General features: G+C 37.3%; 2 protein-coding genes across 2 annotated transcripts; one reads left to right on the forward strand and one right to left on the reverse strand.

Annotated features, from left to right (window-relative positions):
* The first annotated feature begins 17,106 nt into the window (after positions 1-17,106).
* LOC104119175 (lysophospholipid acyltransferase 1-like) lies at positions 17,107-23,159 on the forward strand. Its single transcript, XM_009630610.4, has 8 exons — positions 17,107-17,540; positions 19,042-19,097; positions 19,549-19,769; positions 19,857-20,262; positions 20,805-20,890; positions 22,438-22,501; positions 22,585-22,697; positions 22,787-23,159. The coding sequence occupies exons 1-8, from the start codon at positions 17,236-17,238 to the stop codon at positions 22,925-22,927; spliced, it is 1,392 nt and encodes a 463-aa protein (XP_009628905.1). The 5' UTR covers positions 17,107-17,235; the 3' UTR covers positions 22,928-23,159.
* Positions 23,160-30,346: 7,187 nt separating this feature from the next.
* LOC104119184 (protein DETOXIFICATION 49-like) lies at positions 30,347-32,348 on the reverse strand. Its single transcript, XM_009630622.4, has one exon. It carries the CDS (start codon positions 32,106-32,108, stop codon positions 30,555-30,557), a length of 1,554 nt encoding a protein of 517 aa, XP_009628917.1. The 5' UTR covers positions 32,109-32,348; the 3' UTR covers positions 30,347-30,554.
* Between the last annotated feature and the right edge of the window lie 23,691 nt (positions 32,349-56,039).

A 56,039-nucleotide genomic window follows, 5' to 3' on the forward strand; every position in this document is an offset into this window, starting at 1 on the left:
GAGGCTTTGCTCGCGTTCGCGATGAAGGAACGACTGACTCCCCCTCCCCAATGCCTAACATTACGCATTCGCGATGGGCTTATCGCGTTCGCGAAAGGTAACAACCCAATCGCTTCGCGTTCATAACCAAGCCTTCGCGTTCGCGAAGAAGAAATCCCTGCCTCATCAGTTTACTCTTCGCGTTCGCGAGAGGACCTTCACGAATGCGAAGATGGACATGTCAAAACCCAGACTCTGCAGAAAAAACCAGATTTCCAAAGTCCAAAACATCCCGTGGCCTATCCGAAACTCAACCGAGCCCTAGGGGCTCCAAACCAAACATGCACATAAGTATAAAAACATCATACGAACTCGCTCGCGCGATCAAATCGCCAAAATAACACCTGAAACTCTAAATTTAGCACCAAATCAAATAAAATTCTCAAGAATGCTTTAAAGTTACTAATTTCCCAACTTGACGTCCGAATCACGTCAAATCAACTTCGTTTCTCACCAAATTTCACAGACAAGTCTTAAATATCATAATGAACCTGTACCAGGCTCCGGAACCAGAATACGGACCCGACACTAACAATGCCAAACATCAATCAATTCTTAAAAAATAATTAATTTTCAAACTTTTAATTTTCATCAAAAATTCATAACTTGAGCTAGGGACCTCCAAATACGATTCCGGTCATATGCCCAGGTCCCATAATTTGATGCGGACCCACCGGGACCGTCAAAATATGGATCCGAGCATGTTTTCCAATAATGTTGACCGAAGTCAACTAAAATGAACTTTTAAGGCATAAATTCTTATTTTCATTAGTTTTCAACATAAAAGCTTTTCGAAAACCTGCCCGGATTGTGCACGCAAATTGAGGAGGGTAAAAATAAGATTTTTAAGGCTTAAGAGCACAGATTCGAGTTCTAAAACATAAGATGACCTTTTGGGTCATCACATTCTCCACCTCTAAAACAACCGTTCGTCCTCGAACGGACATAGAAAAGTACCTAGGCTATGAAAAGGTGGGGATATCTACTCCGTATATTGGACTCGAATTTCCAAGTAGCTGCCTCAATAGGCTGACCTCTCCATTGCACTCGAACTAAAGTGTAACTCTTTGATCTCAACTGGCGAACTTGCCGGGCTAGAATTGCCACTGGTTCCTCCTCGTAAGTCAAATCTTTGTCCAACTGGACAGAGCTGAAATCTAACACATGGGACGGATCGTCGTGATACTTTTGAAGCATGGACACATGGAATACCTGATGAATAGCTGCTAAACTAGGTGGCAACGCAAGCCTGTAAGCCACCTCTCCCACTCTCTCCGGACTCTCAAAAGGTCCGATATACCTAGGGCTCAACTTGCCCTTCTTTCCGAACCTCATTACACCCTTCAAGGGTGATACCCGAAGTAATACTCTCTCTCCGACCATGAATGCAACATCATGAACTCTACGGTCGGCATAACTCTTCGGCCTGGACTGAGCTGTGCGAAGTCGATCCTGAATAATCTTGACCTTATCCAAGGCATCCTGTACTAAGTTTGTGCCCAACAACCGACCCTTTCCTGGCTCGAACCACCCAACTGGCAACCGACACCGCCTACCATATAATTCCTCATAGGGAGTCATATGAATGCTCGACTGATAGCTGTTATTGTAGGCGAACTCTACAAGGGGCAAGAACTGATCCTAAGAACCTCCAAATTCTATGGCACAAGCGCGGAGCATATCCTCCAAGATCTGAATAGTACGCTTGGACTGCTCGTCCATCTGAGGATGGAATGTTGTGCTCAACTCAACCCGCATACCCCACTCACGTTGTACTGCCCTCCAGAAGTGCGAGGTGAACTGCGTACCTCGGTAAGATATAAAAGACACGGGCACGCCGTGAAGACGGACGATCTCCCGGATGTAAACCTCTGCCAACCGCTCCGAGGAATAGGTAATTGCCACAGGAATGGAGTGCTGACTTGGTCAACCTGTCCACAATGACCCAAACTGCGTCAAATTTTCTCTGAGTCCGTGGGAGCCCAACAACAAAATCCATAGTGATACGCTCCCACTTTCATTCAGGAATTTCTATTTTCTGAAGCAAACCACCAGGTCTCTGATGCTCGTACTTAACTTGCTGACAATTCAGGCACCGAGCTACATATGTAACTATATCCTTCTTCATTCTCCTCGACCAATAATGTTACCGCAAATCTTGATATATTTTGGCGGCACCTGGATGAATAGAATACATGGAACTGTGGGCCTCTTCCAGAATTAATTCACGAGGCTCATCCACATTAGGCACACATATATGACCCTGCATTCGCAGAACTCCATCCTCCCCCACAACAACCTATTTGGAATCACCGTGCCGCACCGTGTCCTTAAGGACAAGTAAATGAGGATCATCATACTGTCGCTCTCTGATGCGCTCATATAAAGAAGACCGAGTGACTGTGCAAGCTAGAACCCGACTGGGTTCTGAAACATCTAACCTCATAAACTGATTAGCCAAAGTTTGAACCTCTGTAGCTAATGTCCTCTCACCAACCAGATTATACGCAAGGCTGACCATACTCACAACCTTTCTACTCAAAGCATCGGCCACCACATTGGCCTTTCCGGGGTGATACAAAAATGATGATATCATAGTCTTTCATCAACTCCAACCATCTTCTCCGCCTCAAATTGAGATCTTTTGTTTGAACAGATACTGTAGGCTACGATGATCAATGAATACCTCACATGGCACACCGTAAAGATAGTTCCTCCAAATCTTTAGCGTGTGAACAATGGCTGCCAGCTCTAGATCATGAACAGAGTAATTCTTCTCGTGAACCTTCAGCTGCCGCAAAGAATATGCAATAACCTTGACACCCTGCGTCAATACCGTACCCAAACCAATATGAGATGTGTCACAATATACTGTATAGATCCTGAACCTATGGGTAACACCAATACCGGTGTCTTAGTCAAAGCTGTCTTGAGCCTCTAGAAGCTCGCCCCACACTTGTCTGACCACCTGAACGGGACACCTTTCTGGGTCAGTCTGGTTAATGGGCTTGCTATAGATGAAAACCCTTTCATGAACCGACAATAATAACCTGCTAAACCCAGGAAACTCCGAATCTCTGTAACTGAAGTAGGTCTATGCCAATTCTGAATAGCCTCAATCTTCTTAGGATCCACCTTTATGCCTTCTGCCGATACAACATGCCCCAAAAAGGCAATTGAGTCTAACCAAAACTCACATTTTGAAAAACATTTGGCATATAACTGATTATTCTTCAAAGTCTAAAGCACACTCCAAAGATGCTGCCCATGTTCCTCTCGACTGCTGGAGTAAATCAAGATATCATCAATGAATATAACCACAAAAGGACCCAAATAGGGCTTGAACTCCCGATTCATCAAATCCATAAGTGTTATTGGGGCGTTGGTAAGCCCAATGATATTACTAGGAATTCGTAATACCCATACCGAGTCCTAAAAGCTGTCTTAGGGATATCAGATGCCCTAATCTTCAACTGATAGTAATCGGACCTCATAATTATTTACCCGAATTAACGAGTCACATTTAACACCACCTGGGCAGGCACCTATCTCGTAGGTTAAAACTCAATAATTACAACACGAATTTGGCAAGTATGCACAGAGAATTTCATACAAGAATTTTCAATTAGACCTAACAGGCATGACTCCCTATTATTGCTATAGTACGACTTTAATTTCACAAGGGAGAACTTAAACACAAGAATTTTGCTCACAAGGATCTCGTCCTTATATAACTTTCATCGCAGCTCGTAGCCCGGTATAAACATATCGATTTATATTAAAAATGCGAGGATCTCGCCCTCAGTTCTATTTCACAAGTAATATGCATATCGTGCTAATAGAAAATTTCCATTTTCTCCTTTTACATAATTTCGGTCACACAAAATCACAACACGCAATGAACCCCACACCGGTGGGGCATATAATTTATAATTTGTAATTAATTATCCGTCAATTACATTAAAACTTATCGAAATGAGTAACAGAAAGCCACATTTGGCCTCACAACTCTTATTAGTGACCAACATGGAATAATAGGCGTAGTTATCTTCATAGAATCTCCCAACATGAGTAAACACATAAGTAGATTATAGAATTACGAAGCTTCCTCATATGTGGAGCACAATAGGAGGACTCGTCTTGATACTCAGAACCGAATCAATTTAATAAAATTATTCCTTTATTTTAAATCCAGGTCATACCCATAACGATACCATCTGATGTAATAACCTCCGCCATACTATAAAAAAAATATAACAATGGCTGGGTCTCCACCTCTAGGACGCCTTCTACCCGCCTGTCCTCCACCTCTAACGGTCTGACCTCCACCTCTAGGTACCTAACCCCTGCCATAAGTACCCCTGCCTCCATACGAGGTACCACCGAAACCACCGAACTGACGAGGCCTCTTATCAGACCTCTACCCTCTCTCTTGTGCAAGAACCATCTCGATCCTCCTCGCGACATTAGCAGCAGCCTGAAAAGAAACCTCACTTCCGATCTCCATGGCCATCTGAAGCTTGATAGGGTGAGTGAGTCCCTCTATAAACATCCTCAGTCTCTCTCCCTAAGTAGGTAGTAAAAGGAGAGCATGACAGGCCAAATCCATAAAACGGGACTCATACTGAGTAACCGTCATATTGCCCTCTTCATAGGCTTGCCACAAACACCTGTGGAGAATTATCTCTCCCAAGGCCAATTTCTTCTTTTGTTATGCTGACTCAACACTGTTGAGCTGACCCATTTCTTAACATAATCTTCGAATCTTCTTTGGGGTAACCCTTACCCCTATTTATACACAACGATCACAAAAGTGGAGCTCCATACAGGAAAATCTTGGCACGAACACATAGTCCTGAATCTTGTCAACCACTGTACTTCCTCCGAAGCACTCCAAAATCCGTAACTATGACGTCCACACTGAGTAGACATTCTATAGATTTAAAGTTGTTTCCATAACTCTTTCGGTATTGAAGTATAGGATTATTAAGTAGGCGGACATACCGCAATCCCAACCTTATCCTGTACAAAATCTCAGGATTTAACGTGTGTAAAATGTTTTTTTTTTGGAATCTTTCAGTACCACATATATACATTTCAGGCCAAAACTGATATAACACATGACCCTGCAATCCATCCATTGATAGTGCACTCCCCCTACTAGGCACGAAGTCATAGTCCACCATGCCCGATGATCCATAATATTAACCTTCATAGCTCGTATAAATCAACCAGATGCCAAGGTCCGTTGCACCCCTCTATATGATTCACTGGGTGGTCTCTCAATGCGCCCGCATTTTCAGTGGGAACCACACATTGAGACAATGTTTGAGCATCTATGGCTTTCTCGTAGTCCATCTACGGCATCACAAACCGTTGATGCACAACTGATACCGAGTGCGCAATGTCATACACGAGTGGATACAAAGGAATACGAGATATATGTTTCAAGCTAAATCAATGCCGCACGATAAGGAATGAAAGAAGTGATATTGTTCCTAAACTTCATAGCCTCTGGAAGATAAGCACATACGTCTCAGTACCGATTCTCCAGACTCTACTAAGCTTGCTCGTGAATCGTGAGACCTAGGCAACCTAGTTCTCTGATACCAACTGTCACGACCCGAAATTTTCCACCGACGGGACCGTGATGGCGCCTAACATTTCACTTGCTAGGCAAGCCAACGTTAGAAAATCGTTAAACCAATTCCTTATTTCCATTCAGTAAATAACAATAATTAATTAAGATGAAATATAATAAGTGCGGAATATCATAAAACTGTATCAATTACTACCACCCGGATCTGGAGTCACAATTCACGAGCATTCTAGAATTTACTACAAGTAATAGTTTGAAAAAAATACAACTGTCTGAATAAAAAAAAACAGTAGGACATAAAAGATAGACGGGGACTTCAAGGTCTGTGAACGGCGACATATCTACATGGAGTCTCCGGACAACGGAGTAATAGCAAATCTCGATCAACCTGAGCCGGTATCAAAATCTGCACAGAAAGTGTAGAGTGCAGTATCAGTACAACCGACCCCATGTACTGGTAAATCTCGAGCCTAACCTCGGCGAAGTAGTGATAAGGCTAGGACAAGACACACACATATAACCTGAACAATATAATCCTGCTAGTGGCAACAACAGTAAATAAAGAAATAACATAGAAATAATGGGAAGGGAACATATAGTGGGGGAATACACCATAAAGAGTGAGAATAATAAAAAGATAGAATTAAACCGAAAATCCTTAAACGAATTGAGCAATTAAAATAGCAAGGAAAACTGCACGGCATCACCCTTCGTGTTTTTACTCTCAACCTCACCAAATAAATAAATAGAACGACACGACATCACCCTTCGTGCATTAAACCTCTCATAATATACACGGCATCACCCTTCGTGCTTTACACTCTTCCTCACAATATAAATAATGCATACACAGCATCACCCTTCGTGCTTTACACTCTTCCTCACAATATAAATAATGCATGCACGGCATCACCCTTCGTGCTTTACACTCCTCCTCACCAATCACATAATCAATAACAACGGAGAGATAAAAGTATCACAAAGTAACCAGTATTTTACCCATAATCAATAACACAATGTAATCTCAACCTTGAATCAATATTCGAAAGTTACCAAATCTCAGTGAAACCAGATATGAGTTACCCAACATTTCAAATAACCCGCTAAGCATGGATAGTAGAATTTAAGGCTACAAAATAGACAAAAATAGAATTTCACTCGCATGCTATGACTCGATAACGATGCATAGATGCTCGTCACCTCACCTATATATCGTATTTAACAACTAAATACGTAGCAAATGAACACATAATACCTATTCCCTCAAGCCAAAGTTAGACACGACACTTACCTTGCTTTGAAGGCCACTTGATTCTCAATCACAACTTTTTCTTTGGAATTCACCTCCAAATCACTCGTATCTATTCAAAATTGACTCAATAATATCAAACATTGCTAAAGGAATCAAGTTTAATGGATAATTACAGATTTTCCAAATTTTCCTCCAAAAAGTCAAAAAATTGATCCCAGGCCCGCTTGGTCAAAACCTGAGGTTCGGACCAAAATTCATTTACCCATTCACCCCCGAGCCCGAATATGTAATTAGTTTTGGAATCCGACCTCAAATTGGGGTCTAAATCCTCAAATTTTCGAAATTCCTAGTTTCTACCCTAACCCCTAATTCTACCATGAAAACTCTAGATTTTAGGTTGATAATTCATAAAATGTAATGGGTAATTAAAAAAAAATAGTTTAGAATCACTTACCAACAATTTGGGAAAGAAATGGCTCTTGAAAAATCACCTCTCACCATTTGATTTTTGAGAAAAATGAATTTTTGGCCAAATCGTGTTTTTGGATTCTTTTAAGTGCTGGGCGACAGTGTTCATTGCGTTCGCGAGAGCACTGTCGCGTTCGCGAAGGGTACTGGCTGCCAAGCCTTCGCGTTTGTGAGACCCAGCTCGCGTTCGCGATGGTTACTCCCCCTTGGCCTTCGCGTTCGCAAGGCATTGCTCGCGTTCGCGATGAAGTAACGGCTGACTCCCCCTCCCCAATGCCTAACACTACGCGTTCGCGAAGAGTAACGCCCCCATCGCTTTGTGTTCGCGACCAAGCCTTCGCGTTAGCGAAGAAGAAATCCCTGCCTCATCAGTTTACTCTTCGCGTTCGCGAGAGGACCTTCGTGAACGCGAAGAAGGACATGCCAGAACCCAGACTCTGCAGAAAAAACCAGATTTCCAAAGTCCAAAACATCCCGTGGCCTATCCGAAACTCACCCGAGCCCTCGGGGCTCCAAAACAAACATGCACACAAGTCTAAAAATATCATACGAACTTGCTCGCGCGATCAAATCGCCAAAATAACACCTTGAACTCTAAATTTAGCACCAAATCAAATAAAATTCTCAAGAACACTTTTAAGTTACTATTTTCTCAACTGGACGTCCGAATCACGTCAAATCAACTCTGTTTCTCACCAAATTTTACATACAAGTCTTAAATATCATAATGAACCTATACCAGGCTCCGGAACCAGAATACGGACCCGGTACTAACAATGCCAAACATCAATCAATTCTTAAAAACCAATTAATTTTCAGACTTTAATTTTCATAAAAAATTCATAACTTGAGCTAGGAGCCTCCGAATTCGATTTCGGGCATACGTCCAGGTTCCATAATCCAATGCGAACCCACAGGGACCGTCAAAATACGGATCTGGGCCCGTTTGCCAATAATATTGACCGAAATCAACTAAAATCAACTTTTAAGGCATAAATTCTTATTTTCATTAGTTTTCAACATAAAAGCTTTCCGGAAACCTGTCCGGGCTACGCACACAAATCGAGGAGGGTAAAAATAAGATTTTTAAGGCTTAAGAGCGCAAATTCGAGTTCTAAAACATAAGATGATCTTTTGGGTCATCACATAAATATAAAATATTCTTACAATAACTTATTACTAGTTAACACTGAATATATGAGATAATATCTAATGGATAGGGCATTGAACTTATTATTATTAACATATGGATAATGGACTAAATATAAAGTATAAGAATTTTAAATTTTTGGATATCCAAAAATTTGAAGTACCAAATCCAATATCCAATCCGAAATCTAAAAATTTTAAAATTAAATCCAAAATCCATTTTATTATCCGAAAATCCAAAAAATTCGGATTTCGGTTTGGATTTCAAGTTTGCCCAAACTATACCTGCCCCTAACTACAATAACTGGTTGAAATGAAAGTAGACAGAATATAATAAATATAGGTAAAGGAGAATTCGGGTGATGCGGGTCGGAGCATGAAAAACAACTCACTACTAAGTCTCCAGCTGATACGACTATGCATCTAAGTGACCACCCTATGCATCTGTCTCTGTACCTACACAATTAATGCAGAAGTGTAGTATGAGTACATAAATAAATTAGTCTCGGTGGTTTAACGAACTAATCTTCTCAAAACAAATCACGATAGAGTTATTGATGAGATATTGTTTTCCCTAATCATGACAGTTTTGGATATGATAAAGGTCAGGTACATAAACATAAATCTAAGTCGTTGAAATAATTTTTTATTAAAAAATTACTCTAGCTGCTTTTTCCTCTTAGGCATTCTCTCATGCACCAAACTATAATCAAGCTAGAGATTTGAGAGGAATGTGAGATTTATAGGTGAGCAATAAACTCTTCGAATAAACTTTTATATTATGCAGTCGATAATGTTGCTTGTTGGGCTTTTGTATGTAAACTAATTGTGGGTGGAAGTATAAGATCCTTTCACGTTATTTGTTAGAGAAAATATTTAATTTGATTCACGGTTGGAAAAAAAGAGAAGGAGCTAAGGGTTAAAACAATATAGGTACATTGGAGTAGCAAGGAAATGAGGGAAAAAATGTGTGAATGAGATAAGAAAAGATTAGAGTTTGATATATAGGAAATTGAAAGAGCAGTTGAATGAGATCTATTAATCATTCAACTGATTAAAGCTCTTTCTCAAGCATTGAAGAAGATGCATATTTGGATCTAACAAATTAGATGGTTAGGAAGAATCCTGAACTGGTTTTGATGGGTTCTTGTGTTTTATTCAAATAAATTAAAATATTAATCCTTACAAATTAGAATAAACTATATCATCTTTGAGTTATAGGAAAAATACTAAATGAAAAAATCAAGTAAGGTGTCGTCATAGCAAAATAATGTATAAAGAAAGAAAAATAGAGATAGAGTAAGACTAAGTATATTTTGAATTAACTTAAAAAAATAAAGTAAAAATAAGACTCAAAAATATTATTGATAATTTCAAATAATAAATGAATTCGGAGCAATCGAATAAAAGTCTAAAAGAGATAAATTCTTTGGTACTTACATGATAATATGATATTTAATTTATGATTTTGTTAAAATGTATGATTTGAAGTACTCGAACAATTCAGATCGATCATACTTTCATATAATTAATATCCTTTAATAATATACGAGCATCGCGGCTACTAATACTACTATATTAGTGAAAGTTGCCCAAGTGCCTATTAGTGGGAGGTCTATAACCAAATATTTGGATATTTATATCTGAAAAATATAATTTTATGTGAATTTTTTATTAAAGATTGGAGTGTGACTCAAATATATATAGTTCATAAAAAGATGATTCGTATCCGTGCACAAACAATATTGGAGTGTGAATCATGATATATATTGATATATTTACTATAAATGCTAGATCTGACAGAAAATATCAATTGATTTTGTATCTATCGTTAAATTTATCAATCGTTTCAACGCTAGTTGGTAATTTACCAACTATTTCATCTCTATATTGGTAAATTTTTCAACTATTTTAATATTAGTTGGTAATTTGCCAACTAAACTAGGCTTCATTGGTAGTAATTACTAATAAATTCCACATCGTAAGTAATATTAACAACTAACTTTAATTTGTTAATAAATTACAAACCAAAATATTGATCTGTTAGTAAAGATTTCCAACCGATTTAGTATCAGTTGGCAAGTTTACTAACATATACCATTCGGTTGGTAATTTACTAACGCATTTTAAATTGGTTGGTAAAATTAGCAACAATATCCTTCTGTTGGTAAATAGTTGGTTGGTAATTTGTTACTAATCTGTTAATAAACTATACTTCACCTTTTCCACCATATTTAACAACGGATATGTACTCTGTTGGTTATTACCAATGAAAAATATTTGTTGTTAATATTTGAGTTGGTAATCCGTTAGTAGGCAGTTGCTAGATTAGCCGCCAATTTTTTCCGCCATATTTACCAACTAAATTATTTAGTTAGTAAAATTTTGGTTGGCAATTCCTTAGGAATCCGTTATTAAATTTGGAAAAATAAATCAGTTACGATTTTGTTAGTAGTCTATTGCTAATACACTAACAAATTTGGGTGCGTATACTCTGCTCAAAAGCTTAATATTATTGTAGTTTCTTGCTCATTAATATTGTTCTTACTGTCTCCGGAAGCTTTGCTCCCGGAACCAAGATTCCTGTTGTTTTATCTCGATTTCAAGGCTAAATCTTATATTTTTGTTTAATTCATTTATCATTTTAGGGTCAAATCGATTCACTTGTCTATAAACCATGTATAAATTCAACTGTACGTTTTACGGATAAACAACTATCTTTCCCAAACTCCATGTGTGGGATTTCACTAGATATCTTGTTGTTGTTGGTAATCTAGTTTCACCGGTGGACTCAAGTACTTGATACTGTGAATTCTTTTGTAGTTTCTTCTTAGAGTTTCACTTAGCCAATGCGGTTGAACCTAGCCTAATGGCACCTTATTTACTGATTCTGATGACTTTTGGGGGATAAAGTATACTATATGCTTTACTTAAGGTAAAAAAATGTTCAATCGATGTAACCAGGAAGTCTGCTAACCTTAATGTACTGGTTATTTCATAAATCCCCCACATCTTATAAAACTTACTCTTTCATTTCTAATGTTTCAAACTTGAAATATTAATCCCACCGTCTTCCCCCATAATCGAGGTAGAGTATGTTCTTTTGCTGCTACGATTAAGGCAAGAATGGATCCCTCTTTAGACTTGGAATTAGAATTGGACTTTATTTTTATTAAATCATGTATTAAAAAGGAACCCCTTTTGGACATGTATTTCTATCAGGGTAATGTTTCGAAGAAACTTTTGTTGCTTATCCTTGAAAGCTAAAGAGAAAGAGAGAGACCAAAGGTCTGCCATTTTTTGAAAATTTTCTTTATTTTGGTGCTGTGTTCTGAACTTGCTGGTGATCAATGCATTATTTTTAGTTTTACTGCTACCGTATTATTTATTTTGGTGCTGTGTTCAGGGGCGGAGGTAGTGTGATAGTTGTGGGTTCGGTCGAACCCAGTAGGTTTTGCTTAAACTCTATATTTGTATTGAAAAAATCATTAAATATATAAAAATATTTAATTGCGAATCTAATAACTAAAACGAGCTAGGGTTCGGTGGCAAGATCAGAATCCATAACCTTAAAATCCAGGCTTCACCTCTGAATTGGTGTTGTTAGCGAGTGAAATCGTGAATATAAACGAAGCAATGTGTGTATGTATGGCACACTTTTTTAGTGTGTAACAATTGTTTGCTAGCATCTATTAAAACTGGCTACATTTTGATGCATGCTATTATATTAGGTTAGAGAGGGAAGTGCTACAAATACAACTGGACTTTCCGACGTGAATCCGAACTTAATTGGGTCTAGTACAGATACCGGACACGAATGTGAAATACCCCAAAAAAAGGAAAAAAGAAAAGGGAAGTGATACACACACAATTAAAGGTTCAATAACTGCAAAATCTCATCAATTGTAGCAACTTTTTTCTAAAGCAGGACTTTGACAGTAAATATATTATCAACGAGTGTGTCAAAACCTTAAACGAACAAATAACAATAACAACATACCCAATAATATCCCACATCGTGGGGTATGGGGAGGGTAATGTGTACGCAGACCTTATCCCTACCTTGTGAGAATAGAGAGGCTGTTTCCAATAAACCCTCGGCTTAGGAAAGCATTAGCACCACATTAATGAAAATATAGAGAAGAAGGGACAATACCAAGAAGCCATATAAAAGCAGAATAAAAACAACCAGATAGTAAGGTGATCAACATTGAAAGAAACAACGGTTAGTCATAAAAATCTACTACCAACAGAAAGCGAGACTGTGTGCCAATACTACTGTTATGAACACTCTAGACTACCTACTATACTACCCTAATCCTCGACCTCCATACCTTCCTATCAAGGATTATGTCCTCGGTCAGCTGAAGTTGCGCCATGTCTTGCCTAATCACCTCTCCTCACCTCTTCTTTGGCCTACCTCTACCTCTCCGTAGGCCCTCCAATGTCAACCTCTAACACCTCCTCACCGGGGCATCTGTGCTTCTCCTCCTCACATGACCAAACCACCTAAGTCGCGCTTCCCGCATCTTGTCCTCAATAGGGGCTACACTCACCTTGTCGCGAATAACCTTATTTCTGATCCTATCTAACCTGGTGTGCCCACACATCCATCTCAACATCCTTATCTCTGCTACCTTCATCTTCTACATATGAGCAATCTTGACTGACCAACACTCATCCTCATACAACATCGTTGGTTTGACTACCACTCTGTAGAACTTACCCTTAAGTTTCGGTGGCACTTACTTGTCACACAAAACACCGGAAGCGAGTCTCCATTTCATCCATCCTGCCTTAATATGATGTGTGACATCTTCATCAATCTCCTCATCCCCTGAATAATAGACCCAAAGTACTTAAAACTCCCTCTCCTAGGGATGACCTGCGAGTCCAGCCTCACCTCTCCTTCCCATTCTTGAGTCTCGCCACTGAACTTACACTCCAAGTATTCTGTCTTGATCCTGCTCAATTTGAAACCTTTAGATTCCAGGGTCTGCCTCCATACCTCTAATTGCGCATTCACACCATCTCACGTCTCGTCAATCAATACAATATCATCTGCAAATAGCATGCACCACAGCACCTCCCCTTGGATGTGGCGCGTCAGTACATCTATCACCAGAGCAAACAAAAAAGGGCTGAGTGTCGACCCTTGATGCAACCCCATCATCATCAAAAAATGATCCGAGTCCCCACCCACCGTCCTCACTCGGGTCTTTACTCCATCATACATATCCTTAATCAACCTAATGTAGGCAACAGGTACACCTCTAGCCTCCAAATATCTCCACAAAACCTCCATCGGAACTTTATCGTACGCATTTTCCAATTCGATGAATACCATATGCAAGACCATATCTCTTTTAATAAAAAAGATTATAATTATATCTTATGCCACGTGTATCTATTTAATACAAATAGTTTAGGCTCCATATCTATTTTAAGTACTTTGAATACCTTTGCCAAGGACATTCAATGGTAGTATCTCAATGTTGGGTTTAGTAACGGTAAAATTAGTTATGATGAGATTATTTCTTGTCGACTGCTTGGTTTGGTGTATTAAAAATAACACGCATTGCATAATTTTTTTTAAAATTATTTATTTACAAAAATACCTTTCACATTCTTTGGAAATGATTTAGAAAAGATTTTGAAAGGGCAATTTTGTATTTATACGTGCTTATTCATGTACTAAAAAAATATGGTATTACTGATGTCATAGTTTGCTATGCATAAGAATAGTACTGAATATGGTGTATAACTAATACATAGGTTGAAAAATATTACCAAACAAGAAATTAATAATACCAAAGCTAATACATATATTATTTTCCCTAATACATCCTACCAAATGAACCTAAGTTAACTCTAAGTTCTGTCTTTCATATCTTGCATTTCATGGCCACCAAGTACTGGCCTTGGTCCCTCTACTACTTGAGATTGTGAACTTTTTTCTCCTTTTAGATTGAATGGTAGATCTTATCATCCTAATACTTAAAATGTTACAATTCGAATCTTCGGTATGAAAAGAAAAGTTTATAAAAGACCAATAAATGATGAAGATAAAAAAGATGACAACAATTCCAAGATATATGATAGAGGATAAATGCCCTGCCAACCATTTATTTTCACTACAGTCGGTGTTTTCTAGGTACTAAAATGTCCATATCGCAACATAAATTAACTGTCTGTAGAATGTAGAATAAAAATAAAAGAAGAAATAGTTTTCTTACCACTAAATAAAGTGTTATGCTAGGTTTGGAACTTAGGAGGATATGAGTACGTTGGCTCAACGCTTCGTGTTAGTGATGGATTTCGTGATGTGCGTCCAACTCGTACATTTGGTGCAATGCTTCATGTTAGTGAATAGAGTTCGTGACGTGTGTCTAATTCACATATTCCGTGTTGCGATTTTACTATCAATCTAAAATCCTGAGTTTCTATGATAATTAAAACTTGTAAAATTATAAATCGAATGGGCCATTGTCATCCTTACATTTGGAGCAAGATAATCTCACTAGTACGATGATTATCAAATACTATTTGATGAGGATACGATGTTGTTTACCTGTTTTATGGTTTTTGCATTCCTCTTTCTATTAATGTATGCTAATAATGTATAAAACTTAGACTCTAATTAATATTTGATTTTTCTTCTGAAATGGCTACATTATTTAGGTAGCTTACAAGGACAATCATTACATTAAGCTTCCTTTTTAAGAAAAAATCATCAATTATATATCAAACTTGTTAATTTAACTTCTCACTCTACGTTATTATGCTGTATACTCACTTGGGCACCAAATTTCGGAATCATAATTGCAAAATCTTGTTTAGGTAGATCGTAGTTGCAAATGTTCACTTGACGAGTAGCTTTGGAGCAATGGTCAAATTGTTTATGTGTGACTTAAAGGTCACAGGTTCGAGCTGTTGATCAGTTATTGATACGCGTATCAGGGTATGTTACCTACATCACACTCCCTTGGGGTGCGACCCTTCCCTCGACCATACGTTTACTTTATGCATTATTTCTTGGGTTTAGGTAGGTCATAATTAACATTCCTCACATTTCTAATCTTGTCAATAATATTTGGTGTAAATCATTAAAAAGAAGGCACTGCAAAGAATGTGAGAAAACGAGAAGTTTATGTGTCTAAATACATATATAAAAGAGATTTTATTACCAAATATGTTTATTGGTGTGCAAAAAGAAAACCCGAGGGATTACTTAAAAGCACTGTCTGAAATGGTTGACCAAACACAAATTATTGCTCAAAAATATTTTTGAAATTGATTAGCCAAACACAAATCGATTTTCTCCAAAAATATTCTTTTCAAAAACACTTCTCAAAATAAGCTGATTTCTTGACTAAACAGACTATTATTCACTACTTAGATGTAAAATTCAAATTCAAATTCTTTCTTTCTTTGCCCATCTTAAGAAAAGGTTAAACAAAACGACATAGGAGTATTAATCAGAAGAAGAAACTTAGAAAAGCACATAGGTGTGCCATTCGACCAATACAAAAATCCAAAATCCTATCCAATGTTAAAACAACTTCAACTTGAAACCACACGAATATTCTTGCCATGTTTCTCTATATAACTCTCAGTCCACAAAATCCATTTCACAAATCTCCTTTTTGTCCTATTCTTCACTTCAATCTCTCCCAATTTTTTTTGGTCTCTTGTTCTTCTGCTTTACTTTGTATTTTATTACTTTATTTAATATACAATAACAATAATAAATACAATAGGCCTAGTTCTAAGTTAGTTGACGTCTGTTATATTAATTTTCATTATCCATTTCACATCATTTAAACATATTTTATCATGATATTTAATAAATTAACTTTTCTATATTTTCTGTTGACACATATTTGTTTCAGCAAGATTAAAGAAATTCCTTGGTGCAAAGGTTTAGAGATTAATTACACTTCAAATTTTAATAAAGACAAAATTTATTAGAAGATATATTTTTATTTATTTAAATTTTGGTAGATAGAATTATTTGATATTTATATATATATATCCATGGAAAATAACAAATACATGATGGAATAGTCAAAGTAAAAAAGTAATATTATAAAATAAGATTAAAAAATATTAGACAAATGTAAGCTTACCAATAATATTATGTCTTAATCTCAATTAGTTGCTATTGTCAGTACTATTCTTTTTCATCTGTTATATGATGATTCTTTAGTCCTTAATATTTCAAGATGTTCAATATCACCTTACTAATAATGTTATTCTATTTTCATCTTTATTACTATTTAAAGTTTCCAACCTTGGTTTTCTTTTATCATACTATTACTTGAAAATACATATCACATTTTATTTTTCAAGAGTCAAATTATATAAACTTTGATTAATAATTTATCATGCATATTTTTAAAATACTGACATAAGAAAAAATACAAATCATAATTTTTTTAAATATAATTTTTGAATATTTAAATTTAAATTTATATTATAGAATTAATTTAATTCAATTAATTTTAAGGACTAGTCAAACTAATCTCGAAAAGCGAGTTGGTGCTAACTTTCCAACTAATACATCAAGTATAGTCGTAAACAATTCCCAATAAACCATACTCTTAAATTAAATATTTCAAATTTTCTTCCTCCTTAAATACCCTTATGTATAAGCAAAGAATCTTATGGGAATTTATACGTAAATTAAAATAAAAAGGACCCATTTTTATTTTTATTTTTGTCCAAAATGGAGCTGCCGGAGATGGAATCAATGGCGACGGCGATCGGAGTATCGGTACCGGTGCTTCGATTTCTACTCTGTTTTATCGCCACCATTCCGGTGAGCTTCCTCCACCGTTTTGTTCCTTCCGCCACCGGAAAACACCTATACGCCGCCGTGATGGGCGGTGTTTTGTCCTACTTGTCGTTTGGATTCTCTTCGAATCTTCATTTTATGGTGCCTATGGTTTTGGGTTACGTTTCTATGGTTGTATCGAGGAGTTATTGTGGGATCATCACTTTCTTCATTGTTTTTGGTTACCTTATTGGATGGTATTTCTCTCTCTCTCTCTCTCTCTCTCTCTCTCTCTCTCTCTCTCTCTCTCTCTTAATTTGCTTAATTTGATATTCTGGTTAATATCAAATCCTCCTTTTGTTTCTAATTCAAAAAGACTTCATTTTAGGAATTTATGTAGAGTTAACAAGAATGGAACAGTATAAAAACAAAAGATTTATATTGGAAATACTAACTAGTTGGAATTAAGGCTTACTTTTATTTGGTTGTCATTAGAAATGTAGAAAAGCTCTACTACTGAAGAGTAAGATTAAGATAAATTATTGGGTAGTAGCTGTCATGCCTTTTGTTTTCCTTTCCTATATGGAGTTCACCCTGAAGAAGGGGAGCCTTGGTGGTAAAAGTTTCCACTGGCAAGACGGGTTCAAGCCACGAAAATAGCCTCTTACAGAAATACAACGTAAGACTGCATACATAAAACCCAATGTGGCCTGGCCCTTCCCAGAACCCCACATAGCGGGAGCTTAGTGCACTGGGCTGCTCTATTTTTTATGAGCTCACCCCATGCAATTTGCTTAATTGGATGATGAGCTTTGAAAGTATAGGAGTAGAAGTCTATAAAGCTGCAAACTTTAGTTGCATGTGTCAAGTCTTACTAATTTCTCCATTCGATTTGCGTAATTGTGTGAAGAAATGGATGTTGGGCCTAACTCCAAAAGTTAGCTCACGAGGGCAGGATTGCATAAGACCATATAACCCATTCCCTTAACCAATGTGGGACATAGCAAATTGGTTGGTGAACTTTGAAAGTATAGGAGTAGAAGTCTGTAAAGCTGTGATCTTCGTTGCATGTGTGTCAAATTTCAGTGATTTCGTTTCAATTAAGGTGTTAGGTTTTGCACCCATCTCCTTCTAATGGGTCAATCTTCTTAACATTGTGTTGTGTGAGTTCATTTGCATCTGGGTGTGGAGCTTTCGTGAATGAGTTGGTTCATGTTAATTTCAGGTAATTTAGGTCTTTAAAATAATAGAGTTAAAAGGAAAGGAGAAATTTGCTTGTGGATTTCATTTACATTAGGAATATTTTGTATTGACATTTTAACATAGAGTTTTATGCAGTTAAATAGTATTCTTGTACTAGGTTAAAGTGGGATAATGTTCGCATCTTGTTAATGACACCGGTTATTCATTTTTCTATGTTTTGGCATCTTGTCATTTTAAAAGACAATGTATTCTGTGCTTCCTTATGTAACATGTATATTTGGTGATAATTTGTTCCAAATAGGAGGAAACAAAAGTAGTACTTTGTCATGCTACTGACACTGGTTTTTGGTGATGCTTTTATTCATTTCGCTATGTGTTCACATGTCGTCATTTTATAATACAGTGTATTCTGTGCTTCCTTATATAATGTGCAGGTATATTTGGTAATCATTTGTATCAAAATAATAAATAAAAGTAGTACTTTGTCATAGTTGGTGGTTTGGATAAGATAAAAGTAGTACTTTCTAATACTTGGCTACAACTATATTTGTGCAGCCATGTTTACTACATGAGTGGGGATGCGTGGAAGGAAGGAGGTATTGATGCAACAGGTAAATGCTTCTTTGATCTTTGTCCTATCTTGATCTCAATCATCTCATCTATTGAGTGTAATTAACGAATTTTCTTCTGGTAGGTCAGGATTTATGTCGGATTCCGTGCTTGAATGTAGTGATTAAGCAAACTCATCGGTGTTTCTAATTTAGTGACTAGATGATGAAACAAAAGACATTTTAGGGCTTGCATCAGATTGATTTAGTGCAGATTCAGTGAAAAAATTGTGATCATTATTATTATTATTATTTTTTTTTGATAAGGATCAAGGAGCACTCCTTATTATAATGATCTGAATCATCTTGAATTTCTAGATATGCTGGCAGTAGTGCTTTTATATGCCTTTATGGGTACTCTACAGACTTGTAAAAAATACTATTTACAGTTTCAGAGTTTAGTTATCGTATTACTAGATATAGCTAATCCAGAAATGATTTTGTTCTCTTTTAGGAGCTTTAATGGTGGTAACACTGAAAATAATTTCATGTGTGATCAATTACCAAGATGGATTGTTGAAGGAGGAGGATTTGCGTGAGGCTCAGAAGAAAAATCGTTTGCTCAAGTTGCCATCTGTACTTGAGTACTTTGGTTACTGTCTCTGTTGTGGAAGTCATTTTGCTGGTCCAGTGTATGAAATGAAGGATTACCTTGACTGGACGGAGAGAAAAGGCGTATGTTAATATCATAATTATATTGAGTTCTGCACTTTGAATTTCATTAGAACTAATGACTACATCCACGTCCTTCCTCCTTTTCAGATCTGGAAATCTACTGAGAAAGGACATCCATCACCTTTTGGGGCAACTTTGAGGGCTCTTCTTCAAGCTGCTTTTTGTATGGGGTTGTACCTCTACTTGGTGCCTCTTTACCCACTTACCAGGTTCTCTGACCCACTATACCAAGAATGGGGTTTCTTGAAACGGTTGAGTTACCAATATATGGCAGGATTTACTGCCCGGTGGAAATATTATTTTATCTGGTCAATCTCAGAAGCCTCTATCATTATTTCTGGCTTGGGGTTCAGTGGTTGGACAGACTCTTCTCCACCGGAACCACGTTGGGACCGTGCAAAAAATGTTGACGTATTGGGTGTTGAGCTGGCAAAAAGTTCAGTTCAGTTACCTCTTGTATGGAACATTCAAGTCAGCACCTGGCTGCGACACTGTAAGTAAATTTTCTTCTAATCATTTAACACACCGGCTTATAACTTCTAGCATAGCCATTGTCTCTGCAGTAAAGAATGCAAAATTTGGTCAACTAAAGGCATTGTATTTGTTGACAAGCTATTAATTGAATATGCGCAAACTTTACAGTTACATAGTAGAGAATTTTCTGTTTGTGTATGACAGCTAATCATAATGAAGGAACACTCAAAGAAAATCCATTATCAGCCTATTTCAAGTATTTCAATGCTACTCATTTATTGTGGCGTATAATGTTGTAGGCATATTTACTTAAGCTCTTAGCAGAATAATAGGGTATAAGGAACAAATGCTCATAGCTACTTCAAGTTCACATAAAAGTCAATATTGAGGGTGTACTAGCTTTGTTACATCTGCTTGACCAATTATTCTTTGAAGCTTAACGGTGGTTATCTTTGCCCTATCATTTATCAGTGAACTTTGACTTTCTGATACAGACAGGAATTTAGTGTGCCTTTTCTGTATGACTTAATCTATTTTGCCTTTTATAATTTTGTTGTGCAGATGTATATGAGAGGCTCGTACAGAAGGGAAGGAAGCCTGGTTTCTTCCAGTTGCTGGCTACACAAACTGTCAGTGCTGTATGGCATGTAAGTGGATCTTTTAGCACCGTTATGCAAGTTCATTTAATAACTTTTGAAATGTTGATAACTTATAGGGACACATTTACATGATCTATATTTGACTAAACATGGTCTCATGCATTGGTGGTTGATTTTGTCGATATGTGGTGTGACAATATTGGAGAAATGAGCTTTACATAGTTTTTCTAGTTCAGCCGTTTTAACTTTTGTCGATATGTGGTGTGACAATATTGGAGAAATGAGCTTTACATAGTTTTTCTAGTTCAGCCGTTTTAACTTTTGTCTTCTGAACTGATGTTTGCTTGACATCTTGCCATGGTAAAGTTCAATCGTTGCTCCTTTGTTTGCGGTAATCCTAAGCTTGGCTGCCTGCTTCACTGGAAAGTGGCTTATGGGCAATGTTTAATGTGTTATTCATGTGCTCATCCAGTGTCTGATGGTTCATAGGAGAATTTAATCTAATGTGTATTATGAATTTTCAAATTTCTGGGGTAGCAACATAATATGAACTCAACAGTGCAGTGCGCAATTTTCCTATGAATGCTGGATCTTTAAGCTCTAGTACCAAAAACTATAAAGAAATAAGATTAACTTATGAAAATCTTCTGAGGAAAAACTTAGGACACATAAGGGTAGGCTAAGGAGGCTGATATGCAAAGGAAAAAATGATTCTTTAAGGCTGTTTTAGGGGCTGGACGGAATGTTCGGAAGTGTAGAAGCTGCGAGGAGGATAAGCAGAGAATAAAAGGACTAAGATAGGACTGAAAAGAGGAGGAAAGGAGAGTAAAATAGGGGGAGTGAATCATTAGATACTTCTGAAAATTTCTTACTTCAAATCTGCTTCAAACACGCGAGGAAGGATATGTTTTTATGGGGAAAACTTGCTAAGGACACAGCAGAGAATCAAATCTCTTCACAACTTCCGGAAAATACCAGTAATGTTTAGCTGCCAAGTTTTGAATATTAGAAAATAGAAATCATAGCTTGATTATTGAGGCTATTTATTAGTTACTTGTCGACCACACTTTGGGTGATTGCTTTGTGTGTACTTGACTATTCTCTGCTGTCCAAGCTTCAACCAAATTACAGAAAATTGGAAAAAACCTAAAGGATACCTAGACACATAGTAGAACATTAGGAGATAGAAATATTCCTATCGATGTAGATGCAAACACACTTGAAAAGAAATGAGTTTGACTGCAATCCTTCTTACTGACAATATGAACTTCAAATACAGTTCTCCTTACTTTTTGGTATTCCTCAAACTTCATGGACATATCTGCACCATTTTTGAATTTCAAGTTGGGTGGCACACCCAATACACTTTGAGGTCCTCTTTTTCTGTCATCATTTTCTTTTTGATATAAAAAGAGTATTCATTGATGTTACACCAAGATGGTGTTATTTTTGCACATTTCTGGCTTGACTTTGCAATAAGATACTCTGCTTTCTTGAAGTCTGCCAACTGCCGTTGCACCTTTTCCTTATTCTCCATTAGTTGTAGCAATATGATAGTCTAACTAATGATATAAATTCATCCCGTGACATCACAGGGACTATATCCGGGGTACATTATATTCTTTGTTCAGTCGGCTTTGATGATTGCTGGTTCGAGAGGTATCTATCTGGCAATCCTAACTAAATCAGGCAAAAATAGCTTTGATTTGCTTTTCTTCTAATCATGTTTCATCTATCCACAGTCATTTACAGATGGCAGCAAGCTACAAAAGGTACTCTGTTTGAGAAGATACTAACATTGATGAACTTTGCATACACACTGTTGGTTCTTAACTACTCCGCTGTTGGCTTCATGGTTAGTAGTGTATTTCTCAGAACATACTTTGCTCGACGCTAATATCATTGATATAATCTGACAATGGTTTTCTTGCTCGCGTGTTACAGGTATTAAGTCTGCATGAAACGCTCACTTCTTATGGAAGTGTGTACTATATCGGAACCATTATACCGATGGTACTAATCCTGCTTGGTAAAGCGATTAAGCCAGCAAAACCTGCAAGATCTAAAGCTAAGAAAGAAGAGTGAGTCCGATTGTGCTTCTCGAGATGGTTGCTTAGATTTTTTTGGTGGAAACATCGAGCTTTGGTTCCGCTTCTTCTATTTCTTTTATGAGTCTGTAAAACATCTGTTTTGGTTGCTGGTAAAGCAATTTGTTTGAGCAAAATAGGACTTTTAATTAACTGGCTACCAAAAATCATGTAGCCAACTGTGTAATTTCTGGAAGCATCTTGGCAAAAAGAAGTTTTGCTTTTGCATCTACCTTGCATTAATAGTTGAGTCATAGTCGTAGAGAAAGTTAGTTCCGATATGTACAATCAAACCTCTCTATAACAGTCTCGTTTGTTTCGAATATTTTTGGATGTTATAGCGAAGTGCTGTTATAGAGAGCATATATTACGGAAAAGGTCCAAATATGCTCTTGTACTATACGAAATTGAGCACATTTACCCTTCGTTAATACTTTAGCTCAAATATGCCCTTACCGTCATATAGTTGGTCCATATATGCCCTTAGAGTTACACAGTTGGCTCATATATGCCCTTTTCTCCCTTATCCGATTTCCTCCATTACTGATGTCTTCTCCATTTTCATCACCAATTTCACTTGACAAAATTCATGAATTCCAATTACTAAAAAAATTCTCCCATAAGAATATTTTTATAGGTCATATGTTTGTCAATTTTTTAATTTTTACTGAACATATATTTAGTTCTAAAAAATTTAACAAAGTAAGATTGAAATAATATTTATGTAACAAAAAATCCGAAAATCCAACATAATCGAACAATCCAAACCGATATAATTGATTTGGTTTGATTTTGATAAAAATCGAAACAATCTGTTTCATGTACACTCCTAATTTACACAGTTAATAAAAAAATAGAAAATGTCCGGCTAAAAAAAGACTAACAACTCAAATTTATAACACTACAACTTGAACTCTAGGCTTTTAATCATTAAATTATCTTTCCGGAAATAATTTAAATATTTTGGTCTTTTGAGTATTGTTAAAGGTTGAGATGTTTTTATTATTTTAAAGTTTAAACCATAATTTTTGGAATAATTTAATTTTATTTATTTAGAGGGCACTGAAATTGGAACTTGATTACTTTATGGGAGAATTTTCTTAGTAATTGGAATTTATGAGTTTTGTCAAGTGAAATTGGTGACGAAAATGGAGAAGATATCAATAATGGAGGAAACGGATAAGGGAGAAAGAAAAAGAAAAAAAAAAGAGAAGAAAAAAAAGAGAAAGGTAAAGAAAAAAAAGTACTAATAAAAAGAAAATAGTGTTTGTAATACACTTTAATACAATTAACGAAAGAGCTAATTAGTTTGGGTGAATTCCGTTTCGAAAAGGGCATATATGGGCTAACTGTGTAACTCTAAGGGCATATATGGACCAACTATGTGACGGTAAGGGCATATTTGAGCTAAAGTATTGACGAATGACAAATGTGCTCAATTTCGTATAGTACAAGGGCATATTTGAACCTTTGCCACATATATTATAACATAACATGAAAATTGGTTCCAAAAAAGCTTGACTTTTATAGTGAAGTATTGTTATATAAGAATGTGTTATAGAGAGGTCTGACTATCGAACACTATCTAGACTTGCTTGCGCGCATATATATATATATATATATATATATATGGGGTTTTGGGGTTCAAACCCGAAGCTCTAGGTTTTGCCGAACTCGTGAACAACTGTAGTTTAATTCGCCACTGAGTATAAGATTCATAATTTCATACTAGTGCTCATATAGCATGAACGTGATTTTCTTAATTCCCCTTGGAATCATTTTGTTATGTCAAAAAACAGATATACCATTTATTTTCTAGATATTATACACTTTGCTAGAAGTGCCTATTTCCCAACTAGTCCGGACTCATTCCGGGAAGTTCTATTTTAGGAGTAAAGTGTTCGCTACCAAAGCCGATTCCAATCTTAGGGCTCGAACTCGAGACCTTTTATTATAGACTTAGAGGGATGATAACTTCTTTTTGTATAATATCTAATGGTGGAATAATTTTATTATTTTAAGGAATCATGCCTCTAATTTAAGGAAGAGTCTTATTATATTGTAGCCTCTCTATGCCAACTAGAGTCTAGAAATATAAACTTTGTATCATCTCTAATATTTAATTATTTATCTAGGTAGAAAAGGAAAAAAAATATAAATAAGGTATTCCTTGTAGTTAGGTAGGGAGCATGTTTTATGACAATAGAGGTACCTATTTTGTATTTAAATTTTAATTACAACGGTAGAACCAGGGGACGGTTAACTAGTCAAAGGTGAAAAGACAACCAGCTATCACATATTCACATTATCCTCGTCCAATGTATATTTTCCACCTTTCTCGAAAATAATAGCCGAAAAATATCTATTTTATGTATAAGTGTGTGTTATATACCTACAATGAATATATTTTATATATTTTTTTGGTAGCGAATGCAATTATTTTCGGTTGACCGACCAATTTTGTGTTTTGCTCATTCTCCTCTCCTCTACCCATATTCGCTTAAAGAATTGCGGCATCATTCTTTTTTTTTTTCATCTAACGTCGAGTATTTGGTTTGGGGTCCAATTTATTCAGACTCACACCGGGGAGTTTCACACTTTGGGGGTAAAACATTCTCTACCAAAGACGACTCCATTCTTAGGACTCGAACTCAATCTTTCGATTAAGGATGAAGTAGTACTTATCAATCTACCGTTACCTTTAGTGGTGTGGCTTCAAATCATGCTTGAGTAACTGTACCAACTTCATTAATAAATCGATGGAATTTTTTAGTTTTTAAGTATGTGAAATTACATTGACTTACAGATAGGTATTGTTTTATTGTTTGACATTTTCTGGTTTTTCAAGATTGCATTTATCAAATAATATTGCATCAATTCATCACCTATGGTCAATGTCCCATATCATTTTGATACTAGGAGCGGATTTAGAGGGTTAGTTACGGTTCACATGAATCTAAAACTTTTACTCAAACGTAACCTTGTATATATATTAATTAAAAAATCTATTATTCGATCGCAAACCCGATTGTTATTATAGATATACTAATATATTTTAACTTATAAACTTCAAATCTTGGACCGTCTCTAATTATAATTTCCTTATAAGCCATTTCTCTATTTAGTTTAAAACAAGTACAACCAGACCTCTCTATAACAACATCGATTTATAACAGTCATTCACTATAAAAGTCAATTTTTTTTATAAAATTAATTTTTATATTATATTATAATACATATTCTATATAACAGTACTAATTTGCTATAACAATCAAAAATATGAGAACAAATTAATTCGTTACTGACTGTATCGGCGTTTAAAAAAGTTATACTGAAACTGTCAAATAACATCACATCAAAGATATATGTTGGAGCACAAAGTTAAGCCTTTTGACAATGAAGTATATATTTTTTTCTGGTCAACAAATTAAGGTAATCCATTAATAGATCAAGATTACAAGTCATTAACAATAATGCGCACCATTATAATTAGGATTATACATGCACCTATATATCAACTTTGACATAGATTTCTATGAAGTATCGTATTTTTCTACTCTTTTCACACTTATTAAGGTAGCCACATATATCCACTTTCATGCAAAAAATATATATAAAAAAGAACAACGTGCAACATGGCTGCCATAAATTTATATGTTTGCACAGCATGTATATTGTGATTATTATCTGATATGATCGACTTTGTATTTATTACACAATAAACATTTGTGTTTTCTGTATAGTTTAGAATTAAGTTCTAAGCATTAATATACATGCAAAATACGGACCTAGAATTTGAAGGTAGTGAAGCACATGAGCGAACCGTTCAATTAGTGCTCTATAGTACTTTTGACCTTATATATTCAGAATTTTTGTCGAAATTAACGGGGTTCGGTGACGCTCTTTCTCCAAGCATAGTCCGCTTTGTACACAATCATATCACATATAAAATAATTATAAATAAATTTTCATGATAAGCATTAATCGATAACTTGGTAAGAATGATAACTAACCTATTATTATAAGTTGTAATTACATGGATATCACTTTTTTGTATTGTCAATGTATATACAGATATAAGTTTAACGATAAAAAGAAGAGTTTACGTTCTATGTAATTGACGGTGTGAAAATATATTTACGCAATCAAATCACTTACAATAAGTTAGTTACAAGAAAATTATGTGCTAATAATTAGTATTTGGTAACTTGAGTAACATAATAACTAACCTGCTAATACAACAAAAATACTAATTGCTGACTAAAACAACTTAATTCTTCAACTATCCATCGGTTTTACTTTCTCATTCTTATGTCCTACAAACAGTTTATGCTTTCACAAAACGAATATACAATTATTTCTATTTAACAATTATAACGATGTGCACATCACTTAATTCGCGATTGAAGATAATGGATAAGTCCATGTGTTTTTAAAAAGCATTTTTTCTGTTTTTAGGAAAATAAAATATATTTAAGCTACTTTTAAACATAACAACAACGAATGATAATTTTGATCAGCAATGACGCTAGCTATGATTTCGTTAGCATTTTTCATTCACTTATACTATAATTTATACAATTCCACAAAATCTAAAGATAATGTTTTTTAAAGAACTTAATCCTACCAATTATATGTGCTATTTCAAGAGAAGGAAAACCAAATCAAATCTTCAACACAAACAAAAATTTCTGTTCAAAGAAAACAGAATGACAAAATATTAAAGGGCGCTACTAAGAAAATAGGAATTAGCGACGGACAAATTTTTGTAGATAAACAGCAAAATCCGTCGCTAATTCTACTTAGCGACAGATTATCAAAAAATTATTAGCTACGAGGGATTTAGTAATAGATTAGCGACGGAGTTCGTAACTAATCCTAGTTTTTTTTTTGTAGTGCCGTGGATCTAACTTTTCATTTACCACTAGTAACTGTCGGGTAAAATTAAAAAAATAGCCAGATTTACAAGTGGTAATTGAAAAATAGCCACAATTTCAAAAGTAATCGAAATTTAGCCACTTTTCATGTAAAGATAAATCTGAACGAAAATACTGTTCAAAATTTGGAAAATATTCCAGCATAATATACTGGAGTTCGAATTTCTTACATGTGAACTTCCAGCGTAATATACTGGAGCTCCAGTATATTATGCTGGAACTCCATTATATTATGGAGTTCCAGTATAAATATACTGGAACTCCATCATAAAATATTGGAGTTCCAGCATAATATACAGGTCCCGCATAATATGTTGAAAGTTCATATACATATGCTCCAATCTCTAGTATATTATGCTGGAACTTTCCGTGTGCTAAACTTTGAGCATAATATGCTGAAAGTTCATACACAGGTGCACCAATCTCCAGTATATTAGGCTGGAACTTTTCGTGTTGCAGCAAAATAGTGGCTATTTTTCAATGACTTTGCAAACGCTAGCTATTTTTTAATTACCAGTTTAAAAACTGGCTAGCCCGTGCTATTTGCTACAAAATTCATGAAGTATAGTCTGTTGCAAATTCGGATATAGGAGAAGGTTAATTAGAGTAAATGGTTAATACAAAAGATTACCGAAGGAAATAGCACAAGACTATATATATACACACACATAAGCGAATTCAGAATTTAAATTTGATAAATTTGATCTTTAAATTTTTATTTATTAAATTTATGGCACTTTTGAAATTATTTCGAAATTTAATATTTTATTAAAAGGTGGAGTTTCTTTAGTTTTGTTTGAAAAACAATTGTTTTGACTTTAGAAAAGTCAATTGTCTAGTTTATGACTATATTGGAACAAGGTGGTAATCAATTAATGGCAGTAGATTAAGTCATTACAACGACATATTAAGCTGATGGATTTTGAAGTTTATAAACTAAAAGTATAAAATATATTTTCAATTTGTCAAACAATTTGAGATCTTTTTTTAGAATATGAGGCATAAGAATTGGAAAATTTAGAAAGATTATTCAACCTTTGCACCCGCCGGCTACGTAACCAAGCAAATGACCATATTGTTCTATTCTTTCAATTTTGTCTTCGTTAAAAGTATGTTGTTTTTCTTCTTTTTGAATGGTCTAAGTTATGGCCTCATGTGCTCTAATTTGGATTTTTGGCTTCTTTAGTTTACCTGAATTTGGCATTTTATACGACTCCCATAAATGGAAAGGATATGGTCCCTCACCTAACCAACACCACCACATATATATTGTAAAGAAAAAAGAAATAAAAAAAGAGAAAACACCAGCAACGTAGGAAGAGGAGTCTTGGCGGACTAGTAAAATTGTTGTCTTGTGATCAGGAGATCACGAGTTTGAGCTGTAGAAACAACTTCTTGTAAAAATGCAGGGTAAAACTACGTACAATAGACCCTTGTCATGATTCGGCCCTCCCGGCGGGGCATAGCGGGAGTTTAGTGCATCGGGTTGTCCAATCTACCACCGTAAAATTCTTAACCAAAGATTTCGAGTTCAGACTTGATATGAAGAACCTCTAGGTGATAGAGCTTTATATCATTTAGTCAGCCTACCCTTTGCATATCTGAATTAGTCGAGCTCGTGACATTAACAACTAGTTTGGATAGTTGTTACACATCGTTTCGTAACGTATTGTATTGTATTGTATTGTATCGTTTGTCGTTATTTCATGGTATCATGCGCTAGCAATATGAAGAATAAATTTGCAATATTATAAAGAAAAATTATGCTATGGGGTAAATTTATTATATAAAAAAGGTATGGTAAATGATAAAATAAAATAATTTAATAATAGTGAAGGGTGAGATGAGAGAAAAAAGATAAAATAACGACGCAACCACACCAAATCGGTCGTTACATAAAGTGACACATTTCATCGTTACGTAACAATAGATATAACGATCGATACAATAAAATTTAAGTAACAATCAAAACAAACATCGTATTTAAAGTAACAATACGATACAATACAATACGTAACGACCATCCAAACAAGCGGTAAGATACCATATGATTAAATCGAAAAAAAGTAATAACAAATATTTTATTACCACCAACACAAACAAGTCGTCCCGATTACACAACATCTACGTAACAGCACTAAAAATAAATATTAGATTTTAGAAATTAGAGTATCGATTACAAGTCAAGGGACCAAAATTGAAAGAGCAAAAGGAGGCCAAAAAAGTAAAGATTTGACTTCAGAAGTCAAACATTTCATTTCTGTTTGAAAAGGAGGGAACATTAAAACCATGCTAATCAACTAATAAAATATATAGACAACACAAGAGTTTAGCACAAAACATTCCTGCTTCCACAATTAATTATATCACAAAAATTCAAGAGAACAATGCAGATTTTGATTTACAAACACAAAAATTGTAATTACATGAAAACAAGAAAAATATAATCTCTATTAACTCTTTCTGTCTGTGTGTTTATATCAAGCTATGTTGCTCGTACTCTCCAGAAATGTTGTCGCACTCCTATCCGATCCTCCAAAAATATACTATTATTAGATGATCTGGCACACATCCCGTGACATTTTTGAAGAGTCTGAGCAACATAGATATCAAGAACAATAACCGGTATACAAAATAATAATAAAAAAAGATGAAAGAATAATCCAAGAATTGATCAATTTAGAAAAATCAAACATTTAAACTTCCATCAAGCTTCTGATAATACTCTAATGAATCAAAAGAACATTCTGCAGTTTCTTCATCAATAATAAACTTCTCTTCCTCTTCATTTTCTTCACCAAAATCTCCTTGTATATTTGCAGTTAACTCTTTTGCTCTTTTAGCTTGATCTTCCCAATTTGTTCTTGCCAAAATAATCAACAACATTGTCACTGCACAAGAAGCTTGAGCAGCTAATAATCCAATCCAAAGTCCCTTAAAATCGTAACCCCGAAAAAATCCTAAATAAATAGCCACTGGCATTCCAACAAGATAAAAACAACCAAGATTAATATTAGCACCCAATTTAGGTCTAGCTGTTCCTCTTAATACACCACAACCTGTTGTTTGTGGACAATTTCCAAGCTCACATAATCCAATTATAGGCAAAATTATCGACGTTAACGCGATAATTTCTTGATCTTGAGTGTACATACTTGCCCAAATATTCCTCACTAGTATAGCAAATGACAATGCCAATAGTCCAAAAATGAAACTATAGCATAGTCCAATAATTGCAGCTAATTTTGCTTGATTAGGCCTATTAGCTCCAAGTTCATTTCCAACTCTTGTTGATACACCAACACTCAAAGAAGAAGGGAAAATGTATATCAAAGATGTTGTTTGAATCAAAATTCCCATTGATGCAACATTTGCCTTAGGATTTAACAATAATCCACACAACAAAATCATAATTTCATACCACCACCATTCTAAACAAACACTAATACAACTTGGAATGGATAAATTTAAAAGTGTTTTCCACCCTTTAAAACACTCTTTAGAAATGGCGCTCCATGTTTTCTTATGTACCCCTGACACTATAATGTACGCAATTAATGACCCCACAAGATTGAAATTTGTCCAAACCCCACTTAAAGCAACACCCTTAATACCAAGATTAAGGACTATAACAAGAAAATAGTTGATTGGAATATGAACAAGAATCGCGAGGGCAGCACAATACGTTAGAGGCATTATTATCGATTGAGAACGAAGATAAATCCTCAACGGATGTAAAAACGAGAGAGCAAAAAGATCAGGAATCGAGTAAATAATGTAACTTTGTGCTTGTGTGGCTATATCATGATCTTGGCCACAAAATACCAATATTTGTTTCATATTACACCACAAGAATGAAATGGGAATTGATACCAAAAGAAGAAGAAGAATTGTCCTTTGTAAACTAAGGCCAAGAATCTTGAACCTTTTAGCACCAAATGCTTGTCCACAAATTGGTTCCATTCCCATGGCTAAACCAGAAAGGATTGAATAACCGGTTATATTTGCAAAACCAATCGCAAGCGAGCCACCAGCTAAAGAAAGTTCCCCTAAACGACCAAGAAATAGCATTGAGATCATTGAACGAGAGTAGAGAAGTAAGCCTATGAAAATCATGGGAAGTGCAATATTGGCCATGGATTTTGTTTCAGAAATGGCCAAAAACAGAGTATGTTGCTCTGTTTTGCTCTGTTCATTTTGGTTTTCTAATCTTGGAATTTCAGAAACCAATGGAGTCAGCATCTTTGATTTTTGATTATGAATTTCAGAAATTTGTTTTTTGTATGTATGAATTTTGAGACACAAAAAATGTAACAGAAAGTTGTGGGCAAGAAAAGGGAGAGAGGGTTTTAGGAGTAACGGTTTGGTATGGGTTTTATAAGCGCGGGGAATATTGAAATATTTAGTGAATTTGTTTTGCTTTTTTTATTTTTTATTTGTTGACTTGTTGCAACATAGCTAGGAAATTAATAAAAAGAAAAATGTGGGTACTTTTCCTATAAAATGTCGTTTTCACAACCAACCATCTAGGTTAGTATTTGGGTTGCATTACAAACAGCAAAACAAGCAGAAGAGCTCGGATTTTTATCAAGGAGATTAAAAAAAATTAAATATACGGAGAAACAAAAAGATTCGCAATATAAAAGGAGGTACAGATGAATCCACCTCCGCCACGAAGCAAAACCTATGAAAAATATGGAAATGAAGATGATGATTAAGACTATAGAGGAATGTGTGAGATATATATCACATGTCGGGTATATATAGGTATGAGGCTTGTCCATTTTGTTAAGTTTTTGAGTTGGATCTCCAAGTTATTTTTAACATGGTAATAGAGCCATCTTTTAGTAAGTCAAATTATTATATTTCTGATTGTAGCAGCGTTGAATGAACGGTAAATTTAAAATCAAATCCGGTAATTTTAAAGGTGATTCCAATATTAGATTTTGAAGAATCGTCGGCTTTATGGTGACCTATTCAAAAGAACCTGATTGCTATGATTTTGATTATCTAACAACTTATTTGGATTGTTGTTACATGTCGTTTCGTAATATATCGTATTGTATTGTACTGCATTGTATTGAATATATTATATCATTTGTCGTCATTTTATAATGTCACGCACCAACAATATGAAGAATAAACTTGCAATATTATTAAGAAAAAATATGATACATATTAGAATTATTATATAAAAAAGTAGGGTAAATGATAATATATGATTATTTAATAATAAGAAAAAGCAAGCTGAGAAAAAAAAAGGTAATGATGCCACAACACCAAATCCTTCGTTCCATAAAGTGACACTTTTCGTCATTAACCACTCTTGCTCGCTACTTGCCCGCTTGTCGTTCGTTACTACTTTGACTAGCACCCAACTAAGGTCTACTTGTGAAGCCCAACATGTAGTTTATACATATGAGGAGGCGTTGTAGAGATATTTTATATATATATATATATATATATATATATATATATATATATATATATATATATATTCGCATTCGGTGTTTACATTAACCTACAATAATTTATTATGGTTAAATTATAAATTAAAGTAAAAATATATTTATTAATTGACTGTGGTTTAGTAATAACAATGTATGTTAAGTTGAAGTCAGAAGTGGAACCACGATTTGAATCTTATGAGTTTGGGATTCTAATCTTTTAATTAGTTAGTAGATTTTAAATTAATATTTTGTTCATTGAAAAAATATAGGATTCGAACCAAAGTTAATGAATTCTGCCGAACTCGTAAACAACACGCTGGCTTCACCCCAGATTGAAAACATGTGTCAATCAAGATATGTGTTATGTATTTTGGATCGGTGTTAACACCATTTAATGAGATTTATAATTAACGACATTTAATAAGATTTATAAATGTTTTAACTCCCTGAAAATGTCAAGTCAAGAAGAGAAGAAACTGAATGTTTCCCCTTGAGACTAGTGCGTGTTAATTAGTTTTTTAATCTCCTAGTGCATGTTAATTAATTAGTTTTTCTTTTAATCTCGGGGGATAAGTAATGTTTAGATTCTAATTAAATTGTGTATTGTGTAAGCATGGATAACGTTTACTTAGGGTAAAGGACCAATATGGGTCGACTAAAACCAATAAAAAAATGTTGGACGGTTAATTAGTGGCCTCATTAGATGAAAATTAATGGATTTGACTGTGAAAAGATATCACCTAAGGTGTGGAAATGACTATCAAGTAGCCATTTTTAAGTATATTGTTTAAAACATATCCAATATATTTAAATATTAGAAATTTTAGGACATGACGTGATAAAATTTAAACCTCAAAGTTTAAACTTCAGAAAATCGTGTTTTAAAGTTCAAAAATTATATCCAAAAATTCGAATCTTATGTCTTAAATTTTAAATTAGCAGCTCAAAAGTTTAGGATACTTAGTCCTGAATTTCAAATTAACAGCTCAAAAATTTAGGACACTAAGTCCTGAATTTCAAATTAACAACTAAAACATTCAGGATACTTAGTCCTAAGGTTTGAGTGAATTAGTTAATTCTTAAATATATTGTAAATTATGGATATATTTTAAACAACATATTTAAAAGTAGCTACCGGTGTATTTCGCCTGGTTGTGTTACTTAGGGTGATAAGTACCAGTCTTCCTTAATCAATGTCTCGAGTTTGATCCCGAAAATAAAATATTTTTTTGTAGGAAGCACTTTACCTCTAAATTTAGACTTACATGTGCCAATGCGGATTTGTCAGACCTCAAAACGGATACCAAATAACTATTGGAAAAGGCATTTCACTTTCAAGCCTATTTCATCCCATAAGACGTGTTCTTCTTCTTCTTATCCACATATTACCACAAAACTTGCCTTTTTAGTGTTAAAATGTGTGAATATTGCCACTATCAGTTGGTACCCTCCCGAGCAGATCATTTTATCGCTATATTTGTTTATTTCAAAAGTAAGTGGACACTAGTTGAGTAGTAGTGGCTAGTTGAAAGATTCAAGTGTTTGAAATTAGTTCAACTAATGGCTGCGTTTGCTTCAAAATTTGGAACATGGTTTTTGCAAAACACTTGAAACATCCTGCATATGGCGATAACCAGGTGCTAGGACGCCCAGAGTCGGTATAAGTGTCGAACATGACGTTTGCTTGATGGACTTGGTAAAGAAATAAAGTTACGTCCTTGCTATCAACTATAACTTTTGAAATAATAGTAAACACTTGATTTTGACAAGTGGTGTAAGAGTTAAGATCATGGTTCGAGTCTCGGATCAACATGCTATGTGTGACAAATGTTGGGAGGGGGGAGTTATTGGGTAATGCCGTCATCCTGTCGATGGAGAGGACCAGGAGCTGGGATTGATAGGTTGAAGTCGTGGTCGATCATGTCTCTTGCTTGATAGATTTGGTTAAGAAATAAAGTTATTACATGTGGCACGTGTCAGGATGAATGGGGTTATTGGGTAATGCCAATAGCTCATGGTTAAGGCCACGTGACCCAAAATGTCATCTTTAAATTTAATAATTATTTATGTATTTTGAGACCTCAAATAGCACCATTCAACTTTCATCGACTTGCGTGCGCAGTCCGTAAATTTTTTCGGAAAGGTTTTATGTGAAAAATTGATTAAAATATAAAATAGAGTTTTAAAACTCAATTGGGTTGACTTTCTTCAATATTTTGAGCAAACGAACCTGGATCAGTGTTTTGACAGTTTCGGTAGGTCCGTATCGTGATCCGAGACTTGGGCGTATGCCCGGAATCGAATTCGGAGATCCCTGACTCGAGTTATCGCATGTTGTCGAAAGTTTTAAGTTTAAAGGTTTAATGACTTAAGAGATTTGACTAATGTTTGACTTTGTTGATAGCGGGTCCGTATTTTAGTTTCGAAATCCAGTATAGTTCTATTACTATATTTATGATTTGTCTGCCAAATTTGGTGAGAAACGGAGCTGGTTTGATGTGATTCAGACGTCCGCTTGTTAAAATAGAAGTTCTAAAGTTTTATTGAAAATTTTATTTGATTTGGAGTTTGATTCGTAGTTTTAGGCGTTATTTTGGTATTTTAATCGCGCGACCAAGTTCGTCATGTTTGGTTTGGAGCCTCGAGGGCTCGGGTGTATTTCAGATAGGCTACGGGTGGTTTGGAACTTAGAAAATCTGGTTTTTTCTTAGCTTCAGCTGTCATCTAGTTTCCTTCTTCGCGTTCGCAAAGGCACTCTCGCAAACGGGAACAATGAACTGGTTTGGGTAGGATTTTACCCTACGCGAACGCAAAGGGCTGTACGCAAACGCGAAATGGAGGGGGGGCTGCCCTTCGCGAACGCGTAGCTTTGTGGACCTGGGGGAGGGGAAACCGATCAATGCTCTTCGCGAACGCGGTACAAGGCTCGTGAACACATAGGCTGGTGGGTGTAAGCCTTCGCGAACGCGAAGGGTATCTCTGAACGCATAGGCTATTTGAGTCGCTACATCGCGAATGCGAAGAAGGCCTCACGCCCAGTGATTAAAACAGATCAAAACGGGATTTTTTCTATTTTTCACAAACCCTCCATTAGAACTCGGTTTAGGGGCGATTTCAAAGGAGTTTTTCACAATTTCGAATTGGATAAGTGTTCTTTATCATATAGTGATTATATTTCATAAATCCATATCTATATTCATCATTTATTTTGGATTTAGATGGAAGAAATTGGGGGTTTTTATAAAATCTTCCAAAATATAAAATGAAGATTTGAAAGCCAATCCAATGTCGGAATTCGATAATTTTTGTATGGTTGAACTCGTATCGGAACGAGTGTTCGATTTTCATGAGTTTTTTCGGGATTCAAGATGTAGGTCCCACTATTGATTTTTAAAATGAATTTTAGATTTTAATCCGAAAAATTAGTAAATTCATATGGAATCAATTCTTATGATTTGTATTGAGTATATTGAATTGTTTATGACTAGATTTGAGGATTTCGGACACGAATTCACGAGGGAAAAGTTTATTGAAATTTTGAAAGCGAGGTAAGTGTTGTGGTTAACCTTGACTTGAGGGAATAGAACACTTGAATTATTTGTTATATGAATTTCATGTTTAACGATGTATAGGCAAGGTGACGAGTGCCTATACTTTGTCAAATTAATTGTTTGCATAATTATTTAAAAATTAAAAATTATTTTAAGACACAAATTAATTATTATAATAATTATTTCTCTCATATTCCTTATCAAATATAAATTCTTGGATTCATGCAATAATTGTTACATGCTTATTTGATTTATGTGTCTTAATTGCTACTTGACATTTAGCATATTAAATATTAAATTGCATATTTTCTCTCTGATTTTTTCACAATTAATTGCTACTTGTCATTACATGTTTCTTGAATAAATTATAATCATTGTATGCTTTGTTGCCTAATAAATACTTATTGAATGTGGTATTTATTGGAGTATTTTTATTATAATTAAGAGTTGTTAATTTATATTGTTGGAACGGGTTGCACGCCGCAACAAAAATGAAAAGGAATATATTGGGGGATCGGGTTGCACGCCATAACAGATTATATTTTAAGTTTATATTGTTGGAGCGGGTTGCACGCCGCAACAGAAATTTATTGAAGAATTATATTGTTGGAGCGGGCTGCACACCGCAACAGAAATTGATTAAAATAATAATTGGTTATGACTGTCGAGTAATGATAATTGGTTATGACTGCCAAGTTGGCTTCAACTGTTGAAATGAGTTACCTGTTTTATTTCTATTATTGTTGTTATTACTGTTATTGCGTACAAGTTATTGTAAGTTACCTGCCTTAGCCTCGTCACTACTTCGTCGAGGTCAGGCTCGGCACTTACAGAGTACATGGGGTCGGTTGTACTCATACTATACTCTAGACTTCTTGTGCAGATTTTGGAGTTGGTCCTAGCGGCGTACTATAGACTTGCTCGAATTTCAGCTACCTAGAGGAGACTTGAGGTATAAGTGCACAACGTCCGCAGTTCTGAAGTCCCCTTCTACTTTATTTTAGCGGTGTGCTTTCTTTCCGATAGCTTTATTTTATTTCGGACCCTTGTTTGTATTATTCTAGAAGCTCGTGCACTTGTGACTCCAGTTATGGGATGATATTTATACATCGCTATTATTAAGGATTATTCACTTTATTTCAGATTTTGTTTCCGTATTTGTTCCTTTGTTATTAATTAATTTACAAATTGTTTAAAAATGGCTAATATTATTCTAATGTTGGGTTGCCTAACAAGTGAAATGTTAGGCGCCATCACGACCCCGAAGGTGGGAATTCCAGGCCGTGATAGTTGGTATCAGAGCATTAGGTTACTTAGGTCTCATGAGTCACGAGAAAGCTTAGTAGAGTCTGAAGGATCGGCACAGAGACGTCTGTACTTATCTTTCAGAGGCTATGAAGTTTAGGAATAATGTCACTTCTTTCTTATTGTTTCGTGTGATCTTATTCTATCATCGATGATTGAATCATTCTATTCTCATTCTCTGACAGATGGTGAGGGCCGTAATACATCTACCGATGGACAGGGACTAAAGCCCCCGGTGGCAACTATGACTAAGGGTAAAGGTTGAGGACGAGGCCGAGGTCGAGATCGCGCTAGAGGCAGAGGCAGAGGCAGAGCACAGTTTAGAGCTAGAGCAACATCACCTATTGTAGAACCTGAGGTGGATTTGGAAGTAGAGTTTCCAGCTCAGACCGTACCTCTTATACTAGTCCAGGTCCTGGAAGGATTCATAGCTGCTGTAGTACTTCAGGACGCTCTAGTCCATTTGGTGAGCCTTATGGAGGGGGTGGCCCAGAATGGTACATTTCCAGTGGCACCAGCCGTCTCACAGGCTTGGGGAGGAGCACAAACTCCCACTACTACCGCTCCGGAGCAGATGGCTCCCTAGTATCATGCTCCAGCAGCCCCGCTAGTTGGGGTAGTTTAGCCAGTTATTGTGGCGCGGGCCGGTGATAGGCCCACCATGTCTTCTGAGGCCTTACTGAGACCGGATAAGTTTACTAAGCTCTTTTTAGTTCACTTCAATGGTATACCTTCTGAGGACCCACAGGATTACGCTGCCATGAGGTATTGCGGAACATGGGTATAGTTGAGACCAATGTGGTCGATTTTGCTGTATTTCAGATGACGGGTTCCGTCAAGAGGTGGTGGAGAGATTATACACTGACCAGACTAGTTGGATCTCCTACATTGACCTGGGAGCAGTTCTCATGGCTATTTCCAGAGAAGTTCCTCCCTATCATATTGAGATAGGATTACCGCAAGCAATTTGAGCGTCTACAATATGGCAGTATGACTGTTACTCAGTATGAGACTCATTTTATGTATTTAGTCTGTCATGTTCTCATTTTACTACCTACGGAGCGAGAGTGAGTGAGGAGGTTTATTGAGGGACTCACTCACCCTATCAGGATTCAGATGGCCAATGAGACCGAAAGTGAGATTTTATTTCAGGCAGCTGCTAATGTTGCAAGGAGGATCGAGATGGTTCTTGCACAAGAGAGATGGCAGGGGTATGATAAGAGGCCTCGTCAGTTTGGTGGGTTTAGTGGTGCCTCATCTTGAGGCAGGGTAATTTTGGTAGTGGCCATCTTCTCAGGCCGTTTTATTTAGCGCTCCAGGCATCCCACAATGCTTTAGGTGGTCACGGCCCTTACGTGTCTCATTCCGACAAGCTAGCTTATAGTGCACCACCAGCTCCTATTAATGCACCTCCGATCCGGAGTCATCAGAGTGGTTATCTAGGTCGACATGGCCAGTTCCAAGGTCAACAGTCACAACAGCCGAAGATCTGTTATACTTGTGGTGATTCGAGACACATTGCTAGATTTTTCCCTCGGGCATCGGGCAGTTCGCAGCAGCAGGGTTCCCGTGCTATGATTCCAGCACCAGATGTTCCGCCACCCGCCCAACCAGCTAGGTGTAACGACCCGGCTGGTCGTTTTGAATATTGTAACCCCGTTCCCCCATTTATTGCTAACTTTATGCCTTGTAATTTATTTATGACGTATTGAGTTAGTTGGTTTGGGTCCTGAAGGAATTCGGAATGAAATGAGACACTTAGTCTCATAATTGAAAATTTTAAGTTAGAAAAGTGGACCAGATATGGACCTATGTGTAAATGACCTCAGATTTGAATTTTGATGATTCCAATAGCTCTGTATGGTGATTTTAGACTTAGGAGCGTGTCCGAAAAAATATCTAGAGGTCCGTAGAGGAAGTAGGCTTGAAATGCCGAAAGTTGAAATTTTGAAAAGTGTGACCGGGGGTTGACTTTTTGATATCGGGGTTGAAATTCGATTCTGAAAATTTTAATAGGTCTGTTATATCATTTATGACTGGTGAGAAAAATTTGAGGTCAATCGGATATGATTTGGTAGGTTTCAGCGTTGTTTGTAGAAATGGAAAGTTTCAAAGTTCAATAGGCTTGAATTGAGGCGTAATTCATGGTTTTAGCATTGTTTGAGGTGATTTGAGGATTCGACTACTTGTTGGTTTATTTGGTTGAGGTTCCGAGGGTCTCAGGTGAGTTTCGGATGGTTAACATATCAAAAATTGAACTACAACAGCTACTGTAATTTCCTTCTGTTGGAAATATCTTCTTCCAGAATCGAGCCTAGAAAGATTGATCCCAGAATCGAGCCTAAATAAATCGAGCGCAGAATAAAGGAAGATCGAGCCCAGGGTCGAGGGCCACGATTGAAGGCAGGGTCGAGAGCCATGATCAAGGGCCAAGATCGAGGACTAGGACCGGGGCCCAGGATCGAGACCCAGGATTGAGGCCAAGGATCGAGGACCTAGATCGAAGGCCAAGATCGAGGCAGTCTGGGCAGAATTATAAAAACAGGGACTTCGTTCCATTCACCATTTTTGACAAATTAGAGCTTGAGGAGAGGCGAATTTTGATATATTTTCAAGGAAAACTTGAGGTAAATCCCTTGTGATCATTCCTACTCCATAATATTGAATTATCATCGAATAATCCGACTAGATTACACGATTTTGAGGTGTAAATCGGAGATTGGAACTTAAAAATTTAGAAATAAGATTTGTAGATTTGAGGGTCGAGTTGAAGTCGGATTTTCGTAAAATTGGTATGGGTAGACTCGTGGTTGAATGGGCTTTCGGATTTTGTAACTTTTGTCGGGTTCAGAGACGTGGGCCTATATTTGAGCTAAATTTTGGAGTTTTATAAAAAAAAATTATTGACTGAAACAAATTATTTGTGACTAGATTCGAGGCATTCGGAGGCCGATTTGCGAGGCAAAGGCATATCAGAGTAAAGAGTTTCACGTTTTGAGGTAAGTAACGGTTTTAAATCTAGTCCTGAGGGTATTAAACCCGGATTTTGGTATCTTGTGATTATTTTGGAGGTGACGCACATGCTAGGTGACGGGCGTGTGGGCGTGCGTCGATAGAATTGTGACTTGGTCCGTCCCAGGAAACTGTAAAGTTGAATAATTTGTTATTAGCTATATGCTCTCTATGTGTTAATAAAAAATGATTGTAAATCATGTTAGAAATCATGCTTAAGCTATGTGATAGTATTGTTGGGACCTAGAGAGGTCGCGTACTTGTTGAATTGCCTACTAAATGTTATATGTACTCAGTCTCAGGTTTTACTTGCACATTTTATCTCAGTCTCTGTTGTTATTATTGATACATCATATCATTGTTGTTTGAGCTGATTTCATGATTATTAAGAGCCCGAGAGACTGGAGGGATTTATGATTGAGTGAGGCCGAGGGCCTGATTGTGAAAAATTGATACTATAGCACATGAGTTGTCCGTCTAGCATGTGAGTTGGCCGTGCAGATTCTTACATTATACTATAGCACGTGAGTTGGTCGTGCAACACGTAAGTTGGCCGTGCGGATCCTTATATTATACTATAGCACGTGAGTTGGCCGTGCGGATCCTTATATTATACTACAGCACGTGAGTTGGCCATGCGGATCCAGATTTTTATATTATGGCACGTGAGTTGTCCGTGCAACACGTGAGTTGTCCGTGCAACATGTGAGTTGTCCGTGCAGATTATAGCGCTTGGGTAGTAGGAACCCCTCCGGAGTCTGTACATCCACAGTGAGCGCGGGTACCCATTGAGAGTGAGTGATGAGGGCTGGGAGCCCAGGGGGTGATGACGGCTGGGAGCCTAGTGAGTGATTGTTTTCCTAAGAGGTTGTACTTGATTTCCATTTATTGTTGCACTTAGTTGCTATCTGTCATTGTTGTGAAATCTCTGAAAGATTGTTGATATACGGATTACATGAACAGGAACTGTATAAAAATTGATTTGACATTAATCTTCTAGATTTGATAGCATGTCTATTCTTTGCTGGAATTACTGAAAATGAACCATAACTGTGTAGCTCGTTACTATCTTCAGTCCTTATTTATTATTGTTTCTTGCTGAGTTAGTTGTACTCATACTACACCCTACACTTCGTGTGCAGATCCAGGTATTCCCGGACATAGCGGTTGTTGATCCTTTCTCGCGGTTGCTTTTCAGGTGATTTTGAGGTAGTTGCCGTGTTCCAGAGTCCTTGTCTCTCCTTCTCTATCTCTTTGTTTACTGTATTTAGTCTCAGACTATTATAGACTATATTTTCCAAACTTGTATTCATATTAGATGCTCATGTACTCAGTGACACCAGGTTTAGGGGAACATTTATATTGTATTTAAATATTATATTTTCAACCTTAAAGAGAAGTTTTTGTTTATTGAGATTATCGGTTTGCCTAGTATCGAGATAGGCGCCATCACGAAAGGTTGGGATTTTTGATCGTGACAAGTTAGTATAAGAGCCTAGGTTACATAGGTCTCACAGTCATAAGCAGGTTTAGTAGAGTCTTGCGGATCGGTACGAAGACGTTTGTACTTACTTTCGAGAGGCTGCAGAACCCTTAAGAAAATTTCACTTTGTTGTATTCTGTCGTGCAAATTTGTTGATTCTGGAAACTAAATTTCTGCTATTCTATTCTCTCATAGATGGTGAGAACATGTACTACCGGATTGGACGGTCAGCCACTAGTTAGGGCCGCGAGAGGCTGGGGCCGTGGTAAATACTGGAGCCGAGGTAGAGGTGTAGCTCGTACCACAGTTGGAATAGCATCTGTAATACCACCAGTTGTTCCAGCACAAGAGCAGATTCCAGATATAGTTGAGCTGATAGGATCAGCTCAGGCACCAGCTGTGCCCATTGAGATTGCAGGCATTCAGGAGACTTTGGCCTAGATATTGGCAGCCTGCATTTGCCTTGCTCAGGTGGTTTCGGCTCAGGCCGCAACTTCCGCTTCTCAGGCTGGGGAAGGTACTCATACCCCCGTTGCTTGTACTCTAGACCAGGTAGTACAGGGACATCAGATACCGGGGGCACTACCAGCCCAGTCGGTTGCAGCTACTCAGGCCCCGGTAGTTCCTGTTATGGAAGATGATGAGCAGAAGAGACTTGAGAGATTTGAAAGGATTCAGCCTCCACCATTTAGAGGTACTGAGTCAAAGGATGCTCCGGATTTCCTGGATAGGTGTCAACGGATGCTTCGGACAACGGGTATTCTGGAGACCAGTGGGGTCTTATTCACTACTTTTCAGTTTTCTAGGTCTGCACTCAGATGGTGGGAGACTTCCGAGAGACGTAGGCCTGTTGGCGCAGCACCCCTTACTTGGCATCAGTTCTCCGTGGTCTTTTTGGAGAAGTTCGTACCTCAGTCCCGCAGAGAAGAGCTGCGCAGACAGTTTGAGCAGCTTTGCCAGGGTGATATGTCTGTGACGCGGTACGAGATTTTTTGAGTTGGCTTGTCATGCAGTCTGGTTGGTTCCCACTGATAGGGAGAGGATTAGGAGGTTCATTAATAGCCTCACATATCAGCTACAGTTACTTATGACTATGGAGAGAGTATCTGGTGTTACTTTTGATGAGGTAGTGGACATTGCTCGGCAGATAAAGATGGTTCGTAGCGAGGAACATGGAGAGAGAGAGAGAGGCTAAGAGGCCTCGTGGTCCGGGTGGTTACAACGGTGTTCTTCCAAGGGATCAATTTCACCGTGGTAGGGGTCGTTCTTACAGACCCGCTGAGATGGGTCGTCCAGCTCATCGTGGTGCATCAGCTAGCCATGGTTCTTACAGTGCTCACTCAAGCCAGTCTTCATTCAGTGCACTACTAGCATAGAGTTCTCATCATGCCTCGTCCTCACAGGCTTCTTCAGGTCATTTCTCGGGTTATTAGGAGCAGTAGTTCCGTCAGATGAGGGGTTGTTTCGAGTGCGGAGAATTTGGTCATTTCAAGAGAGAGTGTCATAGGCTGTTGAGTGGGGTTTCACAGCAGAGTTCTCGACTGACGGCACCAGCACCAGCAGTTACACCACTTGCCTTACCATCTTGGGGTGGGGTTCAAGCATCTAGGGGTCGCCCAAGAGGGGGAGGCCGATCAGGAAGCGGGCAGGATCGATTCTATACTTTTCCTGCCAGGCCAGATGTTGTTGCCTCAGACGCAGTGATCACAGGTATTGTTTCAGTGTGCCATAGGGAGGCTTCTATATTATTTGACCCTGGTTCCACTTATTCATATGTATCATCATATTTCACTAATTAACTGGAAATACCCTGTGAGTCCTTAGTTTCACCTGTTTGTGTATCTATAGCGGTAGGCGATATTATTACTGTGGATCGTGTGTATCGATCGTGTGTGGTAAATATTGGAGAACTGGAGACTAGAGTTGATCTCTTATTACTCGGTATGGTTGATTTCGATATAATCCTGGGTATGGATTGGTTGTCTCCATGTCATGCCATTCTGGACTGTCACGCAAAAATCGTGACGTTGACGATGTCGGGGTTGCCAAAGGTTGAATGGAGGGGTTCTCTATATCTTGCTCCTAGCAGAGTAATTTCTTATTTGAAGGCCCAACATATGGTTTAAAAGGGATGCTTGTCATATTTGGCCTTTGTGAGAGATGTTGATACAGATGCTCCTATTATTGATTTAGTACCGGTCGTGTGAGACTTTCTGGATATATTTTCTGCAGACATGCCGGGTATGCCACCCGACAGGGATATTGATTTCGGTATTGACTTGGTGTAGGGCACTCAACCCATTTCTAATCCTCTATATCGTATGGCACCAGCTGAGTTAAAAGAATTGAAAGAGCAACTTCAGGAACTCCTTGAAAATGGATTTATTAGGCCTAGTGTGTCACCTTGGGGTGCACCGGTTCTGATTGTGTAAAAGAAAGATGGTACTATGCGGATGTGCATTGATTATAGGCAGTTGAAGAAAGTTACAATCAATAATAAGTATCCATTGCCACATATTGATGATTTATTTGACCAGCTTCAGGGAGCGAGGGTGTTCTCCAAAATTGATTTGAGGTCTGGGTATCACCAATTAAAAATTCAGGATTCGAATATTCTAAAGACAACATTCAGGACTCGTTATGGACACTATGAATTTCTTATGATGTCTTTTGGGCTAACCAATGCCCAAAAGATTTGGCATGAGTTAGCGGCTATTGTTCATGCCTTAAAAATTTGGCGGCATTACTTGTATGGTGTCCAGTGTGAGGTATATACCAAGCATTGGAGTCTACAACATTTGTTTAAGCAGAAGGATCTTAACTTGCGGCAGCGAAGGTAGTTGGAGTTGCTTAATGATTTTGATATCACCATTCTCTATCATCCCAGAAAGGCCAATGTAGTTGTCGATGCCTTGAGTCGTAAGGCAGAGAGTTTGGGAATCTTAGCATACTTACCAGTAAAAAAGAGGCCTTTAGCCTTGGAGGTTCAGGCCTTGGCTAATCAGTTTGTTAGATTAGATGTTTTCGAGACAAATCGAGTTTTGGCCTGTGTGGTTTCTCGGTCTTCTTTATATGATCGCATCAGAGAGCGCCAGTATGATGATCCACATATGCTTGTCCTTAAGGACACGGTTCAACACGGTGATGCCAAGGAAGTCACTATTGGATAGGAAAGTGTATTACGAATGCATGGCAGGCTATGTGTACCTAATGTAGATGGGTTGCGTGAGCTGATTCTCCAAAAAGCTCACAGTTCGCGGTACTCTATTCATCTAGGCGCCGCGAAGATATATAAAGATTTGAGACAACACTATTGGTGGAGGTGGATGAAGAAAGATATAGTTGGGTTTGTATCTCGGTGTTTAAATTGTCAACTGGTAAAGTACGAGCATTAGAGACCGGGCGGATTGCTATAAAGACTTGAAATTCCAGAGTGCAAGTGGGAGCGTATTACCATGGACTTCGTAGTTGGACTCCTACGGACTTTGAGAAAGTTTGATACTATTTGGGTGATAGTAGATCGGTTGACCAAGTCCGCACATTTTATTCCAGTCGGTACTAATTATTCTTCGGAGCGGTTGGGTGGGATTTATATTCGCGAGATTGTTTGCTTACAAGGAGTGCCGGTGTCCATTATTTTAGATTGGGGTACGCAATTTACCTCACAGTTTTGGAGGGTAGTGCAGCGAGAATTGGGCACACAGGTTCAGTTGAGTACAACATTTCACCCTCAGACGGACGGACGGACAATCCGAGCACACTATTCAGATATTGGAAGATATGCTACGCGCTTGTGTCATTAATTTTAGGGGTTCTTGGGATCAATTTCTGCCACTCGTAGAGTTTGCTTACAATAATAGCTACCAGTCAAGCATTCAAATGGCTCCGTACAAAGCTCTATATGGGAGACGGTGTCGGTCTCCGGTGGATTGGTTTGATCCTGGTGAGATTAGACTATTGGGTACTGACTTGGTTCAGGATGCTTTAGAGAATGTCAAAATAATTTTAGGAACGTCTTCGCATGGCACGGTCTAGACAGAAGAGTTATGCCGACAGGAAGGTTCGTGATGTTGTTCACATGGTTGGGAAAAAGGTTCTACTCAAGATTTCACCTAGGAAGGGTGTGTTGAGGTACGGGAAAAAGGGCAAGTTGAGCCCTCGGTATATTGGGCCTTTTGAGATACTTAAGAAAATTGGGGGAGGTGGCTTATGAACTTTCTTAGCCACCTAGTCTATCAGGTGTTCATCCAGTGTTCCATGTATCCATACTCCGAAAGTATGTCGGGGATCCATCTCACATTCTAGATTTCAGTACAGTACAATTGGACGGTAATTTGATTTATGATATGGAGTCGATGGCTATTTTTGACCGGCAGGTTCGAAAGCTGAGGTCAAAGAACATAACATCAGTAAAGGTGCAGTGGAGAGGCCAGCCAGTCGGAGAAGCTACTTGGGAGATTGAGCAGGAGATGCGAAGCAAATATCCACTCATTTGAGACCCTAGGTATTGTTCTAAACCCGTTCGAGGTCAAACGTTTGTTTAAGAGTGGGAGAACGTAATGACTCGGCCGGTCGTTTTGAATATTATAACCCCGTTTTCCCATTTATTGCTCAATTTATGCCTTGCAATTGATTTATGACGTATCGAGTTAGTTGGTTCGGGTCCGTAAGGAATTCGAAATGAAATGAGACACTTAGTCTCATAATTGAAAATTTTAAGTTAGAAACGTGGACCAGATATGGACCTATGTGTTAATGACATAAGATTTGAATTTTAATAATTCCAATAGCTCCGTATGGTAATTTTGGACTTAGGAGAGTGTCCGATTTTATTTTTTTTAGGTCCGTAGAGGAAGTAGGCTTAAAATACCAAAAGTTAAATTTTTGGAAAGTTTGACCGGGGGAGGAGTTGACTTTTTGATATCGGGGTCGAAATCTAATTCTGAATATTTTAATAGGTCTATTATATCATTTATGACTGGTGTGCAAAATTTGAGGTCAATCGGGCGTGATTTGATAGGTTTCGGCGTTGTTTGTAGAAATGGAAAGTTTCAAAGTTCAATAGGCTTGAATTGGGGTGTAATTCATGATTTTAGCATTGTTTGAAGTGATTTGAGGATTCAACTAAGTTTGTATGATGTTTTAGGACTTGTTGGTATATTTTGTTGAGGTCCCGAGGGTGTCGGGTGAGTTTCGGATAGTTAACGGATCACAAATTGAACTACAACAACTGCTGCAATTTCCTTCTGTTTGAAATTGCTTCTACCATAATCGAGCCCAGAAAAATTAATAACAGAATCGAGCCCAGAATCAAGGACGATCGGGCCCAGGGTTGAGGTCCACGATCGAAGGCAGGATCGAGGATCAGGCTCGAAGCCACGATCGAAGGCAGGGTTGAGGATCAGGCTCGAAGCCATGATCGCGCTCAGGGTCGAGGGCCACGATCGAAGGCAGGGTTGAGAGCCATGATCGAGGGCCAGGATCGAGGCCGAGGAGCGAGGCCCATGATCGAGACCCAGGACCTAGTCCCAAGATCGAGGACCTCGATCGAAGGCCAAGATCGAGGCAGTCTGGGCAGAATTATAAAAATAGGGACTTCGTCCCATTCACGATTTTTGACAAATTGGAGCTTAGGGAGAGGTGATTTTTAATATATTTTCAAGGAAAACTTGAGGTAAGTCCCTTATGATTATTTCTACTCCATAATATTGAATTATCATCGAATAATCCGACTAGATTACATGATTTTTAGGTGTAAATCGGAGATTGAAACTTAGAAATTTGAAAATAAGATTTGTAGATTTGAGGGTCAAGTTGAGGTCGAATTTTGGTAAAATTGGTATGGATAGACTCGTGGTTGAATGGGCTTTCGGATTTTTTAACTTTTGTCGGATTCCGATACGTGGGTCCCACATGCGAGTTTTGAGCTAAATTTTGGATTTTTATGAAAAAATAGTATTTTCTTATGGAATTAATTCCAATAAATTTTATTGACTGAAACGAATTATTTGTGACTAGATTCGAGGCATTCAGAGGCCGATTTGTGAGGCAAAGGCATATCAGAGTAAATAGTTTCACGTTTTGAGGTAAGTAACAGTTTTAAATCTAGTCGTGATGGTATTAAACCCTAGTTTTTAGTATCATGTAATTATTTTGGAGGTGACGCACATGCTAGGTGACGGGCGTGTGGGGCGTGCGCCGAGAGGATTGTGACTTGGTCTATCCCAGGAAACTGTAAAGTTGAATAATTTGTTGTTAGTTATATGCTCTCTATGTGTTGATAAAAATTTGATTGTAAATCATGTTAGAAATCATGCTTAGGCTATATGATAGTATTGTTGGGACCCACAGAGGTCGCATACTTGTTGAATTACCTGCTAAATGCTATATGTACTCAGTCTCAGGTTTTACTTGCACATTTTATCTCAGTCTCTGTTGTTATTATTGATACATCATATCATTGTTGTTTGGGCTGATTTCATGATTATTAAGAGCCCGAGAGACTGGAGGAATTTATGACCGAGTGAGGCCGAGGGCATGATTATGAAAAATTGATACTATAGCACGTGAGTTGGCCGTGCAGATTCTTATATTATACTATAGCACGTGAGTTGGCCGTGCGGATCCTTATATTATACTATATTATGTGAGTTGGCCGTGCGGATCCTTATATTATTCTATAGCACGCGAGTTGGCCGTGCAGATCCAGATAGTTATATTATGGCACGTGAGTTGTCCGTGCAACACGTAAGTTGTCCGTGCAAATTATAGTGCTTGGACTGTAGGAGTCGCTCCGAAGTCTGTACACCCCCAGTGAGCGCGGGTACCCATTGAGGGTGAGTGATGAGGGCTGGGAGCCTAGGGAGTGATGAGGACTGGGAGCCCAATGAGTGATTAGTTTCCTAAGAGGTTGTACTTGATTTCCATTTGTTGTTGCACTTAGTTGCTATCTGTCATTATTGTGAAATCTCTAACAAATTGTTGATATACGGATAACATAAACAGGAACTGTATAAAAAATGATTTGACATTAAACTTCCAAATTTGATAGCATGTCTATTCTTTGCTGGAATTACTGGAAATGAATCATAACTGTGTAGCTCGTTACTATCTTCAGCTCCTTATTTATTATTGTTACTTGCTGAGTTGGTTGTACTCATACTACACCCTACACTTCGTGTGCAGATCCAGGTGTTCCCGGACATAACGGGTGTTGATCCTTTCGCGCGGTTTCTTTTCAGGAGATTTTGAGGTAGCTGTCGTGTTTCACAGACCTTGTCTCTCCTTCTCTATCTTTTTGTTTACTGTATTTGGTCTCAGACTATTATAGACTATATTTTCCAGACTTGTATTCATATTTAGATGTTCATGTACTCAGTGACACCAGATTTTGGGGAGTGTTTATATTGTATTTAAATATTATATTTTCAACCCTTAAAGAAACATTTTGGTTTATTGAGATTATCGGTTTGCCTAGTATCGAGATAGGCGCCATCACGACAGGTTGGGATTTTGGGTCGTGACACTAGGGGCAGGGGTCAGACAGCTAGAGGTGGAGTTCAGGTCGTTAGAGGTAGAGGCCAGCCTGTTAGATGCCGTCCCAGGGATGCGGTTCAGAGTGGTGGGGCCCAGCCCCAATTTTATGCTTTTCCAGCTAGGCCTGAGGCCGAGTCATCCGATGCAGTGATTATAGGTATTGTTCCCGTTTTCCATATAGATGATTCAGTTCTATTTGATCTAGTATCTACTTATTCCTAGGTGTCCTCCTATTTTAATTCATACCTGGTTATGCCTCATGATTCTATGAGTGCTTCAGTGTGTGTGTGTCCACACCGGTGGGAGTTTCTGTTATGGTAGATCATGTCTATCATTCATGTGTGGTTACTATTGGGAGTCTTGAGATTAGTGTGGATCTTCTACTTCTTGATATGGTAGATTTTGATATCATCTTGGGTATGGATTGGTTGTAAACTTATCATGCTATATTGGATTGTCATGCCAAAACGGTGACCTTAGCTATGTCGGGATTACCTCGACTAGAGTGGAAAGGGACTCCTGGCCATTCTACCAGCAAGATTATTTCTTATGTGAAAGCTCAGTGTATGGTCGAGAAGGGGTGTCTAGCTTATTTGGCTTATATTCGAGACCCCAGCACGGAAGTTCCTTCTATGGATTCAGTTCCAGTTGTCCGTGAATTTCCAGATGTATTTCCTGTAGATCTACCGGGAATGTCACCCAACAGAGATATTGACTTATGTATTGATTTAGCTCCGGGCACTCGGCCCATTTCTATTCCACCATAATGTATGGCCCCACCGGAGTTGAAAGAATTGAAGGAGCAGTTACAAGACTTGCTTGATTAGGGATTCATTAGGCCCAATGTCTCGCTCTGGGGTGCACCAATATTATTTGTCAATAAGAAAGATGGTTCAATGAGGTTGTGTATAGATTATCGATAGTTGAACAAGGTCACTATCAAGAAGAAGTATCCATAGCCAAGAATTGATGACTTATTCGATCAGGTTCAGGGTGCCAAGGTGTTTTCAAATATTGATTTGAGTTCTGGTTACCATCAGTTAAAGATTAGGACATCCGATATCCCTAAGATGGCCTTTCGGAGTTGGTGTGGGCATTTCGAATTCCTAGTGATGTCATTTGGGCTAACAAATACCCCAACAACATTTATGGAATTGATGAACCGGGTGTTCAAACCCTATTTGGATTATTTTATGGTTGTATTCATTGATGATGTCTTGATTTACTCCAGCAGTTGAGAAGATCATGAGCAACATCTTTGGATTGTGCTTCAGACTTTGAAGAATTATTAGTTATATGCCAAATTTTCAAAATGTGAATTTTGGTTAGACTTAGTTGCATTTTTGGGGGATGTAGTATCGGCTGAAGGCATAAAAGTGGATCCTAAGAAGATTGAGGCAGTTCAGAATTGGTCTAGACCTACTTCAGCTACAGATATCCGGAGTTTCCTGGGTTTGGCAGGTTATTACCGCCGGTTTGTGGAGGGGTTTTCATTCATATCATCTCCACTGACGAAATTGACCCAGAAGGGTGCCCCATTCAGATGGTCAGACGAGTGTGAGTTGAGCTTTCAGAAGCTCAAGACCGCTTTAACTACAGCGCCAATGTTGGTATTACCCATAGGTTCATGATCTTATACGGTATATTATGATGCATCTCGCGTTGGGCTTGGTGTAGTATTGATGTAAGATTTCAGGGTGATTGCATATGCGTCGCGACTATTGAAAGTTCACGAGAAGAATTATCCTGTTCATGACTTAGAATTGCCAGCCATTGTTCATGCGATGAAGATTTGGAGGCATTACCTTTACGGTGTCTCGTGTGAGGTATTTATGGATCATCGTAGCTTACAATATCTGTTCAAACAAAATGATCTCAATTTGAGGTAGAGAAGATGGTTAGATCTATTGAAGGACTATGATATCACTATTTTGTATCATCTCGGAAAGGCCAATGTGGTGGCCGATGCTTTGAGTAGAAAGGCTGTGAGTATGGGCAGTCTTGCGTATATTCCTGTTGGTGAGAGGCTGTTAGCTGCAGATGTTCAGACCTTGGCTGATTAGTTCGTGAGGTTAAATATTTCTGAACCCAATCGGGTTCTAGCTTGCACATCCATTCGGTCTTCTTTATATGAGCACATCAGAGAGCGGCAGTATGACGATACTCATTTACTTGTCCTTAGGGACACATTACGGTGATGCCAAATATGTTGCTGTGGGGAAAGATGGAGTTCTGCGAATGCAGGGTCGTATTTGTGTGCCTAATGTGGATGGTCTTCGTGAATTAATTCTTGAAGAGGCACACAGTTCTAGGTATTCTATTCATCCAGGTGCCGCCAAAATGTATCAAGATTTGTGGAAGCATTATTGGTGAAGGAGAATGAAGAAGGATATTGTTGCATATGTAGCTCGGTGTCTAAATTTTCAGCAAGTCAAGTACGAGCATTAGAGACCTTGTGGTTTAATTCAGAAAGTAGAAATTCCTGAGTGGAAGTGGGAGCAAATCACTATGGAATGTTTTTGGGCTTTCACGGACTCAGAGAATGTTCGACGCAGTATGGGTTATTGTGGACAGGTTGACCAAGTCAACACATTTCATTCCAGTGGCAGTTAACTATTCTTCAAAACGGTTAGCTGAAATTTACATTCGTGAGATTGTTCGCATTCACAATGTGCCCATGTCTATTATTTCAGATCGAGGTATGCAGTTTACCTCACACTTCTGGAGGGTTGTACAATGCGAGTTAGGCACAGGGGTTGAGTTGAGTACAACATTTTATCCACAAACAAACGGACAGTCAGAGTGCACTATTCAGATATTGGAAGATATGCTTCGTGCTTGTGTTATAGACTTTGGATGTTATTGGGATCAGTACTTCTCACTTGTGGAGTTTTCCGTCGAGCATTCAGATGGCTCTATATGAGGCATTATACAAAAGGCGATGTCGTTCGCCAGTTGGCTGGTTTGAACCGGGAGAGGCTTGATTGTTGGGTACCTATTAGGTACAAGATGCCTTGGATAAGGTTAAAATTATTCAGGATCGACTTCGCATAACTCAGTCTAGGCAAAAGCGTTATGCTGACCGTAAAGTTCGTGATATTGCATTCATGGTTGGAGAAAGAGTATTGCTCCGGGTTTCACCTATGAAAGGTGTAATGAGGTTCGAAAATAAGGGCAAGTTGAGCCCTAGGTATATAGGACCCTTCGAAATTCTTGAAAGGGTGGGCGAAGTAGCATACAAGCTTGCATTATCACCTACTTTTTCAGAGGTTCATCCGGTGTTCCATATGTCTATGCTCCAGAAATATCATGGTGATCCGTCCCATGTGTTAGATTTCAGCTCAGTCCAATTGGACAAGGATTTGATTTATGAAGAGTAGCCGGTAGCTATTCTAGCCTGGCAGGTCCGACAGTTGAGGTCTAAGAGTTATCCTTCAGTTCGGGTGCAATGGAGAGGTCAATCAATTGAAACAGCTACTTGGGAGTCCGAGTCGGACATGCGAAGTAAATATCCACACCTTTTCACAAGCTCAGGTATTTTTCTAATTTCGTTCGAGGACGAACGTTTGTTTTAGAGGTGGAGAATGTGATGACCCAAAAAATCATCTTTAAATTTAATAATTATTTCTGCGTTCTGAGATCTCAAATAACACCATTCAGCTTTTCTCGATTTATGTGCACAGTCCGTAAAATTTTTCGGAAAGGTTTTATGTGAAAAATTAATTAAAATGTGAAATAGAGCTTTAAAAGTCAATTGGGTTGACTTTGGTCAATATTTTGAGCAAACAGATCTGGATAAGTGTTTTGACAGTTTTGATAGGTCCGTATCGTAATTTGGGACTTGGGTGTATGCCCGAATCGAATTCGGAGGTCCCTAACTCGAGTTATCGCATGTTGTCAAAAAATTTAAGTTTAAAGGTTTAATGACTTAAGAGATTTGACTAATGTTTGACTTTGTTGATACCAGATTCGTATTTTGGTTTCGGAATACGGTATAGTTCCATTACTATAATTATGACTTGTCTTCCAAATTTGGTGAGAAACGGAGCTAGTTTGATGTGATTCGAACGTCCGGTTGTTAAAATGGAAGTTCTAAAGTTTTGTTGAAAATTTCATTTGATTTGGAGTCTGTTTCGTAGTTCTAGGCATTATTTTAGTGTTTTGACCACGCAAACAAGTTCGTATGATATTTTTGGACTTGTGTGCATATTTGGTTTGGAGCCCCGAGGGCTCGGGTGAATTTTGGATAGGCTACGGGTGGTTTGGAACTGGGTAAGTATTTTTTATCATATAGTGATTATATTTCATAAATCCATGTCTATATTCATCATTTATTTCGGATTTAGATGAGAGAAATTGGAAATATTTATAAAATCTTCCAAAAATATAAAATGAAGATTTGAAAGCCAATCCGATGTCGGAATTCGATAATTTTTATTTGGTTGAACTCGTATCGGAACGGGTGTTCGATTTTCGTAAGTTTTCCCGGGATTCGAGATGTGGTTCCCACTATTGATTTTTAAAATTAATTTTGAATTTTAATTCAGAAAATTAGTAAACTCATATGGAATCAATTCCTACGATTCGTATTGAGTATAGTGAATTGTTTATGACTAGATTTGAGAATTTCGGATACGAATTCGCGAGGCAAAGGCTTATTGGAATCTTGAATTTGGTTACAAAGTGAGGTAAGTGTCATGGTTAACCTTGACTTGAGAGAATAGAACTCTTGAATTATTTGTTACGTGAATTTCATATGTAATGATGTATAGGCAAGGTGACAAGTGCCTATACTTTGTCAAATTAATTATTTGCATAATTATTTAAAAATAAAAAATTATTTTAAGACACGAATTAATTATTTTAATAATTATTTCTCTCATATTTCTTGTCAAATATAAATTCTTGGATTCATGCAATAATTGTGACTTTCTTATTTGATTTATGTGTCTTAATTGCTACTTGACATTTAGCATATTAAATATTACATTGTCTATTTTCTCCTTGATTTTTCTACAATTAATTATTACTTGTCATTACATGTTTCTTGAATAAATTATAATCATTGTATGCTTTGTTGCCTAATAAATTCTTATTGAATGTGGTATTTATTGGAGTATTTTTATTTCAATTAAGAGTTGTTAATTTATATTGTTGGAACGAGTTGCACGACACAACGAAAATGAAAAGGAATATATTGGGGGATCGGGTTGCATGCCGCAACAGATTATATTTTAAGTTTATATTGTTGGAGCGGGTTGCACGCCGCAACTGAATTTTTTTGAAGAATTATATTGTTGAGCGGTTTGCACGACGCAACGAAAATTGATTGAAATAATAATTGGTTATGACTGCCGAGTAATAATAATTGGTTATGACTGGCGAGTAATAATAATTGGTTATGACTGCCGAGTTGGCTTCAACTATTGAAATGAGTTATCTGTTTTATTTCTATTATTGTTGTTATTACTATTATTGCGTACAAGTTAATGTCAGTGACATGCCTTAGCCTCGTCACTACTTCGTCAAGGTTAGGCTCGGCACTTACAAAGTACATGTGGTCGGTTGTACTCATACTATACTCTGCACTTCTTGTGCAGATTTTGGAGTTGGTCTCAGCGGCGTACTATAGACCTGCTCGGATTTCAGCTACCCATAGGAGACTTGAGGTATAATTGTACAACGTTCGCAATTCTGAAGTCCCCTTCTACTTTATTTTAGCGGTGTGCTTTCTTTCCGATAGCTTTATTTTATTTCGGACCCTTGTTTGTATTATTCTAGAAGCTCGTGCACTTGTGACTCCAGTTATGGGATGATATTTAGACATTGCTATTAT

Source organism: Nicotiana tomentosiformis, chromosome 12 (genome assembly GCF_000390325.3).
Source record: "Nicotiana tomentosiformis chromosome 12, ASM39032v3, whole genome shotgun sequence".
Taxonomy (NCBI): domain Eukaryota; kingdom Viridiplantae; phylum Streptophyta; class Magnoliopsida; order Solanales; family Solanaceae; genus Nicotiana; species Nicotiana tomentosiformis.

Excerpts from the sequence above, each read along its gene's own strand:
- LOC104119175 (XM_009630610.4), top strand. The coding sequence starts at position 17,236 with ATGGAGCTGCCGGAGATGGAATCAATGGCGACGGCGATCGGAGTATCG. Across the intron at positions 17,541-19,041 it reads TTTGGTTACCTTATTGGATG|CCATGTTTACTACATGAGTG; the intron begins GTATTTCTCTCT and ends ATATTTGTGCAG. Across the intron at positions 22,502-22,584 it reads GATGATTGCTGGTTCGAGAG|TCATTTACAGATGGCAGCAA; the intron begins GTATCTATCTGG and ends ATCTATCCACAG.
- LOC104119184 (XM_009630622.4), bottom strand. The coding sequence starts at position 32,108 with ATGCTGACTCCATTGGTTTCTGAAATTCCAAGATTAGAAAACCAAAAT.